General features: G+C 42.9%; 5 protein-coding genes and 1 long non-coding RNA gene across 6 annotated transcripts; 4 read left to right on the forward strand and 2 right to left on the reverse strand.

The window, feature by feature from the left end:
- On the forward strand, nt 8716-12455 carry LOC8076505 (WAT1-related protein At1g68170). Its single transcript, XM_002447320.2, has 4 exons — nt 8716-9245; nt 10280-10342; nt 11239-11782; nt 11863-12455. The coding sequence occupies exons 1-4, from the start codon at nt 9064-9066 to the stop codon at nt 12196-12198; spliced, it is 1125 nt and encodes a 374-aa protein (XP_002447365.1). The 5' UTR covers nt 8716-9063; the 3' UTR covers nt 12199-12455.
- Nucleotides 12625-16927, reverse strand: LOC110436320 (soluble inorganic pyrophosphatase). Its single transcript, XM_021463061.1, has 9 exons — nt 16772-16927; nt 15951-16084; nt 15842-15870; nt 14213-14278; nt 13928-14035; nt 13619-13684; nt 13407-13527; nt 13223-13304; nt 12625-13079 (listed from the first exon to the last, which is right to left on the reverse strand). The coding sequence occupies exons 2-9, from the start codon at nt 16078-16080 to the stop codon at nt 13037-13039; spliced, it is 645 nt and encodes a 214-aa protein (XP_021318736.1). The 5' UTR covers nt 16081-16084; nt 16772-16927; the 3' UTR covers nt 12625-13036.
- LOC8055462 lies at nt 24629-25914 on the forward strand. Its single transcript, XM_002447321.2, has one exon. It carries the CDS (start codon nt 24968-24970, stop codon nt 25607-25609), a length of 642 nt encoding a protein of 213 aa, XP_002447366.2. The 5' UTR covers nt 24629-24967; the 3' UTR covers nt 25610-25914.
- LOC8076507 lies at nt 26457-30654 on the reverse strand. Its single transcript, XM_021463979.1, has 7 exons — nt 30085-30654; nt 29419-29448; nt 28291-28386; nt 27984-28104; nt 27221-27548; nt 27041-27095; nt 26457-26891 (listed from the first exon to the last, which is right to left on the reverse strand). The coding sequence occupies exons 1-7, from the start codon at nt 30238-30240 to the stop codon at nt 26817-26819; spliced, it is 861 nt and encodes a 286-aa protein (XP_021319654.1). The 5' UTR covers nt 30241-30654; the 3' UTR covers nt 26457-26816.
- LOC8055463 (WAT1-related protein At1g68170) lies at nt 44847-48161 on the forward strand. The gene is made up of 3 exons (XM_002447322.2): nt 44847-45138; nt 45660-45722; nt 46889-48161. The coding sequence occupies exons 1-3, from the start codon at nt 44942-44944 to the stop codon at nt 47811-47813; spliced, it is 1185 nt and encodes a 394-aa protein (XP_002447367.2). The 5' UTR covers nt 44847-44941; the 3' UTR covers nt 47814-48161.
- On the forward strand, nt 56770-57204 carry LOC110436207. Its single transcript, XR_002454001.1, has 3 exons — nt 56770-56836; nt 56910-56983; nt 57061-57204. It is a non-coding gene; the product is annotated as an uncharacterized LOC110436207 (long non-coding RNA).

A 61771-nucleotide genomic window follows, 5' to 3' on the forward strand; every position in this document is an offset into this window, starting at 1 on the left:
TCTCTTCTTCTTCCTGAACTATATATACTGCTAGCTAGCTGCGGAGGAATGGAGATCTCCTTGCATTGTGGGGTAATTTATATAGGACCAAGAGGCTGCAGTCCTACCCTACCTACCCCCGCTCCTAGCTAGTCGCCGGCGGCTCCGATCCAGGGGGATCGGACGACGGCGAGGGCCACGACGTGTTTCGTTCTCTACACCGAGCGCTGACCTGTGTTTGGAGTGGAAAGCATTTAATATTTTTAGCTGTTACCACCCCACTGCACGAATATTATATTCGGCCAGATTTTCAATATTAATGCATGCCGGCTTTATCAGGATTCAAAAAAACAATACTATTGCTCGTTCACATGTTTCAATTCGAACGTTGAGACTCAGAGAGAGCCCGAAGGTCATCGGCCAAGTACAAATAAATATATCACCGAAACAAAAACTAACAGCGTGGCCTAGTGGTTGAGTTCTTTCTTTTTAAACTTATTAAAGGTTGTGAGATCAAACCCTAGCTATAGCACGCTCCTTCTCCTTTTCTTCTATACTATTCTTTTACCAACTCCTAATATAAATTTATATTTTAATCTTAATTACATAAAAAATAATAATAATCTATTTTTGTGGTGTTGGTCCCACAAATTTACTATATGAACCTAATGTTTCGCGGTGCTTCTCCCCTTTTCTTTTTTTTTTCCTTTTTTTCCTGTTTTCTAACCGGCTCCTAATATGAGTTTATTATTTTACCCTTATATTACATAAACAAATAATAAGAATCTATTTTTATGATGTTTGGTCCCACCTATTTAGTATGAACCTCGTGTCTCTCCTCTCGGTGCTGCTTCTCCCCTTGTTGGCAACGAAGAATGAGAAACAATAATAGATTGGAACAGTAAGGTAATAAAGGATAAAAGATAGATGTAATGGTGCTAAAACTTTTATCACAAATCAAGCATCATATTAAATAGGCTACCATAAAATTTTCATAATAATTGGAGCAGATAACTACAATTTCAATTTTACACTAAAAAGCATAGGCAAGCATCTCCAGAAAAAAATATACTAAATTTATGATATTTTTTGTTTACTGCATGGATCTACATATGTGGAGCTGAACAAAATTTGTTTTGTAATTTTTAGATTTTTCTATGAATTACTACACATTTATCAATTTTCAACCGATCAATTTTACACTAAAAAGCATAGGCAAGCATCTTCAGCAAAAAAATATAATAAAATTTATGATATTTTTTATTTACTGCATGGATCTATATATCTGGAGCTGAACAAAATTTGTTTTATAATTTACTATGCATTTATTAATTTTCAACCGATTTAAAGAATAAAAGAAAAGTAAACTAATAGGACAAACACTTTGCACCTTTTTTTAGATAAAGGATAATTTATATCCGGCTTCATCTATCGTCTGATAGAACCAGGCCAATTATTATAGAATTCAGCCCGTAGGCTAGTGTTCCAACTTATAGCAAAACACAAAGAAAAACAAAAAAGCAAGCATAAAGGCTCATATCTTTCCCACCTGTGTTCTGGACGGAGACGGACGGAAGCAGACAGAGGCGGACAGATTTTTGAGGGTGGAGTGAAATTTTTATGATTAAATATTAGGAAAATATATAGGGCAGCTGATCTTTCTTAGATTAAGTCAAAAAACCCGAAGTCCGAACATTTTCTACTAAACAAGAAGGTGCCCTTTTCTACTCATCCAATCACGTATGCCCATATACCAAATACACAAATATATTGCTATAGTTTGATTCCTAGCTAGAGGCAGCTTCAGTGTACCAGAGACTACAGGTGCCCTCCCTTTGGACTCTTTCTTTAATCACTGCATGCATGTATAGATCATGAACATACGTACATGAACTCTCTACTGCTCGTATTCTTTGCCAGTTCCCTGTACCTGAATCAGTCGGATTGACCCTTAAGTCACAGCACCGAACTCCAGCCCAAAACGCAGGCATTGCCCCTCTGTACAGATGAGACAATAATTTTCTGGATCTCATGTAGTATCATCCTTTAGTCCTTCTCTTTATCTTCTAAACATCATGTAATACAAGCTAGCTAGCATCCCTTTTAACTTGACCCTGTTTGGATCAGGGGATTTTTAATTTGTAGATTTCTTAGTTTGCCATATTCCTTTGGAAAGGAATTGTGTCGTTGCGTAATTTGGAACACACGAAATAAAGCCAACTTCTATTCGATTCCACAGGGGGAAAAGCATCCAGTCGGTTCCAAGCTAGGGAAATCTTGCTCGCGCTCTCTAATCATGGCAGCTCGATCTCACCCATTCCTCTCTTCTCCTCCCACAATGCAAGAAACCTCGGTCAGATAAGAAATCAGTGCAAAAAGATTGAGCGGCATCATGCAAATGAGAGATCAATTGATATATATCCTCCTGAACAAATTAAGAAAAATGCATGCGTCGTGACGCAGAAGAGATCGAAGTTAGCTAGGCAGCGATTATACATGGATGAAAAAATTAAAAAAAAAGGAGGCCTTCGTCCTAGCCATGCGCAGCTAGCCGGCCACTACTCCATGGATGAAGACCCAAGTTTTCATAGCCATACGCGGATCGATACGCCTTTCTAGAACTTAGGCAGAACCAAGGAAGAGAGAGAATGGCTACAACAAAAGTGATGAATGAAGATAAGAATGGCGTATATACTCGGACAGATTTGAGTGTCACACACAAACAAATTAAATGCATTACTATACAACCAGTCAAGAATCAACTGCAGCCTCTCTCTGGGCATTTTGTAAGCATGCAGGGGGGGTCGCACAAAATTAAACGCAGGCCGGGTTCAATAGATCTAGACGAAATATATCAAAATTTTAAAGAATAATATTAGTTTATTTCTACCAAAAGGACAACCGGTGATAGTTTGTGTGAGTGTGTCAATATATTGAGTGGCAGACCTCTCCAATATATAGTTATGCATAGTGAAATATATTAAAAAGACATTCTTCAGTCATGCATGCTGCAACAAAAGGCTAAATAAACGGTAGCTTATACCAGATACATACATGAGCATGGGTGAAAATGAGTAGTACTCTTTTTACACGGATATGCCCAATGTAATAATACCAAGCAACAGGAAGTTGACCATAAATGTTGAACATGGTCGATAATAGCTGCAATGCATATGCAAGCGGTGAGCTACAACTAAATTATTATATCAACGACATGAAGTAGCAGTAGATATCCATCCTTTCACGGCTCAACTTGTTCCATTCATCCAGCATCTTGGCTCTCTTCACACGGTCTCTTTTGAGGAACATGTTGTTCTCCAGCTTTGCAATCTTGCGGTCCAAAGCGCCAATCTGTACAGAATTAATAAGGTATAACAGCAGATGACATAATAACATGTATTATTAACTGCTGATCGATTTCATGATATGATACCTTCCTAGAAGGCCATCTCTGGATGCCGTTCCTACGACAAGTCCTTTGGATCGTCGCGCAGGACATGCCAAGTGCCATGGCGGCCTGGCGCATAGGCAGGTGGATAAACCATACTATGTCATCGGTGCACTTCTTTCTCCTAGAGATGCTACTTGAAGGATCTGTGGCATGGCTGTGCTGTTGAATGACAGACGACGACGGCATGGTTTACTGGCTGCTACCAAAATTTCTGAGGAATGATGGATGTGTATATGTCTGCTGCTAGCTCTAGTGGTAGGGATTTATTTATAGCACACATTTACAATATTCGCCTCCAATTTGTTTCAGCGTGGTATAATTCTCCATTCTCTTCTGCCTCATGAGGGCTAACGTGCTCCATATCTCTATGAGATTTGCTAATTCTAAAAGATCTCTTTTTTTATGAAACAATTCTAAAAGATTTCTGGGGTATTTAAGATTCGACCTGTATGGCTCAAGGCATTAATTCTCATGGTTAATTGCTTCCACAATTCGACATCAATGCTATATATCAGAATGATTTGTTTTGATCGAATAATAAATGATCCATAGGCCAGCTAAGTGTCTGTTTGAGATTGCTTCACTCTAGTTTTTTTAGTTCTGCTCCACTAACTTCACCATGAAGCAGCTCTACCTCTACTATGGGATTGCTGGAGCAGATGAATCTGTTTTTGGCATATAGCCTAACTCCAGCTTCATAATGTGAGGTTTTCTTGGGAAAGGTCTAATGTGCCTCTTGATATTGTTTGGTCTATGTTTATATTTTTTCTTTTACTAAATGAAATCTGATGTAAAAAAATACTGTAAATACAAATAACTTAGTAAATAACCAAATAATTATTCCATAGCTAATCCAAGATGACTCGTTTCTTGCTTCTGCACATCCACTTCAAAAACACACGAAACTAGCACCAAGTTGAGATGAGATAAGCTGAAGAACAATTGAATGATTTTCCTGACATTTAATATGCTACGTGAAACAACCTTCTTGTGTGTTATCTTTCCAACGGCACATATATGCGTGTACGAGATATGAACATGTTTCAAGTTTTCAAAATGATATGGCCGGACGCCTATACTTCCCGAAACAATTCTTTTATAAAAACGAATGACGTTTTGTTATATATACCTGATAGAAAGTTAGGGGTTAAGAATTTCAATTGCTATTATTATTAAATATAGACACAGCACAATGACATGCATTGGATTGGTTTGGTGTAGGTTTTGTTTGTTGTGCTAGGTACCAATGTTTTTTATATAAAATAAAGAATATTTTACTGAACTTAGACAATTACAATAAGAGATGATATAATCGATTCAAGACCGCTCTCGTAGAGGCTCATGTGCCTGGCAAGGGCGAGGGTGATGTGGCTGCTGCTCCTCATGCAAAAGGAGTTCCGGATCTTGCAGGCACTATGTGAAAAAACATTAAATTTACACTCTCTATATAAACGTCACTACATGTGTGTGTGTCTGCAGTAGCACTACTACAAACGCGTTATATTGATGGGCATCTGTAATTATTGGCCGGCGGGGGTCGCCGGTCAGGCGAGGATTAACACATGTCTGTAATAAAAAGTTATTACAAACGCATGTGGTGTTCTCTGAGTTTGGGATAGCAGAGTCTGAGGCTACAGACGCGTCTCAGGTACATGCGTCGGTAATAATATCTCTTATTGTAGACGCGTGTTATCACACAGACGCTTGTTCACAACACGTATCTCGGGTAACATCTCTTATTATAGAGGCATATGCTTTTCCAGATGCTTGTTCACAACACATGTCTTGAGTACTTGTAGTGGTACCAGACGTGTGTTCTATACGCATGTCTATAGTAAATGTATGTCTATAGTATACCCTAAACGCGTGTCTATAGTACCCACAGTAGTCATTACATGTAAATGCAGTAAGGCTATGTAGGAATTAATGTATATGGTTAATAAATTGTACGTACAAGTAATTGGTGATCGTAAATATCACTACAGCCATTGACAAACCAGCAACAATATATTGTACATAATGCATAGGTCGATGCATTTGCAGCAAAAGTACTTGGAGAGCGTTAGATACTACATCACGGAGTTTTACTACTACTGTCGTATTACATCGACAAAATAAGTAAGTCATCACATTAGTTGTTGTTTGCCCACGGTGGAGGCATGGCGCCACACTCCCTGCTCTAGAGGTTCTGCACATTCTAAACCACGGAATATAGGCGCTCAATATTATGAATGAAAAATTTGATGCATGTCGAACGTGTTTTGTTTTTACAATTCCCTATCACATGTACACATGTAAATATTTTTATGGTCAATTTTTCTCCCTATTTGGAATAGTATTTTTTGCTAGATGTTACCTTACTTTATTATTATTTTGACGACCACAAGGTAGTATTCATACTACTGCGGGATTTATTCCTCAAACTGCTCTCCCAAAATTTAATAATAAACATACAATGGCTTTGGAGGTGTAAGCCATCACAATTCTCTAGGGGGAGAAACAGAACAATTATGAAGAGTGAAGGATGTGGCTGGTCCTCTTATTGGCCTCGTACCGACGCGTTCTAACAACATGCGTCTGTAACAGTACAAATTGCAAAAAAAGGATATTAATGGATATTAACAGAACAATTACGACAACGTTGCAACGGTAGCATTCAGTCATAGCACATTAATTGTTCATACAAAACATAATTAACACAACATATTAGTTCATGATTCAAAGTGCAGCTTCTTCTACTCATCATTGTTGAACACCATGGCGTCTGCCTCAGCCAAAAAACTCATACAAGAACACTCAAGGTTTTCTCTAGAATAAAAAAAACTCATCACTTGCCACCATGGCATCGGCCTCAACCAACCTGGCCCGTGCGGCATTGGTCTCCCTCCTCAATGGCGCGGCGGACGACCTCGGAGACCTTAAGACGGATCTCAAGTTGACCATTCTCATGAGTCGCCTCCGAATAGAGGTCCTTGGTCTTCTTCCACCACCGAAGATAGCGGTCGACATCATCACTATTGTAGGCGTCGGAGTTCATAGAGGAGGCAAACCAGTCGGAGGAGTCAAAGAAGGCAATGTTTGTGACATTGAAGGATGCGTAATCCCTTGCAGAAAGAGGGCACAGGCTGTCATTCAAGACAAATCTATAGAGAGCAATATAAAACCAGAGCAATATAAGCAATGGTGTTCAATCTTATCTCCTGCAGCAGAGACGTTGGCTCATCGGCTTCTCCTCCTCTAGGATTTTCTCCACTACACGCTTGCCACGTTTGTCCTCTCTGAAGAAAGGACACTCGCTCTTCTCTCTATAGGTTGACGCCTACAAGAATGATAGTGCAGTTGCGAGAACGAGGCTGTGTGACGTTGTGTAAAGTGAAAAGAAGCAATCAACGAGTATTTACCGCCACAAATGTCAAAGCAACCCTAACTATCGAGGTATAGGCGAAGAGACGCCCTTTGGACGACTGTGCCCGGTTGAAGAGGAAGCAGAGCACTGCTTACTACAGGCACGTATTAAACACGAGTCTGAAGTAGGACCCTCACAGGACTGCCCATGGTCATCCAGTTTTGACGAAACTGCTTTTGTAGAATGAACATTGTTACATGTATGCACATTCTAATGCAGCGCAATGGTTAACTCATGCGGTTTTAGCACTTTAGGTCTCGAGATCAATCTCTTTTGTTGTGGAAGCCATTGTGAAAGTCTACAGACGTGGTTTGATAACACGTGTCTGTATCATATTTTCCCGCATTGCTCCGATGCCTCGTCACACACCACGTATTTTTTTAAAAAAAAATCTAAAAGTTATTTTTAGGGATGGTCAACCAATTCTAAAAATCAATTTTTAAGGATGGTTGTATTAGAACTGAAAATCAATTTCTAGAAACAGTTGTAAAACCATCCCTAAAAACCACTCCTTTTTTCTTTTTTTGGCCACCTGGGCTCGAACCCCGTGCCCAGCAAGTATTCCCGTTGTTCTCAATGGAAATGGATATATCCTCCTCGTTTCAAAAAAAAAATAGTAGTGGTTTTTTGATTGGAGATCATTTTTTACCTTTAGCAAAAAAAATCATTTCTATATTGGAGACATGCTTTGTGTATGATAGTAAGTTGTACAGTAGGTGGCCATTACAGAGTATAGTGCTGCCTCCTAAGTCTAATTCTAGGGCCCCCTCTATTTTTTATTTATTTGCCCTAGCAAAATCTTACCTGCATTTTATTTGATCATGAAAAGAAAAAAATCGAAGAGCATGGTACAAAGAAAAAGTACTGCCATTTAGCATTGTAAATTTTTTACATCAAAGATTTTTAAAAAATATCATCTGTGGAACAGGCACAGTGTTGGCCCAAGTACAGCTCACTACGTGCTTTGGGCCATCGGACAAGTACGGTGGTCTGTAGAGACACAGCCGGTGGCACACGGGCCATACGGGCCTGTGTCCTATCAAACCGTGCCTAGTATGGGCCCGTGCCATGCCATGCTAGGCCTTTACCTGCCGTGGTTCTGCCCCAGCGCTGTGACGCGGCACTATCATTTAACTTGAACCTACCGAGTGGTGAAAGAAACACGGGTCCAGGCTCCAACCACCTACGGGTACGGTACGGCTGCCTATCCAATTAGGGCCTGCTTAGATTGGAGATGAAAAATTTTTAGGTGTCACATCGAATATGTCGGAAGGATGTCGGGAGGGGTTTTTGGAAACTAATAAAAAAACAAATTACATAGCTCGTCAGGAAACTGCAAGACAAATCTATTAAGCATAATTAATCTGTCATTAGCACATGTAGGTTACTGTAGCACTTAAGGCTAATCATAGACTAACTAGGCTTAAAAGATTCGTCTCGCGATTTTCAACCAAACTGTGTAATTAGCTTAATTTTTTGTCTACATTTAATGTGTCATGCATGTGTTCAAAGATTCGATGGGATGGATGAAAAAAATTTTGGTGGGGAACTAAACAGGCCCTTAACCTGGCGAGCACGCTGGCGAAGGCGCGGGATCGCCGGATCGGAGCTAGCTGCATGCGCGGAAACGGAACGACCAAGGACCTCTCGGTCTCGGAGCATGCATGCCAATGCCATGGCCATGCCCATGCGTGGACAAAAACCAGGCAGAGGCAGGCATATTGTGCTGCCGTGCTGTTGCCGCCTCTTGCATTGCCTTCCCGGCCGGCCGGTACTGTGTAGTACCCCTTTAATTTGACGGCGCATGCATGGGCGCTGCACGAAAACATGTATGATACGTTCCCATCCAGTCCCTATATGCGGATCTCGCTGAAAACAAAAGCTACCTGCTGTCCTCCTCCTTGCTGCTGGCCTACATATACTCTAAACCCCTTGTTCGGTCGCCGGGACGACAGAAGAAAAAACCTCCGATCATCCGCCCGGCACAGTACACAACTATTATCGGCGCGCCAGCGAACGATCGATCAGTAGCCTCGCGCGCCCGGCCGGCCGGCCGGTTTTCTCCGACCACACACACGCCGGCCCCTTCTCCGATCCGTCCTTCTTGTTCGTCCAACCCGCCGGAGGCCCCGTGTTCTTCTCTCTATACATTTCTGATATATTCTCCGTCATATCGCGGCCGGCCAGCGCGCGCGGGAAGAGCTGTGTCGTCGTCCGGCGGCGCGCAATGGCGGCCTGTGCCGGTGCCGGACCTGTGCTGGGGATGGTGGTGTTCCAGATCCTCTTTGCAGGCCTTAACATCTTTTATAAGCTAGCCGTGTCGGACGGCATGGATCTAAGGGTACTCATCGCCTACCGCTACCTCTTCGCGTCGGCCTTCCTCGCACCGCTCGCCTACTTCCTTGAGAGGTAATGCATGCATGGTAACACCAGTATTTTCCTTTTTTTTTTTTAACAAAGACGACAAAAGATTTGCCGGGATTTTATTAGACGAAGAAAAAAACAAATTATAACAAACTGCTAAAGCCAGAGCTAACCCACTAATCGCCCTCCTAAACCCTAATAAGTCTCTTGAAATGAATCTCTAGAAACGTTTTGGGTAGCCATTTTTAGAAGCAGATAGAGCAGCCAGTCTTTACAAATGCTTTATACGTACGGTAAGTGGATAGATAGCACTTTCTCTCATCTAAATCTTTGTTCAATAGTTAATTTACTTATTCCCGCCATTGCTGGCTTGCTGCCAGGAAGGAAATTCGGGATATATGTGGATTGATTGCTTTGATGTTGGCAACAAAGTTCATGTACATATAGACACACCCAAAAAAAAAGTCATTTTTGTTAATGCTCACTTGTCTAGGTTATGGAGAACTTGTTTTAGATAATAACTCCCAAGTTAGTTAGCGCATCCCAACATCATTTTGCCGGTAGTTGGCCTAAAACTTATTTATAGATCAAATCTAGTTTTCATAAAACATATGGGATCCAAACAATCCCTAATCTTTTTTTGTATTGGTAACTCGATCGCTCTAATGTGCACTATGTCATGGGCCACCATAGAGCCTTTATTTCTTTATTATTTCACATCTAAATCCATCTTCGGCCTTAATTATTTAGATGTTGTTAAATTCACCTCAATCTACATGTGTCAGGGTGGAATTTAGTTTAAGTTTCATAACAATCCACCCCAACACAAGTGGATTGATGATGTGAATCTAACTACATCCAAATAAGGTCGTTTCTATTTTTTATCTTTGTTTTTTCAATTTTTTTGGAACTAGCATGTCTATCGATCTATCACTCTTCTTGCACTAAGCACACATGTGCATGCAAATTAAAACAAAAACTTCACTGACTGATCAGTTACACTGTTCATGCACGCGCGCATCGTTTGACTTGAAGCTTATATGTTTTATAATGTATACCATACCATTTAATAATTTCAGGAAGACCCGAACAAAGCTGACATGGAGGGTGCTGATGCTGTCGTTCGTGTGTGGCCTCTCAGGGTAGGTTTAATATGTGTTACGTTATGTCCTGCTTTCTTCCTGCAAAGAAACTAAAGTATTAAACTTCATTTTAAACACCCCAACCACCCACCCACCCACCCCGCGCGGCCTGATCGTAGGGTAAACCTGAATTTTGTTTATTCTAATCTAACTATTTATTGTTCACTTCAGAAATGGCGGTAGGATTAATAATTAGGTCTTGTTTAGTTGAGGAAATGAAAAAAAATTTGGGTCCGTAGCATTTTCGTTTTTATTGTGTTAGCTAACTATTAGTTGTGTTAGCTAGGAGAAACTAACTAATAGCTAATTGTTAGCTAGGTATCGGGTAGACATTAGCTAGCCTTACTAGGTGATGATCCAAATTAACAAATCATCATCTAAATTTTAGCAGCTAACTATTAGTTGCAAGGATCCAACGGGCTGTGGATCCAAAGAGATCTGCCAACAAACTATTAGCTAATGAGGTGCTAACTATTAGTAATTAGTTGCATTAGCAGAAACGATCCCCACCCCAGTTGATAATTTGCTGCCTAATAGTTAGTAGTCATTAGCTATTGGCTAGCTAATTAACTAGTATCCTGAAACCACCTTATTTTTGGCAACATGTTATACATGCATACATGTGGAAATTCAAAGTTAGTTGGCCTGGATGATGTTGATGTGAGGAGCTAGCATCATGATCTCTCAACATCATCCATGCATCGTATCGTCGTCCATGCCTGATATATATGCATTTCTCGTTCAGGTCCAGTATGTGTCGATTCAGTATCGTGTCGTTCCTGATTTTATATATGCATTTCTTTCATATTATACAATTAATGGCATGGATGAATAATTATATAAACAAAAATAAACCAAGCATGAATGTGATGCTAGGTATGCACGCATGCATGCAGGGGCACTGTGGCGCAGAACTTGTACATTGCGGGCATGAAGTTGACGTCGGCCACTTTCGCCTCCGCGACAACGAACCTGCTCCCGGCGTGGACCTTCGTGATCGCCCTCGTCTTCCGCTACGAGAGACTGGACATCCGCGCCTTCTCGAGCCAGGCCAAGGTGACCGGGACGTTGCTGAGCATCGGCGGGGCCATGCTGCTGACCTTGTACAAGGGCGTGGACATCACCCCGTGGCACAGCCACCTGAACCTGGTCGCCACGCTCGCCCAGCGCCACGGCGGGCAGGTGGGCGCCAGTGCCATGGCCAGCAAGACCAACTACGGCATGGGGTCGTTGATGTGCGTGAGCAGCTGCTTCTTTTACGCGCTGTGGATCGTGGTGCAGGCGAAGCTGAGCAACGAGTACCCGTTCCACTACTCCAGCACCGCCCTGATGTGCATCATGATCTCGCTGCAGTCCGCGGTGTTCGCGATCTGCTTCGACAGGGACGCCTCGCAGTGGAGACTCAAGTTCAACATCAGGCTACTCTCCTGCGCATACTCGGTAGTCATTGTTTGTTATTTGGCTGGCTGGCTGGCTGGATGTGAGAGGCTGATGACATGCATTTTCGCGTCTGGCTGCAGGGCATTTTCGCGTCGGGCATCGCGCTGGTGATCATGGCGTGGTGCGTGAAGCAGCGCGGGCCGCTGTTCGTGTCCGTGTTCAGCCCGCTGATGCTGCTGATGGTGGCGGTGCTGAGCTCGCTGCTGCTGGGCGAGAAGCTGCACCTGGGCACGGCGCTGGGCGCGGTGCTCATCGTCATGGGACTCTACGCCGTGCTCTGGGGCAAAGGACGCGAGGCGGCTGCGGAGGCGGCCAAGGTCAGAGTCAGCGACCACCCCGCCGCCACCACGGAGGTCAAGGACAACAAGCAGCACGTCAGCGTCGTGGTGCCTCCTCCCGCAGCAAACTCCGTCTGATCTCATGTGTACGTGATCGGTCGGACGGCGTGACAGCACTATGTTGTTGGCGCCTTGCCGGCCGGGGTACGGTAGCTAGTCACCCCTTCTCTTTAGCGACGGCGACGCATGCATGCACGGGGTGAAAAAAAATAAATAAATACTACTAGTATGTACGACGATATATGCTTCGATTCCTCCATTCCCACACAGTCTCTTCTAGTATACTCAAGGTTGAATTATTGCTTCTTTGAAGGCGACATGCTATTGAAGTAGTATTTTTCAGCCACCAGCATCAGCCGAAAAAACAGCCTACTACTAAACTTGCTTCATCACCACCCACGCGACCCAGGTTCAACTATATATACACGCGCACACACACACACAAGGCCTGCTTGGAACACAAAAGTTTCCTTATACGTAAAAAAAACAAACAAAAAATTCTCATTAACTTATTAATTCAATTTTAAATAAATTTTATTTCACCCATAAGATACAGGAATGGGGAAAACTTCCCATGTTCCAAACGACGCCTGGCAATGGGCTACAGCTACACCTCGGCCTCCTCCCACAGGCCTAGGGAGTGCCATCTCATTCACAACAGCAAAACAACGGACGCTAGACATCCTTTCATTACTCCACACAGCTAGTTACTTGGGTAGACGAAGACCCATGAAGCCACACGGTATACGTATGGACGCTCATTTATAAATTAATAACAAAAAAGGAGTACAAGTAGGAAAGCAGTATAGGGTAGTGACATTGTTCTCAATTCCAAGGTTCGCACACAATATCAAGCGTTTCGACTTATTAAAATCACGCTCAATCCAAGACGCCCCGATAAATAGTTGCTTGCAATCTACTGCCTCAAGCTTTGCAAGATGTACTGCGCATACAGATCCCTGCGATCAGATCAAAAAGTATGTGTTACTGAGTCACATAGGCATTTTCATTCTCAACAAACACCACAAAGGGGAGGGGAAAATAACTGAAGAATGCACTTTTGTAACAGAGTAGCAAAGGTTCAGTGTCAAGCTGAACTTACATGGAGTACTGAATGGCATCTCGAGCTGTGGTCGCAGGCAAGAATGCATCGACAGCAACCTCTTTGTTCTCATTTTTCTTGTCTGGAAGATGTCGCTAAGGAAGCTTATACCTGTGGAAGCGATCGTCCCAAATATACTAGAGCATGTGTAGTAAGAAAACAGTAGATGAATTAAGCAGGATACAATCTTCAAAGAAACGCTTGATCTCTTGCAGGCGGTGAGGAGACAGCTCACTGATGTCATTGTAGTGACGGTATTCAGGATCATCAGCACAGACTGCTATTATCTTGTCATCCTTCTCACCCTGACGATGCCCAACAAACATCCATAGTTAGAAACAAAGTCGAGGCAAAGTTCTTTTCCCTCTACCTCAAAGAGTGTTTAACTTGAAATACCTGGTCAATCATGGGCATAAGGCCAATTGCTCTTGCTCGGAGAAACGAACCAGGAATAACAGGCTCCTGCAGGAGATAAATCATCACAAGGTCATGACACTGCTCGTATGATATCACAAAAATTGGTGACAAATAACTGCAGTTGACGCAGCTATGGAGTAGCTGGTCAGTCTGAGAATGTGACAGCCTAATATATTAGCTATCATTGAACAGAAACATGGACCTTGTAATCCAAAGAGTGAATACTCTACGGTCTTCACAAATGCCCCCACATGACACAGACAAGTGGAAAAAGGAAAACTAACTAACCTGCATCAGGACCAACACATCCATTGGGTCATTGTCTTCACACAGAGTCCTCGGAATGAAACCATAATTGTGAGGGTATACAACCGATGAGTAGAGGACTCGATCAACCTGCCAAATTGTAGCATGCATCAGAAAGAAAGAAAAAAAAATTAAAATATTACATTTCATCAGTGCGGACTCAAATCATTGCACAAGTACAAGAAATGCATGCTAGTTATGACATACTGTTATTGAGATAGAAAGTGATGATCAAGATGCAAGAAACATTGAGAGCAGAACATATACCTTAATCAGTCCAGTTTTCTTGTCAAGCTCATATTTAACTTTGCTTCCCTTTGTGATCTCAACAACCTGTGTATATAATGCAGTCACTGTCTGGAGCTAACTAGATTTGTTAAACATCGTAATAAAAAAAACATGCACTTATTTTTCCTCAACAAGCAAATTGTTGTCAACAGACTCATGTACCAGTACGTTGTAGATGCATCAAATGTTTTAGCAATACAAATATCTGTAACCAAACAACTAAATAGATTATTTGCATAATAATTGAAATGAAAGGAACATCCTGTCCTTTTGAAAGGCTAGAAATCTGTTTGGCTCGTCAATCAAGGAAGAACCATACAAATCGTTTGGGTAACCATGAGCCTAGCTATTTATGGTGATTTTACTAGAACCACATTTCTAGCTGCAATCTGAGAAGGGATAAAAAAAATTAATAGAAAGATACCACTCCTATGTCAACACATAAACGCCTGAAACAAAAACAATCCTGGCAAGCTGTCCTTCACAGTCTTGTACACTATTAGGGCTGAGGGAGTAAGATAGATTTATATTTGGGCAGTCAATAGAACTACCAATCCTGATCTGTAATCAACTATGATGGATCAGTTAATCATGGAGTCTTATTATGCATCATGGTACTCGTTTGGTAGATAGATTTTCTTTCTGTCCTTTATAATATTTCTACCACATACTAGAGGGTGGATGATTAATTGAACTTATGCAAATCAGGAAAACACCTGTTCCTACAATGGTACTTTTTCTTGTTTCAAGTTCAAAACAAAACAAAAGCCCTGCCAACCTTTTTCCAACTGAATTAATTATACTAAACGTTCAGAACTAGTGGCAAAACTGTGGGCTGAACAACCATTCAGATGACAGAAATAAATATACAAATCATCAGCAAAATCATGAGCCGAACCCGCCTTGTATTTGACAAAGTTAACTATAGTAATCATTCGACACTAACAGCGAGATAACCCACCTTTTAGGTAATAGAATGATCGTACTAACTGTTCAACAGTTAAGGCAAACTCACTAGTCGAACTTGCCCTTCATGTGACAGAAATAATTATACCAACTAATTAACATTATGCCAAGATCGAGATTCAAGAGTAGAACTTGCCTTCTTCATAACTGAAATAATTACACTTACTGTTCAACACTAACAACGCTATCATGAGTTAAACTGCCTTTTATATAACAAGATTAATTATACTCATTATTCAATGGTAACGGCAAATACATGAGTTAAACCTACCTTTTGCACAACAAAATTAATTGCACTAATACTTCAACACTAATGGCACAATCATGCATCGGCTTCTGCTTGCAGAGTGAAAAATCATTTGGTAACTACTAACTGCTTTGGTAAAATCAGTTTGAATAAATGAGAAAGACTGATGCACCTAAAGTGTTGTATGTTGTTCCCAACAACTTCAGTCTGATTGAGATACCATACCGAGATAATGAGTGAGACTCGAGTGGCCAGAAAGCAGTACAAAATCACCACTACAGCTACATCAAAATCCCTCACCTTCCACTCAAAGGTTCCGAGAATCTAATTCCCTACAACAGCGAACATATATAATATAACATGTCAAATGGTTAGAAGACGATGATAGTACTTACAACATTGAATACAGCAGGAGCACCAGGACCTGCATCACCAAAATCACTTAGTGTATGCCTATTTGACAAAGGAGTTAGGAGAGCAAGAAAGGATAGTTGAGCCACGCACCGATCTCAAGATCATGCCACGGATGAGCAGCTACAGACCTCCTGGACAGAGAAGAGAGGATCCTTTCATTGAGCTTAGGGGTCCTCTTAGGCTGCTCAGCAGAAGCAGCAACCTTATCCTCTTCACTCATCTTCCTGTGGATAGAAAAGAACCAGAAATTTAAAAACAAAAATGCATCCAGCGCAATCAACATTATTAGTATTAGTATTTTTGTTCACTGAGAAACATAAAGCAGCAATTTTCCACGGATGTAACACGCGAATCGATCAACCGCAGGAACCACAAGGAGGCTAGAACTGGTCCTAGAATCACACCACCAGACACCCAGTGGCATACGAAATCCATGAGGCAACAAGAATATGCAGGGAGGCAGAAGATTTTGCCCAGGCGACCAATCCCAGCCGTCCACCTGCGATCCAACGGCCTCGGTCCTTCCCTTCATCCTCCAGTGCGGCGGTCGCTCTCTTGAGCCTCCCGAGTCCCGACAGAAACACGAGTCCAGCAGCCACTTGCTCCCCAGCCCCGCCCCGCCATCCAGCACCCGTCGCCGGCGGCGGAGAGCTGCCACCGGCTCCGCCCCTGCCACGGCAACCGCTCCGATCAAACTACCCCACCCCAGCGGGGGGGGGGGGGGGGGCGGACGTATCCACAGCCGGCGGCCGGCGGCGGCGGCACCCCGCCAGTCCGCCCTTGCCTCCCTCCTGCCCGCCTTCCGATCTAAGATCGGCAGCCATGGATCTCACCGGAATAAGTCCCCCTTCCTCCCCAGCAGCGATGGAGTCGCGCAGTCGCCTGAAAATTGGTTGGGACGGGATCCTCACCTGCGGTCGGAGACGGCGATCGGCAGCGGAGGCGGAGTGGAATGTGGAAAGTGGAAAGGAGCGATCGGTGGCTCTGCTCGATTATCTCCCTCTCTCCTTTGTCCTTTCCTTTCCACCGGCCTCTGTTGGCTTTTCACTTAATAACCCCCCGTCTTTATTCTCTTTTTCACTTATCACCCCATCCGTTCATTCTCTTTTCTGGTATGGTCCCCGTGTGCGGTGGAGATAAACCGGGAATGTCCCATCAAGATATGGGTGTTAGTATTTCTTAAGTAAATAAAGTAGAGTCTTTTTAGATTCACCAACTAAACTTTATCTGGTTCAAATAGGGATTCAAATGGTCAAGTTAAAAGATTAGCTAAAGTTTAGCTAAACTTAGCTACTTCAACCTAAGAGCATCTCCAAAGATTTTGCATAATTGAGTTGGCATTTGTTGTTGTTTGCAAATTCCCAAAACAAAATACAAAGTCTAAAAATAGGTCATCTCCAAGTGTTTTGCATTATTGAGCCGGCAATTAGCCAAAGTGGACCCAGCCACGATTTTTTTCCTTTGCGCGCGCTCACGATCGTCTTCCCGTGCGACTTTCCTTCGCATGCGTAAAGTCGCTCGCGATCGGCAATGGACGGCGGCGGGTGGGGAGGGAGTTTCTGCGCGATATGGAGTCGATCGCGATCGGCAGTGGACGACGGCGCGTGGAGGGCCGGTGCTCGCGATGGAGTCACTAGCTACTACGATCGGCTGTGGACGGCGGTGCGTGGAGGGCCGGGGGGTTTCTGTCGCGATCGATGGACCATATATGGCGCGAAGAAAGTCCGGATCGCGCGGCTTGACATATATGCCAAGTTTGCTCTCTCATTTGCCAAGTTGGCCAAAATACAAACTCCAAATGCAAAACCATTGGATACCTCTTTTTGTGATTTTTGGCAAATTACAAGAATGCAAAGTCCAAATGCAAAACCCTTAGAGCTCTAACTAAAGTTTAGTTGAGTCTATTAACCAAGGATCCAAAACATCTTGGTTTAGGTGGCTAAAGTTTAGCTTTGAAATTTTAATTAGCTAAACTTCAGTTAGTTGGATCGAAACAGGACAATGTTCCCCCAAGCTTAGTATCAGTCTAGATAACACGTTAAATGAATATTAGCTTCGATGTACTTCCCAAAGAAGTTTGACAATTGAATTTACCCTTTAACGAGATTTTCTTTTCTTTCCTCTGTATACATATTTAGTTTTGTTTTCAAAATTTATGAGGTTGGAGTGGACAGGTATAACTTATTTATAAGGCCCATTTGATGGAGCTCAGCTATGAGCTAGAGCCAAACAAAGATGATTCATCACATCTTTACTTTTTTTCTTACTTGCATGTTTCTATGCATGAATAATTAAGATAAGATGCTCAGATTTTCTATAAATTTTGCATTTTGTTATATCTTACTCTATCTTTTTAAATAGCTTTTCACATGAGCTGAGGCTGCCAATAAATTTCTGTTCTTATGGAGCCTAAATGTTTAATTTTTTAAAAAAAAAAGAAAAAGGGAAAAACTGCGGTTATGATTAGGTCTCGAATGAAGTACATATTCACTTGAGCTTATTAGCTGAATCAGCCAGCCATTCAGTGGTGTTTTTCTCTCACAATAAATCAGCAAGGTAAGGCTAGGGCAAAGGTAAGGCCTACACATTCCTCCTCTTATTTCCAACTTCCAACTTGCATCAAAATGTTCTTTTATTATTTCCTTCATTTTAAATTATAGGTCATTTTTATTTTTTTAGATACATAATTTTTATTATACACCTAAATCTTGGAGAGTCAAAGTTTTTTAAGTTTGACCAAATTTATATAGCAAAATAATAACATTTTTGGTACAACCAAGTATCATTAGATTCTTTGTTAGTTATATTTTCATAGTGTACTTATTTTATAACATAAATTTTTATATTTCTCTCTATATTTTTGGTCAAATTTGAAAATGCTTTGACTCTCCAAGATTCTTGGAATGGCTTTTATAATTTAGAATGGAAGGAGTAATAAGTTGATCGGGCTCCTCTTTGATGGGATGAAGCCAAATACTCTATCCATTATCTAGAAAAGATCAACATGACTACCCAAACATGGGCAACGTGACATGTTGTTAGATTCAATACTAGAGATGCCACAACCACAAAATGAATAATTTCTTGGGAGAAAGAAGATCGAAATAAATCAAGGTCGTGTTCGGTCTAAAGTTGTTGTTAGAGAAGCAAAATCAAATTAGCTGACAAAAAATGCACGATTATCAAGAGTGCACTAGCAACAAAAGACATGGTTGAGAATGCTAGAAATGCAATGGCTAGATGGTGGTATGATGCTAATATACCTTTCAATGCAGCTAATTCCCCTTACTATCAGCCAATAATGATAGATGCAGTTACAGCTATTGATTCAGGTACCCTAACTGAAGTTCAGATGAGCCTCAATGAAGAAACTATCTGAAGAGAACTGAACCTGGAGGAGGAGGAGGAGGAGGAGGAGGAGGATGGAGGTGGCCCGGTGGTGGGCTCGGAGTTTGACGGGGGCGTGCGTGCGGTGGCGAGGGCGAGCGAGCGTATGGAACGGAATGCGCACGGGCGCGGTGGCCGGCGGTTTATAGGCAGAGGAGGCCGGACCCGAGTACGCTGCCGACCATGTCTCGTGGACTCAACATATGGAGCATTGGCCCCGTGGGCTGAACGGGTGCGACGGCGGCAACCTGACTTAATTTTAGTGTCGCGAGATGGCATTCACGTGCGAGGACAGTCTTTTCTTTTCTTGTTTCTTTGTTTTTTCCGATTTCCCATCGTACATGGTCTTTTTTCCCTTTCTTTTATTTCCATTTTTTCCTTTAATTTATTTTTATTCTTTTTTTCTTTTCACGTTTTTTTGCTTCTTTCTTTATATTTTTTTTATTCCGTTAGATGTTTGTATCTTTTTTTTATTTCCTATTAAATATTAAGTTTTGAATTTGTTTATTTGCTCCATAATGTATTATGAATTATTTTCATAGTATTCTAGAGATGATCAAAAAGGCATTCACGTGCGAAGACATTTGCGATATGTCTTCAACGTTTGTATGAGAGTTACCGAAACATTTTACTTTGTTTTTCTATAAAATATTTTGTGTATTTGTGATGTGTCTTCTGCATTTGTGTGTGGGTCATAACAACACATTTAGTTTTGTGCGGGCTGCCAAAGGAGATTTGCCGAACAGCTATGATTCAGAAAACGCTGCCTCAATTTTTTGCACATATAGGGAGCTTCTTCAGATTGTCACCAGCATACTCACAGATGAATGTGCAAGCGCGGATTGGAACCCAGGACCGGACACCCGGCCCCATCCCCAATTAGTACCCAGTCCAGAAGAAGTTAAGACCCCACTAAGTTCAGTTCTGCACATGAACAATTAGCGTCACTAGGCAAACACACGCTGCGACTAGGACGTATACACTTGCAGCTTTGTAAGGTTTTTGTCTTGCTGATCGAGTGGCCTAGGCCGTGTTTAGTTCACCCCGAAATACAAAAAGTTTTCAAGATTCTCCGTCACATCGAATCTTGTGGCACATACATGAAACATTAAATATAGACGAAAACGAAAACTAATTACACAGTTTGTCTGTAAATCGCGAGACGAATCTTTTGATCCTAGTTAGTTTATGATTGGATAATATTTGTCAAATAAAAACGAAAGTGCTACATTAGCGAAATCCGAAAAAATTTCGGAACTAAACAAGGCCCTATCTTGAATATAGTACTCCACTGCAGTAACATATAGGCTATAGCGGCAGCTATAGCGGGAGATTTAAAACTATGTGATGCAGTAAATAAGTTTAGCGGTATTACAGTCATTTTCAGCCACAGAAGTTAATCAAACTATCGGAATGTATGAGCGGTGAAAATGACAGATATGAGAATTACAACATTTCATTTCTTAAGCACATGCAGGAAATTTCAGACACATGGGGAAAAGCATATCCACTCCAAGATGTGATCATTTCGATTTTGAAAGACCATGTGCCCGGCCACAACTTGAGGGCTGGGCTTCTAGCTTGCCCATTCTCCTCCGGTCCACCGAGGATTGGGTCGGGCCGTACGATTGCTGCGCCTTGGAGCTGCCTGGTCATACTCATACGATCGACATGGCTGTGTTACCAGAAGCTGATGAGTTTGGAGTGCAGAAGCTTATGTAAGGAACAACGCTGTCGTCGTCGTCGCCACAGTAGTTGTTGGCTACCTTGCTGACATGGCTAGAATTGATGTCTATGCTGTATAGCCCATCGGTCGTCCTCATGAACAGGAATCGGCTGTTGGCAGTGGCACCACCACCGAAGCCATTCACCCGAAGCGAGTTGTTGATGAGCGCAGCACCATCTGAACCTGAAGAAGAAGGGAGCACCTTGTGAAGATCAATGACTCTTGTTTGGACAAAACCTCCCTCGATCTCCACCATTCACCATTGACCACAGCTCTAGTTGGTACTGATGATCCGTGTTGTTGTTGTTGTTGGCAATGGCAACAAATCCCAGCCCCAGCCCACCATCATCATCAGTCAGGAGCACAAGGCCGGCGCCTCGTCGTCGTTGTAGCAGACGACCATGGAATTCAGACGACCGTATGTCAATCGTAGATACTTCCTGTGTGGCCAAGTCGTACTCCACCACCTCGTCCTTGCAATGAACCAAGAAGTAGAGTGTGCTGCCGACGAGGACACCGGGCGTCTGCCTGAGTAGGCCGGCCGAGAGACCTGACGGGCTCGGGGCGCTTAAGAACGTCTAGGTCGCTCCACGCAGCAGCTTGAGACGAGTAGACGCACCGGTAGATGACATAGGACTGGACGTCCATGACGACCACCAGGAAAGGTCCCCGGTGGCAGTCGAGGTGGTCACAGTCGTCGGTGGCGGCGCAGGCCACGGCCGCCGTCCAATGGTACCCAAGCATCGTCTTGCTGAACTTGGGCTTGGGTACTTGTTGCTGCTCGTCCGTGACGGGGTCCCAGACGGAGAGGCCATGCCCATAAGGAGAACGATCGCTCCGGCGGAGAAGGACGCGGCCGTGGCGGGCGTCGATGGCGCGCCAGCCGTAGTAGCACCGCCGGCTGTTGGCAGCGTGTGCCGTCGGGCCCGGGCGGAAGGAGGTCGTGGGGACAAAGCATGCCGTCGTCGGCTCTCGCAGGATGCGTGCGCGCTTGCTGATACGACCCTGGTCTTCGTCGGTGTCGTCGTCTTCTCTGACCTGCTGCTGCTTGGTGGTGCTGTTGTAGAGCACGCCGAGCAAGGGCGGGGCCGCAGCCGCACCGCCCCCCGCGCGGTGGAGGTGGTGGAACTCGCGGAACCTGCGGCGGAACGCGGCGCCGGAGACGAGGCGGCACCAGGGCTTGCAGACGAGGGCGGCGCGGACGAGGCTCGCGGGATCGCCCGGCGGGAAGCGGACAAGGATCTCTTCCACGAGCTCATCCATCAACTCCGGCGGCGGCATCATGCTGTCTGCTAGCTCCTTGGTGGCGATATGACGCTGGATCGATCGGTGGCCGATCGTTGGGCGGATGGATGTGATGTGAGGAGCGAGAGCGAGAGAAGAGATCGATCTTGGTTGGTTCTTGGATCGAGAGGAGACCACCTTATATATATTAAGAAGACGTAGTACATGAATCTTCGGAATTGGGTGGTGAAACCTCCCCTCCCCGCCCCGCTGGCTGGATTACGATCCGGATCGAAATTGATTTGAGGGCCGTTGCCGAGACGTACGGTACGCCTTCTCCTCTCCCTGGACGTGGACCCCCTCCCCGTCTTTGCCGGCGACCATTTTCCTATTGGATTGGGCCACGCGAGATGGCTTGCTGGGCCTGGTTTGCTTGGCCTCTCTCTTTCTCTCCATTTCTTCTACTATCTCCTATTTTCTACACACAACCACATACACACATATATTTATTAGTTATAAATATTCTCAGAAATATTTCTAAGTATTTGATTAACAAATCAAAATATCCATAAAATCCAACTCACATTTATATTAATTAATTAAATGCATATGATCTTTATTGCTAAGAAAATGAAAGGAAAGAAGACACTCTTGGGTGGAGATTAATTAATCCAAAGAGACTGTCAAATATAGTGCACACTCATAATTACAAAGTGGTTGGTGAGTAGTTTGCGTGCCTTTTTTGTTTGTCCGCGCGCATGCTTTCAAACACTTTCTCTCCATGTACCAATTTATTTTGTTGCCTACATGTTTCTATGCATAAAAAATAAAGACTTTCCATGTTTTATATAAAACCATCAGATCAAATAGCTTATATTTCTAAGTTATGTTATCACCTAAATTTCTGTCCTTGTGAAGATAAAGACAAGCAAACTTTTTTGCGTGTTCAAGAAAAAAATGCATAAATTAAAATAAGCAAAGCAAAAAAAAAAGAAGAAGTGAGTCACGATTTTTTGAAAGGGGAAGTGAGTCACGATTAGTTAGTTGTCATATAAGAATGTTGTACATACAGCTATTCCTTGTGTCTATAATGAGGTTAGTTTCAGTGGCGGATTTAGGATTTTAATTATGGAGGTACGAATACAAATAATATAGTTTATCAACATGAACATAATATAATTAGATTACTAAACGATGATAAAATAGTTGTGAATATAGAGTGTTGAGGCTGTTGTATGGGCTGAGCAGACTAGCAATTGTATATAACAATGTATTATACATATATATGTTATTAAAGGGTATATATATTAGATGTTTTTCAAAAAAATTTGGGGGGACAGCTGTACCCCCATGCTACTACTGTAGATCCGCCCCTGGTTAGTTTTCGGGGCAAGGGTAGTGTAAATCATAAACATTTCCTCCCCTAATTCCATTCAGTTTTTGCATCTGAATGTTTGTTAGTAGTAGTATTTTCGTTTATAATTCTTGGCTATACGTTAGAAACTAACGGTGTGAAAGAAAGTGGTAGAGGCACTGTGCGTGTGCATAGGATGCGTAGTCGTCGCAGTGTAGAGAAGACAGAAGAGGTGGGCGTGGCGTCTGACACTGTGAGTGTGACTGACCCGAAGCCGGAAGGGAATCGGACAAGGGTTCGTTTGGTTGGCGTGTTAAAATTTAGAAGTACTTTAGTATTTTTATTTTATTTGGAAATTGATGTTTAATTATAGGTTAATTAGTCTTAAAAGATTCGTCTCACAAATTGCTCTTTATTTGTATTTTGTAGTTTTATAAATAGTCTATATTTAATACTTCATGCATATGTTCAAACATTTGATATGGTAAGTGATAAATTTTAACAAGAGCAACCAAACGGGGTTACATTCTTACTGTCCTCTCCTCTTCTCTTGTGCTGGCCGGCCATTTTGACTCTGACAAACACTTTTCCTTGCTTGATTTGTTGAAGGAGTACTGACTACTGTGTCTGCAATTCAGCATGCATGATTGCTCGCCGTGCATTATGCCAACTGATCTCGCTTGCTTTGCTTGATGTAATAATTTTGTTTGTATTTGGTAATTATTATCTAATATTTACTAATTAGGTTTAAAAAATTTATCTCACAAATTATAGATAAACTGTATAATTGGTTATTTTTTTTCTATATTTAATACTTCATATATGTACTGTAAAATTAATTTAATGTGACTGAGAAATTTTAAAAAGTTTTTAGTTTCTAGGTGTAACTAAACAAGGCCTTAATGGCTGAGAAGGAGCAAGCTGAAAACACCCTCTCACAGCTGACAATCCCCCTATAGGATTGTCATTTCTGAAGCTCATGTCGCTAGCGTTTTGATAATCTCCGTTGAGGACGCCCTATAGGATGTTGCAATGCAACGACAGGGAACGCAAGCACAGCCAATTCTCGTTCACTCCACTCATCACCATGACCATGAGCCAGGCAGGCAGGCAGGCCGTCCAGAAGGGACCAAGATCATGAGATGCTGTGTTGTTACCATGTATCCATGCATCTCACTCTCACCCCACTGATGGATGGATGGATGGCGATGAGCTCGAGCTGAGCTGGTGCGTGGGTGCTGTGGCAAAAGCCCTGCCAAAACCAACCCCCTCCTCGGCTTCGGCTCCTCACTTCCATTTCCATTTCCACCCAGACGGCATCTGCATTGTCCACGCCCGCCCGCCCATCCTCTTCCTCCCACCCCACGCCGTGCATCTGTCGCGCGCACCAATTACCAAACCAAACCGAGCCTCGCCATGGATCTGCACTACGGCGCCCGTGTCGGGGAGGCCATGGCGGTGGGCGAGGCGGCCTACATCGCCACCGCCGGCACCGGACACGCCTCCACCACCGGGCCCGCCTCCGCCGGCGCCGTGGTGGACGTGGTGACCCGCGAGTCGGCGGCGCAGGCGCTGGGCACCGTGGTGCAGCTGCACTTCGACAAGACGGTGGAGAAGAAGCGCGCCGCCGACGCGCAGAAGCAGGAGCTGTGGCGCCTCTTCCTCGCCTTCTTCCTCCTCCTCTCCCTCGTCCTCTCGGGCGTCGCCACGTCCCCGCCCGCGCGCCTCCAGTGCCGCCACCTCTGGGCGCCCGCGGGACTGCTCTCGCTCGCGCACCTCGCCTTCTACGCCGCCGTCGCGCACCACCTCCGCTGCCTCAACGGATTCCGCTACCAGCGCCGCTGCCACAAGCTCACGCTCGCCCTCGCCGCCGACAGGCTCAGGATGCTCAAGTCCGCGGCTGAGGTCGTGCCGGCGGCAGACGTCGAGGTGCCCTACCAGGAGCCGCCGGAGGCGTACCTCGCCAAGTTCAGGAGGAGCTGGGCCATCCACTTCGCCTTCCTCATCACCACATTCGCCTTCTCCGTCGCCGCCTCCGTCGCAATCCTCTGCTTCTAGTTCTATAACTAGGAGGGAGATCCCAGCAGATCGATCCATCCATCTCTCTGCCTCCATGCATAATGCAGCATCTGAGAGTAGAGTCAGATGACATTTCAGTTTCAGAGGAGATTACCTACCATTCCAATTATCTCTTTTCTTTGTTAGTACTCCTAGTGTGTACCAGCAGCAGCTGCACTAGCTATGAAATCAAAGAGAGGTCAACTGAACTAGCCTTCTTGTTACTCCTCTCCTAATTGTGTGTCAGGCTCACAGTGATGCTTTTGCTTGGCCCCTGCTATGCTATCAGAGTTTACTGCTCCCTCCATCCCAAATTGTAAGTCGTTTGACTTTTTTTACTCCAAGTTTGACCACTCGTCTTATTCAAAAAATTTGTGCAAATATAGTCAAATTTAAGTCATTCTTGAAGAACTTTTATTAATAAACCAATACACAATAAAAAAAAAGTGATATTTTGTACAAAACTTTGAATAAGACAAGTGGTCAAACTTGATATTAAAAAAGTCAAACGACTTACAATTTGAGATGGATTGAGTATCAGTCAATGTGCAAGTTTCGAGGCCTCCCTCTTCTCTCTTCTTTCTTGGGCATTCCTTGCATAGTTCCAGTAGAGAGTGTAGTAGATTTGTTTTATTTTGTTTTGATTTGCTGCGATTGTAAACTTTGGACTAAAGCTGCAAGATGGCGGCCACACCGGCCAGCCTCGCTTTATCCCGGCCAAATCATCACAGTACCCACAACATGGAACGGCACATCACCACATCAGAATCTCAGATGGAGCATCAACAAGTTTCAGAAAAAAAAAATGCAGGCCAGAACAAAAGCTGAAAAAAAAAACAATAGTACCACACCACAAGTCCAAAGCTAGAAATCCCATTTGCAGGAGACCACACATGTTTCTTGGTATTTTTATCTATTCCACTTTTATGAATCAAATGAAGGATTGAAGGAATCAAATGTTACATTTGACACTAGTGTACAAGTTAGTACAACAACACTGGCTCCCATCCCTCCGACGTCGGAGCTTGGCCCTTGGCATAGATGTACCTATCTATCTCAAAAGAAATGGAAGGTGAAACAAAAACAACAGCCGCAATCACCAGTGATTTCCTTGCTCAAGTGTTCAAAACTGATACACCAAAACAAGTTAACATCCTCCAACCATAGCAAGATGCAATCGTCGTCCGTGCTTCAGACCGCAACGACACTAAGCAGCCTTGAGGACACTGCAGAGTGAATTATACGCGTTCACGCACAGCTTAAACTTCTCCTCAGCCATGGCCTGCGCATGCAAGCAAAACATGTGGTATGCCCTTGTTATCATCTGTGCCTTTTTTTTGTATTTATTTGCGAATGGACAACGAACTCGCATAATGACTGCATCAGTTTCTGCTAATAAGTTTCGGGAACTGAATTTGGTTGGATTCGAACCTGTGATGACCCTGGGTGCCTGTCAGGATGCCACCGCAGAGCAGATGCCCGGAAACTGCATGCCAAAGGGGTAATTCAGGTGAGTCCAAGAGTGGGGGTACAACTACAACTTATGCATACATACAAAAAAAAACATGATAACAGTAAGACAAACAGCAATTTCAGGAAAGGACAACTTACGCAGTTTTAACATCTTCTAGAGTTAGTGGACCACATGGTGGTAATCCAAGGATGACCCTGTGCGCATGTGAACCAACGCTGGTTGTTTCCCTGCTCTCATTTCCCTCGCTTTCTTCGTCTTCGCTGTCACTTGGAATTCTCTGCTTGCGTGATTCACCACCACTCCATCTAAATTTGAACGATTTGTCCCCGAAGTGAAAACCCTCCCACGATATGTGAGACCAAGTAAAACCATGATGTGCACCGAAGATGGCTTCAAAGATGTCATCAGGGTGCACATAACGGTCCTCATGGAAGAAGTTGCAGAACCTTTCCTTGTCCTTTTTACCTACAGAAGGCAACTGCTTCTCTAAGTGCCATTTTTCATGATCCACTGCCTAACATGAAGTGGTTCACATGGACAAAGCTGCATAATCCATGTTAATTTGTACATGCTCTAAATCATGGAAGCTCAACAGGTCGTTGCTAGTAAACAGCACCATAAGACGCATCAACTATCAGTGATGCAGCAGGGCTAGGCAGTATATGATCACACCGACACTGTTTCCATGTCATGTCACTAGATCATATACCAGTCTGTACATAGGAGCAGAGTGAAAGATTTAGGAGCCACCAAAGTAACATATGCATGACTCATGAATGTGCCACATACTGTACTGAAGAGCAATCCAGAAATCCTAAAAGACCACACGAGCAGCTCCAAGGCAACAAAGCATCAAAAGCAAAACAATCATTGGCTTTGTTACAGTTTAGAGAAACCTACTCTTTCTTTGATTGTGTACACTTTGCTGAGACTTCGATGACCAGTGAGTTTGAGGTCCTTTCCTAAACGTTTTGAACCTCGGAATTGCATGCGAGTTAGCAAAGCTACCTGTGCTTCCATCCTGGAAGGAACAGATCTTAGGTACATAACAGATTTGAGAACTTAAAACTGGTGGTGATCTACTTCATTTGCCAAGTTAGATAGATGTGTTCTCTTAATAAGTTCTTGGAAGAGTGAAAAAAAATGATTTATCCTATAAAAATGAAGGACCAAAACAGTCCAAATAAGAAAAATGTAGAAACTGCACCTGCAAATGAGGCGATGACTTTCCATAAAGAAGATAATCTTTTAGAGCCTTCTTTCCTTCTGCTCGTTTTTGCCGAACCACGTACCTCTCATAATTCTATTGACAAGATACTGGTCAGAAGAATATCCTTGCCACGCCAAATAACATCACAAAAGTAGGAGCTACTTGTGTACATTAGCAACATTTAAGACTAGCATCAATGTGGTACTTGTAAATGTAACTGGAAATCTGATGTAAGATACATATGTAAGCTGGTTCAGTAATTACTATACACGATGGCCTATAAGATTATTATATTTATACCTACCGTTCTGTTCTATTCCAATGCACAAAAAAATGTCTATGCCAAAGAGCCCTAAAACAAGCAAATTATGCAACACTCAAACTGTCGCGATAAATGCTCCATTTCCGCTCAGGCCTTGTTTAGTTCATCCCGAAAACCAAAAAGTTTTCAAGATTCCCCGTCAGATCGAATCTTTCGACAAATGCATGAAGCATTAAATATAGATGAAAATAAAAACTAATTGCACAGTTTACATGTAAATCGTGAGACGAATCTTTTGATCCTAATTAGTTTATAATTGGATAATATTTGCCACATACAAACGAAAGTGCTACGGTAGCGAAATCCAAAATCTTTTCGTATCTAAACAAGGCCTCACCTTTTGTTTTGCAAAATGAGATTGTGGTGAAAAGAGAGGAATTTTACCATTCATAGGAACCAGAGGCACAACTACCTTCCACTTCCCATACACATAGAAACTGATTTTCATGTTTACATATATCAGTAATCAGTTGCAACAGGAAATGATTAAAATACTAAACTCTCCACCTACAGCATATATCCCACAAACGATCCAGATAACCATAAATAATTAAATATAATGTGTGAGCATGGAAGAATCCTAAGGTAAAAGGTCTAGCTGATATAATAGTAATTTGTATTCCTGTTCCTTAAAGTCCACTGTCCTTTAGTAATTGAGCATCGCTACTGTAAATGCTAGAATTTTTCTTGCACAAGGCACTATGTTAAAGTGCTATATTTTTGGCTCAAATGTTGTTAAATAAAGGGATCGCATAGAGTTGGAAGCTGATATATCTTAACAGAGGGAGGAGTGAAAACCATACCCTGGATGCCTTTCGTGCTCCTTTTTCGCTCTGCACAATGTTTTGGCAGCAGAAATTTTGTCAGCATGTAAACTATATATATGCAACCGCCCAAAAAAATGGAGAGTTTTTTAGATGGCTAATGATATGCATACCCCTTACCAACGACTAATAGAGGGAAGTGTCTAATGAAAGAATATTCCTTCCATTGTATAAAAGGAGTGTCAAATCCGTCGTCATGTACCAAGTTATTTCACATTTCAGTGTCCGATGAATGGCAACAGTCATGGTGTAACAAAGTGAATGTGTGTGATGAAGGCAGATACGTAGAGAGTGGAGATTCATGGTCGACACATAGATGAAGCCAATCAGCCATTGAGCATAAGGAATCATGACCGCTGGTACCCGGTGATTGGGAATTTGGCCACTGCGGGTGCTGAGTTATTGTGACTTTGATGCATCATGTGCTGATGCTTGGTTTGGAAATCCAAAACTACTTTGTCAGACGGAATAAGCATACGCAAGGAACAGTTTTGAGCACATTTGGCACATGATCAGTGAAGAAACCACCCAAATTATAGCAACGAATAGCATGGAATCTTTATCTTTGACTTAATTAATTAATGTGAGATGAGGATCGTGGAGCAAAGATAGAATGACGAGAAGACGAGAGAGGGAAGGACGGACCTTGTGGCAGTCCCATTTATTCCTCCACTTGGCGAAGGAGGCGGGCGTGCTGTGGAAGGACGAGGAGGCGCCGGCGAGGCGCGTGGGGTCGCGGAGGTGGTTGCCCAGCATCGGCAGGGTCTTCATCGTCCATGGGGAGGCGGCGGCGGCCTGCATATCGTGACCGCGTCTGTAGTTTGCTTTGCCGGTTCCCCTCCTTTGGCCTGGGCGCACGCAGAAGCAACCGGAGGCGAGGAGAGGAATAGGATCTCTTCTCAGTTCTCTCTCTAATAAAGGCGGTGATTTTCTCCTGTAGCCGCCATCGCCATCGATTGCCGGCCGCCGCCGCCGGAAGGAATGGAACTTTTAGGCAGCGCGCATCGCGGGAGTCCGCATCTTTCCCTTGGCTCGCTTTATCCCTCCGCTAGTAGGAGTATATGAATCTATCTCGTCGTCCCTCACTCTCGCCGGTGTCGCCGCCGCTCTCGGTTCTCCCTCCCTTCCCTTTGTTTCTTGTCTGGTGCGGTGCGCTAGGCTGGCGCACGGGGAGGGAGGGGAATCTCCGCAACCGACGACGATCCAGCCGGAGCCGGAGCCGGAGCCGGGATGGTTGGATCCGGTTAGGCCTGTATTCCATCGAGTAGGCCTGTATTGGCCCAGATCTATCTAATGTACAAGTTCCATTCTTGGGCCGAATTTGTCTGTCTTTGTTTTGTTGTTTTTTCAGCTCATGGTGGATAAGGCACACTTAACAAGCTCACAATTTGGAATGCCCGTCAAATATTAACCTAGCAGGTCGACTAACGGTTGGTAAAAGATGTTCTCACTTCACTGGCACCATATTTCCTCACATCTTTGCAAGCTCCAAAAAGAGACGCTCAACACAATGAGAAAAATGAGGAAACAATTATTCCTCACCGGAGAAAAGTGCACAATTCATTGCTTATGGGTCAAATAATAAATACAGAGAGAAGATATATTAATCTAACCAAGCAAGGAGAAATTAATCTATTACCTAGCCTCTCTCTCTATATATATATAAGGAGATTGTAGATTCATAAGAAAGATTTAGGTTGAGACAACGACTTGGACCTCAAATATAATGACAATCTACATGAACCACTTAGTCTCCAAAGCGGATTGGTCGAGAGCCGATGGACTGCTATGTTCAACATTCAAAGCATGAGCAAGAGCGAACTTTGCATCCTAGTTACCAGGGAGGTCTGGAAAGGGAGAAACAACAGGATTTTCAAACGTCATATGAAGCGACAAACTTTGGAGTTGTGCAAAATAAATAAATAAAGATGAGGCATGCCTTTGGATCATATGGCGGGAGCAAAACATATCTCCTGTCTCTTGCAACATTGTTTACATTGAGTTCTTCTCCTTCACATTTTTTTCCAAAGATAAGTCAGCAAATTAAACTGGCAGTATGTATAAAGGAGCTAGTAATAAACATATATAGATGCAAAAGTAAACTGAGTTTTTTTTTTATTGTTATTGTTAGGCTTCGATCGTGTTTGTAGCGTACCCTTACAATGGACAAGCTCTCCTGCTGGTTGGTTTTAAAAACATTCTAGCGACCTGACCCGACCCGACCGGACCGGACAGATGGAATAATATATAGTGCTGATCGTCGGCCAAAGGCAAAAGCTAGCAAAAGCAAAACATACCTAACAAGGAAGGTTTTGCAAGCTAATAAGAGGCATCGTTCAGCTGCAGGCATATTGTTCGTATACATGCATATGATCCTGTTCTATCTTACTATATACATATATGGAGTACCTATCAATAAGCTATATGCACGCAATAGGTGATGAGAATTGAGACCAGAGACTGAGTGATCTCGTCATGCATCTTTAGACCCCGTTTGTTTACTGCTACTAAACTTTAGTCCCTATAACATTAGATATTTGGACACATTAGTGAAGTATTAAATATAGACTATTTATAAAACTAAAAAGTATATAGATATAGACTAATTTGTGAGATGAATTTCTAAGCCTAACTAATCTATAATTAGACACTAATTGCTATACATGTGCTAATGATCAATTGATTAGGTTTAATACAATTTATTTTTCTATTAGCATCTGAACACTTTATAGACCACCTCATATATAATATCTGATGTAACACTTATTAAACTTTAGCTCCTGAAACGAAGATGACACACTGCAGTTTTCCGGAAACTGGCAGAGATGCGAGACGAAAGCTAGGGACGATATATGCATGGCGGGTGCCGGTGGCATCGATCGTCTACGGCTGTGGCCTGCTGCCTATGCATGTGGAATCGGATCGCGAGAATCATCGCTGGAATGGATGGATGGATGGGGAAGCAACGCATGCAAATCGTCACGTGGGACATGCCTGCCAGCTGCCTGATGTATATGTACCGTACGTACCATGGAGCTCCAAAAAGATGATGATCGAGGCAGGCAGCAAGCCGGACTGATGATGATGGAGTTTCTTCATCATTATTCAGTCGCCCAAGTCGATCGTGTGTAGTGCTCCACCATGCATCCATTTGCATTTTGGGCAGTTGGCATACTAGCTGCTAGCCACGTCGACGTCCACGTACGTACGTATGTTAGGCGACAACCCAAAACCAAAAAAAAAAAAGCTCTCAGCTTCGTTTCCTTTTCTTTTATTTAGGTCCAGAAATTAAAATCTCTGATGGAATTGAATGCATGCTACGTACTGTACAAGCTACAATTAATGACGGTGCGTGTTTTCTTACTTAATTAAGCCTTGTTTAGTTTCCAAAAGTAAAATGTTTTTATCTATATTTAATGTTTCATGCATGTGCCACAAGATTTTTGAAAACTTTTTGGTTTTAAGGTGAACTAAACAAGGCCTTAGGTAGCGATCCATGCACTAAGCACACACCTGATCGAACCATACGTCACTGCTGGACAAACCCAAAGCAACGAGCAATTTTTGCACACCTACATATACCAAAGGTTTTCCTTGTATATACGCCCCAAACTTGCCTCGAGTATATATATGCAATCAACAAGTAATTAAATATCCTCTATATATATATATTAACCTAGATATGCCATGATATAGGCAGGCGTCACTGATAATGTTTTTTATCTCAGAAAATTAGTCCTGTGTGTGCTAGTGATACCAGGGTCGATCTTCTGAGTGGTCTTTTGACACGGTAGTATAAGCTCTCACGTCAAGTCAAATAGATCTTGGATCTGTAAGTGGAATCTGTGTGTATCGAGGCATGAGAGGTAGCTAGCTTTTAACCGCTGCCTGCATCTGCATGCATCCGATGCACGATTGCCTGCTGCTCTCCGTGTGCGCTAGCTTAGCTAGCTAGCTAGCTATATACTGTAGTATCACCAAGCTGAGGTAAAAAGTTATAGGTTTAGGACTTCAGGTTGGTATAGTCATCGATACTGCGATATGATATGGTCCACTTTACCTTGTTTGTGTATGCATATAGGAATTTCAGTTGGAGTGCGCACAGGCAGCCAGTATATCTGTCGCACCTAATCTATCGATGGAACGGCGCCAACCCAACACTCTGCCTATCTGTCGCTGCCTACTATATACGTGTGCTCGATCTTTTCTTACTCACTCCGTTCCATAATATAATATGTTTTATGAAATTTAAGAAACACTCAAATAATATATGTACTCATAAATTATTTTAATTATAGAATTTCTCTCAAAATTTTAGCTTTCTTTTTAACAAACCTATCAAAACGAAACACAGTTATTATGTAAAAATATATTATATTTTAATATAAATTTTAGAAATCACAAATACACTTTATTTCAGGACGTATTTCACGACAGAGAAAGTATGCACCATACTTACTAGCTGCTCCATCTATTGCATGCATGCAATGCAACAATCAATGCATCAATAAAAGCAAAGCTTGTTTACGAAATCGATCATGCATATTTATCTCGCTCGGTCCATCCATATCGATTTCCGTCGTGATCTTCAAATCAAATCGACGATGCATGAAGAAAAGCGGACGGGGATGGGATCGATCGGATATGATGGACATGCACATCCATGGATTACTCATGACACACAAAGCATTCGTCCTTTTTAGCTGCCTACTCGATCGATCACCTGTGTATATATATGCACTATATATAATGATCGATGAAACGATCACAGATAGTTGATATGATGCAGCATATGCATATATGCATTTAAGAATCCAAATTCGACTATCAGCGACTTCAAACTAATTGTTAAACATCGTCCCTGCGGATCGATCAGAGTCACTCCGTCGTCCATCCCAAACTAGCTATAGGTCATTTTAGTTTCAAAGAAGCCTATTTAAAGAGGTGATCATCTTAGGGCATGTTCAACCCACAGACAGGGTAGTCTGCAAGAACCTCGAATACAACGTAAAGACGATTAAAAAGACGACCTATGCAACCCCAGAAAAAAGCTCGTCTACAAGAAATTTAATGCTTTTATATGCAACAAAGATCAACTATGAAACGATCTTTGTGTAACGTTGTATTGCGTTGAACTTTTAATAAACTACAACATTGTTTATTCTCAAATCATATAGCCAAAATATATAACTAAAACACTAAAATATTTGGAAGTTGCTCACGTTCCTGCCCAGATAAGTTGTAGAAGTAATTAAAAATTTGTATTTGTTGTGGTGTCAGAAGAAATCGCTTGTTCTTGCATCTAGATCCGACCAAAGTGCTGGCGTTGGCTGCGTGCGCTCGGTGACCCGCCTGGGATCGCCACAGCCTTGCACCGCCGACGATGCTTGCCTCCGTGATGGGTACTGCCGTGGCGTCAGACAGCAGCTCCATTGACTACTGCACCTCCAAGGCCCAGCTCTGATGGCGGCACACACGCAGCTACGGCACGAAGGCAGACGACGAGAGGTTGGGGGTGGGCTACCGGCCGGCCGGCGGCGAGCCCTATGGTCGCAAGCGCGCGAGCAGGGGAGGACACCAAAATCTCGCACACACGGAGAAGATCGAGATCGGCCCTCATCGCCTGTAAGGCAGGCTGTGGCAGGTAAAGGGCACCAGCGCGAGCGAAGGCGGACACGGGATCCGCGCGGCAGCCGAGTCTTCATACAACGGGTACTGGAGCCGACGTCTTGGCATCGGGCCACGAGCCTTGGCCGTCGCCTCACGAGACGACGAGGCCTTCGTCTCCTGATGTCGGCGGGGGGCTTTTGACAAAAATTGCACGGCTTGAACAGACCCGCTGTACATGCCCTTAGAATGCTCGTTTTTTTCTAAATTGATTTTCAGACATCTTATATGCCTGTTTCTAAAAATCTATATTAACAGAGACGGCCATTCTAAATGTCCACCTCTAAAAATCAATTAAGAGTGTCTCTAAAAATAGTTTTATCTAAAAAATAACTTATAACTTTTTCATATAAAATCAAATGAAGACAAACTTTATATCAAGGTTAAGCTCTCGGCGCGATCTACAACTTTGTATGTAAGAAGTTTTTGATTTGAAACTGTTTAGAGTTTCAAATTATTATTTTAAGTTCATATAATTTGAAATTTAAAATTTTTAAAGAACCTCGGATGTTGACACATGGCCTGTATAAGAATTGTAGTTTTCAATACAATCTATAGCTATGTAATTGAATTTTTTATGAAAGTCATTTAGAGTTCTAAATATGTGTTTTAAGTTTATAGTAGATTTTAAAATTCAAATTTAAGAATTCTAAATGGCTATAAAAGTTCATGTAGTTAATGCCAAAGTTATAGTGGTCAACCTGGTCTACATATTTAATTTTGATAAGTTTTTTACTTGAAGTTTTTTCGTGTCAAATGTTTGTTTTAAACTCACATATTTTGATATTCAATTTTTTTATTTTTTTCAAATAACCTCGAATGGAGACATATCATGTACTAAAGTTATAGTCCTTGACAAGATTTAAATTTTTGTAGTTGAAGCTTTTGTTTCATTTCAGTTCATTTAGTAGCCAAGATATTAAATACAAGATCACAAAATGTCTCTAAAAACTACTACGCAAACATAAGGGAGGCGGGCATTGCAACCGCTTCCAATCAAAAGTCATTGTTAATGCTAGATTAATGGAGGCAGTTGTTTTGTCCGTCTCCAAAATAAAAGTAAAAAAAAAGAAAATTCCTGCAGCCTGAACCGGACGTGGGCTAGGATCTTGGTTGCACGTCGCCGACTCGCCGTCACCAGCGGATCCACCCATGTCGAGGCCAGATCCATCGCTGTCGGAACCGCCCGTGCTAGGGCTAGATCCATCCGCGTTGTGTCAGATACGCCATGGTGGAGTCTGTCATCGGTAGATCCGCCCACATTGGGGCCGAACCTGCCACGGTGGAGCCCGTCGCCGCCAGATCCACCGTGGTGGAAATTGCCACCACCATATCCCCCTACATGCGGGGCCGAATCTGGTCTCCCCGTGTGCTGGCAGAGCTTGAGGGAGAGGGGTGCACCACCAGCCTCCCCGTGCACCGACCGAGCTCAGGTTTCGTGGGGAAGATGGAGAGGAGATGGAGGTGTGCACGCCCTGCACCGGCCGAGCTCGTGCTCCATGGAGGAGAGAAGGGAGGAGCCTCAGGTGAGGACTATCATAGGTGAGAGCGGAGAGGTGAGGGAAAGGAAGGGGCGAGTGTGGGGCCGATTGGCGTCAGGGTCTGGGGTTGTGGCGTCGGTGCCGGAGGCATCGGGTGGGAAGGGTCGACTGAGAGTGAAAAGTGAATGAAATCCTATCTCTATGTGTATATATGCGATGAGTGTAATATTAGGTTGAGATGGGCTGCCTAGGTGGGAGCTAGGCCTATAGTTTAGGATTGTTCTTATATTGCGTCTGCCTCCGAAAATGGATTTATGTAGACGGGCACCCTAAGACAACCGCCTCTACAAATAGATCATTTTCGGAAGCGGTTATGTTAAGATGTCAATCTCCATAAATCTTTTTTTGGAGACGGGTATCTCTTGAACACCTCTTAAAAGGGACCACCTCCATTTATCGCCAGGTATTTTGGAGGCGGTTGAATTTTGTGACTGTCTCGATTAATTAAAGGATAGTGTCTCGCAAAAATCATTTCTATAGTAGTGAAAATATATAGAATTCTATATATATTGTGGTCGTGAGAGTAACTCCAAGAGGCTCGCTATATCCTTCGTAATTTATAGGAATATAGATTTTAGTGAAAAATACCCTTTAATAGTCTCTTTAATTGGATCCCCAATATAGACATCATCTATTCGCTAGGCAAAGATGGAGAGTGAGAACAAGATATAAAAAAGTTGTTTGAGAGTACAAAGATATAAAAATGATTTCTACTTAAATAACCCTCCATATGATGATTTAGAAAGTAATAAATTTTAGAAAAACTCTTTGAGATGTTCTAAAGAGGTGTTATTGCGGAGTAGGTCATGGGTTTAAATTCTAAAGACTTTATTGTCCTTAAGGTGCCTGGCTATGAAAATATTTTTTTGTACTAGATAGTGATCTTTGGTTAGAGTGGGATGGCTTGTCCATCTTCGAAAATGTTTTGTGGACTAGTGTCCATTATATATCGTTGCGCTCAATCTCATCGTGTCTCCCGGAACAAGAATGTTGCTTGATGATTTGATCCTACCTTTTGTCGTCCCTGGTTCATGCGGGACAGGGAAGACAGCTACCACCTCCGATAGTCCGATGTGACGACTGAAACTGACTACCCCAGCAAAGGAAACCAGTCGTCACTCCACAAGTGAAGTGTGAAGCTTTGTCTAGGTAGCGCGCACTCAACAATATGTAAAGAAAGATGCTCTTTTGTTTATAGTACAGTATGTGAGGACAATTCTGTTTACTACTTTATTTCTCCGACCATAGATAATGAATGAAATAGTACATCTCAATTAATTGCACTAAGACATAAAATCATCTAACTTTGACCACTAATATAATATACATCCAAAAATTATTAATTGTTATATAGACTGACAAACGTGTAGTTGACATCTCTAGCTTCATTATGAAAGTTAGCAAAATCTGAATGCATAGTTACAACAGTGCTACACAAGCTTTACAAGTGAATTGAATATGTAGTTTATCCTGGTGCACAAATTCATGACGCTGCTTCGTAGACTAGCCATATCATTTAATTGTTATATGGCGCTACATTCACTTATCTTATAAGTCGTATTTTTTCTGTTAGCCAACAGTGTTTTTCTCTTACAATAAATCAACGAACAGTACTTTTAGCTATGACTTTTTAAACAATCAAGAGGCTCATATGAACTGTATTTATAGCACGGCTCTCATATGCTCCAGCTTCATAACTGTTGATTACTGTAGCAGCATTATAGCACAAAGCTGGTGGAGCTAGAAATTGTAGCGTTGTCAGCTTCTCTTCTTCCCGGTTTTATTTTTTGCCTCGAAAACTAAAACAATTCCCATGCTAGAGTTTCAAACAGTACTAATACAGTATTTTTCAGGAGGAGCTAGCCATAGCACTCAGGAGCTATATACCAAACATTGTAAGAGCATTTTCAAGAGATTTGCTAAAAAAGATATTCTAAATTTGATGATTTAGCTATTTTGTAAAAAAATGAAAGGCTAGCAGAAAAACTGGACTACTCCAACAGTCTTGGTAAAAATTGCTATCCAGAGCTCAGTCATCACCAAAATAAAATCCATCATCTTCCTTATCATCGTCCCTCCGTACTCTCCGTCCTCTTTCAGCCCCTGTTCGAGAGTCGACGGTGGTCACTACCATTAATTCCCATGCCCTAGCTAGCTAGCTTGACACGGGCCCCGGAGTCCGCCGCAGGCGACAAAGGTGGGCAACGTCGCGGGCCGCTACCGCTCGACCGCCCCTGTCCGGAGTCCACCGCGGGCGACGAATCGTGCTCGTGGCTGAGAAGCTCAGCATCGTGGAAATGGAGATGACGTGCGGTAGAGGCCACAGCTGCCGCGCAATTTTGTTTAGGGCTTGTTTAGTTTGCAAAAATTTTCAAGATTCTCCGTCAAATCGAATCTTTGGTCACATGCATGCAACATTAAATATAGACAAAAATAAAAACTAACTACATAGTTTACCTGTAATTTGTGAGATGAATCTTTTGAGCCTAGTTACTATGTGATTGGACAATGTTTGTCAAATAAAAACGAAATGCTACAGTAGCCAAAAATAAAAAAAATTTGCGAACTAAACAAGGCCTTAGTTTGTAAAAATTTTGGATTTTGGATAATGTAGCACTTTCGTTTGTTTGTGGCAAATATTGTCCAATCATAGACTAATTAGGGTCAAAAGATTCATCTCGCGATTTACAGACACTGTGTAATTAGTTTTTGTTTTCGTCTAAATTTAATATTCTATACATGTGTCATAAGATTCGATATGACGGAAAATCTTTAAATTTTTTAGAAACTAAACAAGGTGTTTGGCGAGCGAGCCCGCTGACTTTTTTTTTTTTGCCGAGCGAAAAAAAACGTGGAATAGCCTCTAGCTACTTTTAGATATTGAGATGGCCAGTCCGTTGGAGACATATTTTGCTTCAAATTAAAATAGCTAAATCAGAAGGAATATACGGAAGCAAATGGCAAGTCTCTTGAAGATGCTCTTAAGTTAGTCAACATCAGTGGCTAATCGAATCATGATTACTTATATTTATGTTTGGATAAGAAGTAAACAATTAGCCCCAGCTGCTTTCAAGTGCTAAAGAAACACATGGCGCAATGCAAGAAATCAAGTTAGTACTATTAGTAGTACGACCACAGAGATAATTGGGAACGAATACCACTTTAGTTATTGATTGATACGATATAATTATAATACCTGTTGCACATCAAGCTCCGTACAACAAGCATCAGATATGGTCCAAATGTTACTTCCTCCTCCGTCCCTAAAATACTTTCGCTTGTCTTATAAGCCGTACTTTTTCTGTCAGCCAATAGTATTTTTTTCTCACAATAAATAAGCGAGCAATACTTCCAATCATAACTTTTCAGACAAGCAAACAAGTGTACATGTTATCCTAAAATAAGTGTTGTATGGTATTTATGCCAATCAAACTTTTTTAAATTTAACTAGGTTTCTAAAAAAATATTAGCAATAGTTGTAGCTTCAAATAAGTTTATTATGAAAATAGTTTTGCGATTCTCTAATCATACTAATTATGTACTATAAATATTTATATTTTATTGTATATATATTTGGTCAAAGTTAAAAGCATTTGACTCCTTGGAGATGTGAACGACACTTATTTGGACAGAGTGAGTACATAATCAAACTGGTGCTCTTTTCTTTAAATTTGATCAAATATCAAAATAGTTTAACTTAATAAACCAACTCTAAGAATTGATTTATTCATATACAAAGGAAGTAATTTAAGTCGACAAAAGAAAAAATTACTATTGGCTAATAATATATGCAATGATGAAAAATCATAATAAAAGGTCAAATATACCCCCCCTTTATTCTAAATTATAAGACGTTTTGGCTTTTTTAGATACATTGTTTTTATTATGCATCTAGACATAAATGCATAGCAAAGGTAGCCAGAACATCTTATAATTTGGAATAGAGGTAGTATAGTACACCCTCCATTCCAAATTATAAGTTATTCCAAAAATTTTAGGAAATCAGACCACCCAAGTTTAAGATAATAATATTTATAATACCAACTAAGTATCTTTAGGTTTTTTTATTAATCATATTTTCATACTATATTTATTTAATATCATAAATTTTTATGATTTTTTATAATTTTAGTCAAACTTGAAATATGCTTTGACTCTCCAAGATTCTTGAAACGACTTATAATTTAAGATGAAAGGAGTATATATAAGCTAAATAAAGCAATGCTCGATGGAATACATTAAAGGAAATGCTTCAAAAGCAAAGGCTACCCTACCGAGCTTTCAGATACGACTCGTCAATCATCAATTGCAAATTCGCTAGGAAATATTTAGAATCTGACTCGCCAGCTAGTAGTAATTTATTCGTCACCAATTTGCACCTCTCAGTAACGCACAAATGGCTTTTTTCCTTGTGGAATATAATAAAAAAATATTTTCCCTTTCATTATTCTATTGGCATATATATGGCATCTGCGCACTTGTGCTTTTTCTTCCCACCAAAAATTTATTCATAGTGGAGTACTATAAAGTCCGAGTGTTCCAAACATGGTATATGTCTGTTCACTGCATGCGCAACCTTTTTCACTTTATCATGATGAAATGTTTCCACTACAAATTGGTGTTTGTTTCCGTAGGCTGACAGGTGCCTGTATTCCATAATGGCCTCCTCAAAGCTTGTATGTTGGTTCACATCATTTTACATACATGCTCTCTATGTCTTGTAATATAGTGTGTTCTATAAATTTTAAGACAACTAAGAAAACACTCAAATCACGCATGTACCTATAGATTATTCTAATTATAGAGTTTCTCTTTAATCGTGACTACCTTTTTAAGAAACCTTGCCAAATTGAAATAATAGTCATTATATAGAATGTATTGTATTTTAATATAAATTTTAGAAGTCGCAATGTATTCTATTTCAGGATGGAGAGACTACTTCTATATTCATATATATATAGTTGGTTGGTTTTCTTTAACTTATTCACGTGGGTTGAAGTTCTTAGCTAAATAAGGGTATTCATATTTTTTGTTCTTTTAGTAGATGTGTTTATTGGGATAGATGTTGTTGATTTTTTTAGTGTGGTTTATAATGTGCTCATGGATAGCGAGGTGTCTCCGTCTATCTAAGTATATAACTGTCTGCTTCTATATTGTGATTTTAATACGTACATAAAGCAGCCAGCCCTGTGGAAAAAGTGCTGGTCGTGACCGAGATGTGAGTAGTCCATGACTATAGTTGGAATAGGAGAAAATGGTGATTGAGGCAGACATGGTATATCGCTGTCGCAGACTCATGTGACAAGCTTGTTACGTCTTTTTTCTCTCCATTTCATATGATTCAAGTATCTGGGCCTACCTATGCGATCGGAATGCATGGAAAGACATCAATCAGTATATAAACAGAAATGAATGCATATAATGCGTGGAAGTGGAAATGGGTACCCTATAGCTAGCAAAGTACAAAAAGACCCGCAATTATTTCGCGGCTGGTCTATATATAGTTGAACTAGGGACAGAGCTATCATTATTAGGGCATTTGGAACACATGAATTTCATAAGAATCAATTTATTATGTCTAAATATAAATTAATTAAGTTAAAAGTGAAAGCACTTTGTCGGGGTTTGATTTCTCGCGTGTACCTTTTTTTAGGAAAAAAAAACTAGAACCTAGGAGGAACTATATAATTCTACATATTAGGGCATATTTGGAATATAGAAATTTCACGGAAGTCACAAAAGAATTTTATAGGAATTAGTTTAATTTCACAAGAAAAAACGCAAGAACATGAATTTTTGTCGTGTTCCAAACTGGCCCTTAGTATATACTGAGAACAAATAAATTAATCACCTAGACGTGGTCTACGCATGGATTTTACATCCTCAGCCAAATAAGCTAGATTAACTTCCTATAGTACACACATTTAAAGAGCATTATGTGACAAAAAAAAAGGCATTTACTTTAAATGGATAAAATTGTTCTCTACACCCTTGGTTGATGCAGCAGTGGCTCGAAGATGAAGGTTTCCTTAAGAAAATGTCATAGGGATAATGATAAATTATAAGATTTGGATCAATTTTTGTGCATAAACAAATGGAAAATAAAATAATAAGCTTTGTACAGAAATTAGATGGAGAGAGGAAGAAGAAAAGAGAGTGCAAAGATCATCCCGAAGTTATGCCAATTGCCAAATTAGATTATTTCATAAACTTTTTGGCATTGTGATTGGCATTGATGAGCTGTGGGCTACAAGGTTTTCTCCACTGTTCGAGTTAAATTTAATTTAATTGATGTTGCACCTGTGGTTTTCTCTTCTTCATTTTTTTTGAGAAAGAAAAAGGTACAAACAATTATCTGATTGAACATGCATGTGTGTGGTTCATGCATTAGACACAAAATTCCTTAGGCGTGTTGGAAAACAGTACTACGTTTTGACCCTGCCATGTATACCTCGTTGGTAGCCCTCTGTGTGCTCTTTATGCATTCGTGCTATCATGCATACAGTCAAAGTTTTGTAGGTCGCGCACTTGTGTTGAGTTTTTTTTTTTTTTTTTTTTGTGGTCGCGCACTTGTGTTGAGTTGATTGGGGGATGCCCCTTAATTAGCTTGCACGTTGGATTGCCATGGACGGGCACTAGCTAGATAAAATTCACTCGGCTCAAAACAGAAATCTTATACATACAGATTAAAGTGCAGCACGCAGAGAGAGAAAAGCTTGAGTAGATTCCAAATAATTTTAGTGGCGATTAGTGGATGTACGTACTGCTCAATGTACCACATGCATGCACTTTGTGCATGTGAAAAAAGCCAAAAAAATAATAATTAAAGGATATATATATACGTGTAGTCAACGAGGTCAAGAGCTGTGTGCCACGCAGTTGTCGATCTGGGAGGCCCACCCACGCATGTGGCGAACTTGCAAACACTTTATTTGATATTTTTTTCACCACTTTTGTAGAAGTAGATCCTGGAGAATAGCCGGCAGCTTTTTATTTTGGTTTCATGAACCAACAATGGAGAGAGACCCGTCCAAATAAAATATAATTTTGGCTTGAGCACTAAGTCAAACTGTCTTTCATTTGACAAAAATTATAAATTAAGTAAAATATAATTTTAGCTTAAGTACTAAGTCAAACTGTGTCGTTAGTTTTAAAATTTATTTTCATAGTGCCACCTACTTGTGAAATCATAAATAATGATACTACTTTATCCTTTTTTTACATACACCATATTAGTTTTGTCCTACATAAAATACTTTTATTTTTTAATACCATTTTTTTTATAAAAAAAATGTATGGGTTAACACCATATAGATTTGCTTTTAGATTTCGAGATCTTCCGAAATGCTATCCCCTTCTTCCTAATCCCTCTTTCCGCCACCTCCACAAAGATGCACTATGTTCCATGTGGATGTAGGGGATCCAAAGGTTATGGAAATGGAGTAAAGACGGTGGAAAGGCGAAGAGCGGTTCCTGAAGGGCGAGGAAATGGTGAAGATGTTTTGAATGTATGAAGATGAAGTATAGAGATTGAACCACGAGGGTCTTGAAGGCACACAACATACGCAAAATAAAAAGAATAAACCTTCAGGTGTCATCATCAGATCTTGCGCCTCCATGGCGAAGAAGTAAAGAAGGGAGTAGAGGCGCGAATTAGCAAAGAGGCTGGTGGCATGGCGAGGTAGCTAGTGCAAAGGACTAAGGAAGCCCAGGTGAGGTGGGCTAGGAGCGGTGCATGAACAAAGAGGTTAATTTGAGCTCTTTAGCGAAGATGAAGGTTAGTTTGTCTGTAAATCACGAGACGAATCTTTTAAATTTAGTTACTTCATGATTGGACAATGGTTTTTAAATAAAAATACTACAGTATTAAAATCCATTTTTTTATAATCAAAAACAAGGGCACTCGTGGGCACTCAGTGATCCCTGTCAACTGTCATTCACCCGTCCTTTCTACTACGGCTGGCCGACGGGTAGCGTGAGTGCATGGTTCGCAGGACGTACGTAGTTTCCAAATTCAATTTCTCCGAAGTACGCGGCGTAGTGTACTAGGACGTACGTAGGAGTAGGCCGCCATTCGCTGACGCATGCACACGACACGAGTATAGTAGTCTGTGTCGTCGTCTCTGTCTCTGTGGCTCTGCTCGCCTCGCCTATATATACGCCGCGCCGCTCGGCAACCAAGCTCCACCGGCCCCTCCCCTGGCCCTGCATATATAGTAGCCATCCATTACATTACATTACATACACCGTACCGGCCGGGCCCCATCGTCCCGTCGCGTCGCCCGCCGGCAAACATGGGGGGCGGCGGCGGCGGCGGATGCGATGTGGCGAAGCCGGTGGCGGCGATGGTGGCGATTCAGGTGATGTCTGCGGGCGTGAACATATTCTACAAGCTGGCGGTGTCGGACGGCATGGACATGAGGGTGCTCGTCGCCTACCGCTACCTCTTCGCCTCCGCCTTCCTCGCGCCACTCGCCTACTTCATAGAGAGGTACTGTATCTGTCTATCTAGTTATTAGATCGACTTATATATATATATATATATATATATATATATATATATAGCAGCGCTTGCCATCGATGATCGGCCATGGCGTCCGATCGATGACGATCCTTGTTCAATTCGTCTTTTTCTGCATCGATCGTCGCCGCCGGCCCTCCATACATCTCGATCGTGCTGTGCTGACCTTTCTATTTCAATCCGGAGGCAAAATTAGTTCAAGGGCAAAAGCAAAAAGGAACTTGCATGCTTGGTACTAGTGCCAGCAGCCGTCCATTTTTCTTTTTCTCTTCTCCACTCTCACAGCACTCGCTTCCTATATATTCCAGAACACAACATATGTATCACTTGTTTTCTTATATCTTGCACTAGCTTCTCTGCTGATCTGATGGGCAGAGCCTGCATACGGCCTAAATTAAATCACCAACTTCGATCAGATAAGTGATGATCAGTACGTGTACGGTGGATAAATCATTCTAACTTTTTGTATGTGTGGAAATTCGATGTTTCAGGAAGAGACGGACAAAGTTGACGTGGAGAGTGTTGGTGATGTCTTTCATATGTGGCCTCACCGGGTGAGTTTTATTGTAAAATTTCTCTATATATATATGTACTCCGGTATTGATCAATTTCACTCGATCTGTCAAAAAAAAACATTCATGTATTTCATCGACTAGTATCACCTTTTGTTTCTTTCTTGATGTGCGGTATATAGCTAGTTCAATTAGTTTGGCAACATGCATGTAGATGAAGCAGATTGCGTGCCGGAATTCAGGTGCCACAGATAGATAGATAGATAGATAGATAGATAGATAGATAGATGCCGGGCGGGCGGGTGCACATCAGCAAAACACAGCTAGCTTTTGCACGTGATGCTACTAACTAACAAGCTAGACCGACCACATGTCCTCCACCACGCATCCAAGCAATTCCGGCAGCGCACCCACAGCACACACTATGTATATTATATATGCATGTTTTTACACACACACACACACAATGCAAAATTTGTCGTCACGAGGTGCTTGCCGGAGCAAGAGCAAACCAAAAACCACTTTTTGGTTGGCATCGAGGGCCGGAGAAGGAAATAAAATAAAGCTTTATTTGGTTGCATACACCACAGGATCGGATCTCGGATGGTGATGATCTATCTATCACTATCAGCTCTCGTGCTTATTGACTCAACATTCAGTAGTTGGGGGATTGGGAGCCCGGGCGTCTGTTTGTGTTTTATACAGTAGACACTTGCAATAATCGCCAGTTTACTGAATATTTTTGCCGCGTGCCATGCATATTGCCATTGCCATCCTTGTCTGCCTGCAATTTTGTTTTTGCCTTTGCCCGTTCGCATCGCATGCTCCGGACGTGTCAGTCACTGACCACTGACATAATGCCCATGCATATGCGCGTGGCCACCTAGCTAGCTACATATAGCTCTGCAACTACTACTGCGTGCATGTCTGTATGCATTATACGTCTATACATACTGTATGTACCACTCTGTAATACCTAGCTAGTTTGTGCAGGTATATATGCATGCATAATTGAGAGAGATTGATTTCAGCTAGCTAGGTTGCACATCTCTAGAAGCCTTGCATGCTGCATACTAATAACTTTACATGTACATACGTGGCCGGCGGGCGGCCTCGTCTCGTGCCACCCCAGCCCAGCATGTCGTGTCGCTAGCTAGCTAGCTAGCTACCAACACCGTGTTGTGTAACGTACGTACGTACGTACGCAGGGGCTCGCTGGCGCAGAACCTGTACATCTCCGGCATGAAGCTGACCTCGGCCACCTTCGCCTCCGCCACCACCAACCTCATCCCGGGGGTCACCTTCGTGCTGGCGCTCATCTTCCGCTACGAGGGACTCGCCATCCGCGCCGCCTCGGGCCAGGCCAAGGTGGCCGGCACCCTGCTGGGCGTCGCCGGCGCCATGCTGCTCACCTTCTACAAGGGCGCCGACATCACACCGTGGCACAGCCACGTCAACCTCGCCCGCGCCGGCGCCGGCGCCGTGCACCACCACCCGCCGCCGGATGATGATCAGGCCGCCAACCGCGTGATGGGCTCGCTGCTGTGCATCAGCAGCTGCGTCTTCTACGCGCTCTGGCTCATCCTGCAGGCCAAGCTCAGCAAGGAGTACCCGTTCCACTACTCCAGCACGGCGCTCATGTGCGTGATGAGCACGCTGCAGTCCGTGGCCTTGGCGCTGATCTGGAGTCGCCACGACGTCGTCGCGCAGTGGCGGCTGGGCCTCGACGTCCGCCTGCTCTCCGTCGCCTACTCGGGCGTCCTGGCCTCGGGCGTCATGCTCGTCGTGCTGTCCTGGTGCGTCAAGAAGCGGGGACCTCTGTTCGCGTCCGTCTTCAACCCGCTCATGCTGCTGGTGGTGGCCGTCCTCAGCTCGCTGCTGCTGGGCGAGAAGCTCTACCTCGGCAGCGCGCTCGGCGCCGTGCTCATCGTCCTGGGGCTCTACGCCGTGCTCTGGGGGAAGGGCCGAGAGGACGTCACCACCACCAAGGTCAGCGAGCTGCCCCTGCCCATCGTCACTACTTCTGACGACGACGACGACGGCGCCACCACCGTCGACGTCGTCGTCGTGCAGACGTCCGATCACGATTCCACCAAGCAGCAGCAGCAGCAGCAGCAGCGGACGACGAGATGATTGAAGTTACTACTATTACGTAACAGGGGAGGGATTTTAGCTCATCAACCAACTTGATCAATGCAACAACCTGCTGACCGGGCCGGCCGCCATATGTGTATGCATGTAGAATTGATTGATGGTATTGCTGATTGGCTAGTTAGCTAGGTCACGGTCACCATGCATGCAATTGTATCTGTCGTCATGCATCATGCCTCAATTGAATTCCATACATCTGTCGCCTCGATCGTCTCAATGGCGTAGCGTGCAACATGGAGGAGATATATATAATAGCTGCAAGATATAGTAGAAAATTACTGTATCACGCAATCATCAATTGCAATGCAAAGCGAGTGATGTTCATCCAAACTCCAAACCAAGGAGACACGCGCATAGAATTTTTTTTAAAAAAACTGCAATCCAATCTCATTCTGGCAGCATTTTCAGAACTGACAACACTCTCACATCCATCAGCTAGCTGTCTAAAAACAACTTTTGCTGAATATCCCTCAACGACTGAGAGAAGCCATCATATATACGGACATGGGCCGGGCCGTTCGCGGAAAGCTAGAAATACCTTTTTTGGCCCGTAAGCCTAGCAGGCCGAATGTGTCCCTACTCCTCATGAGCAAAAGGGAGTTGGGAGTCGGAATTGCATGTCCAATCCAAATCCCAAATGAGCAAAAGGGCCTTGAATTCCGGACATCCCGGCCCAACAACGTTATCACCATTTCAAGTTATCGACTTTTTTCTCTCTCACGCGCACACACACGTGTGTGTGGGGGGGGGGGGGGGGGGACAGAAGGCCTAAATCATTTGGGGAAAAAAAGAAGCAAAACAGGAAAACCGACAATGAAAATGAATACAGAGTATGCAAAATAATACGAGCTGGAATTGTGCCCACAGCGGGTGAGAAGGGTAAATTAAAATTGGAATACCATCAATATATGACAAAATAAATCAGTACATTAGATATTAGTAGAAAATGATGAAATGGCAATAGTTTTACGGGCCTTGTTTAGATGTGAAAAGTTTTTGGATTTTGCTACTGTAGCACTTTCGTTTGTTTACGACGAATATTGTCTAATCATAGACTAATTAGGGTCAAAAGATTCGTCTCGGGATTTACAGTTAAACTGTGTAATTAGTTTTTATTTTTGTTTATATTTAATGCTTCATGCTTATGCCGCAAGATTCGATGTGATGGGGAATCTTAAAAACTTTTTGGATTTTGGTGGGAACTAAACAAGGCCCTAGTGTTGGTTTTCTCAGGGTCAGATGCCCGCTCCAACAGCAGAAAACCTGGCCCTTGCTCCTCTCCTACCAGCCTACCATATAGAAAAGCATAGATCTAAAATTACATAAAAACTTTACTAAAGTATACCATATTATATATTCACTATGTAGAACTACTCATTTAGAGTCTAACAAAATTAGTTTTTTCATTTTTATAAATTTTCCATAATTTGCTATAATTTTTTAAAGATACAACATAAATAAATAAATAAATAAATAAATAAATAAATAAATAAATAAATAAATAAATAAATAAATAAGACAAAATCACTGCCACCGTAGCAAAACTATCATCTAAAACCGCTTGAGAAAGTTATTTGACCGTTTAAAGATACAAAATCTAATTTTATAGTTTAAGGGGTGGAGTCCACAGTTTAAGTCCACACTCTTTATAGTCAAGGAGGTTACGTAAATTTTTTTCATTAAACTATGTGATTCCGTTCATGTCAAAAACTATATATAAAAAGCAAAATGTTAGAACGGGGACGGTCATTTTTTATTCCTGCATTCGCGTGGCTGTTTGAATTGTTCTCATATACTAAATACCGTGGATACAGCCGTCGGCGCCACGGATTATACTGCTTGTATGCATGTCAACGGTTTCTGACCCGCCGGCGGCCAGCATGCCATGCGGTCGGTTTCTGATGACCGCCCCTAACGATAACGATAACGATAAGGGCGGGAAGCAGGGCCTTGTTTAGTTCCAAAAAATTTGCAAAATATTTCAGATTCCCCGTCACATCGAATCTTTAAACGTATGCATGAAGTATTAAATATAGATAAAAATAAAAACTAATTGTATAGTTTGGTCGAAATTAACGAGACAAATCTTTTGAGCCTAGTTAGTCCATAATTGGACAATATTTATCAAATACAAACGAAAGTGCTACTATTCCTATTTTGCAAAATTTTTTGGAAGTAAACAAGGCCTAGACGTATGGATATCAGCATCATCATGCATCGTAGTCCGATGTCACACACACATAGATTTCTCAGATACTATGCGTAAAAAAAAAAATTACAGACGCATACTCGCATACACGAGCACATATATTCTTATAAATATGCACACGCATATTGTATCTCTATAAAGATCTTAACAAACTAAGTTGACCGACAAATCTTAATATTAACAAAGTTATCACAGGCGCCAAAAAAAAAGCTACATAAAACATGCAGGAGGATGACATCGATCTACTCCCTCCATCCAAAATTGTAAGTTATTTTAAGAATGTTTAGTAAGAGTAAAAAAACAAGGTGTATTGGCACAAGAAAGCTGAACGTATTATTTGGCTTGGAATTCAATGCTTTCCACTTTATGCACATGTATATGGTTTATGTAAACATGCTTCGTGGGTGCATACATTGCGTTATTTTTTATGGATTAAATAGCATCAGTGAGTAACTTTAAAGCAAATATAGAAGTACTTTGGAACATTTTTAATGATAAATATGCATATAAGTTAGATTCAAGAGATACTTTAGGTTATTTTAATAATAGCAGTGATGGATAATTTACATGAAAATTTAGGGGTACTTTACAAGCCATGAATTAGTTATTTTTATATTAGCAATGCAAGAATTTAAGTGATTAAGATGTATATTGGGATTTTGTTAATGACAAGAATAGATCATTTAGAATTTTTTTTTGTTTTTGGGGTCACTGTAGATTAATTTATAAGAAAACATGGGGTAACTGAGGATGCAATTAGTGTGTTGCTCTGTATTTTTTTTAATTATAAGATTAGAGGTTACTTTAGATTATTTTATATATTAACAGTAGTAGGTCACTTTATACCAAGATTTAGGGGTTGGTTTAAGACTAATTTTTATAGTGGCAAAGGCGTGTATATTTTTTTTTATAAAACAAAAAATTAGAGTTAAAGATGATAAGATCAGTCTACCATTCATATAGATATATAGATTTTTTTTAGATTTTTTTTGAGAATTTCTAGAATTTATATTTTTCATAGTGCATCTTGAGAGAATCATTAATGAGGAGGCCTTGTTTGGATTGTCGTGTATCCACCTCAATCTAAACTACGTACTCCAGCACACATATATTTCAGTGGATAGATGGGTATCAAAAAGTCCTTAGGAATATGCTATTATGAACACTAGTTAGGTTGTTTGCGTTGCTACACAACATATAAACTAATGCAAAATTGTGGCATCCGATCCTACTGAAACTAGTTCATAATTAGGTAAAAGGCACATGCGCCGTTGCTTCAGTGCCCCGGCCGGACTAAAAGCAACATTAGCATCAGATACTAGTACTACGCGCGAGAAAGTAAGATAAACAAATCAAAAGGAGTTACCCCAAGATGAACATAAATTTATATGTATGCATATGTATAGCAAATATTCTTCATGACACTTTCTAGATTTGTATGTCATCTCCTGCTATTCATCGATCAGTATCATCAAACAAACGAAGCTAGCCGAGCTTAGCTTTGTCACCTACTCCCTCCATCCCAAATTGTAAGTCGTTTGACTTTTTTTACCCCAAGTTTGACCAGTCGTCTTATTCAAAAAAATTGTGCAAATATAGTCAAATTTTAAGTCATTCTTGAAGAACGTTTATTAATAAACCAATACACAACAAAAAAAAGTAATATTTTGTACAAAACTTTGAATAAGACGAGTGGTCAAACTTGATATTAAAAAAGTCAAACGACTTACAATTTGGGATGGATTGAGTACAACATTTGTATATATGTCTGCATGTTGGTGAGATAGAGCACAATCGTGGATTTCTGATGAGTGCAGTAGTGCGTACGCGTGCAGGAGGGACGGCGACGTTGTTAATGTTATCTGTATCTGTATGTAGGGCCATTTTCACTCTGAATCACTCGTGTGTCTCAACTAAATGCAATGCAATGCAAGTTCGTTCAGTGCGCCTCCCTTTCTCGTCCAACTTTGTAGCGGCAGCACTCAGCTCGCGAAAAGAAGAACAATTCCTTCCGCCTAGCCTACCAAGTGTGTGTTGATATCCTTGGTCACTACTCTAGTTTGGTTTCTTATATATACCTGTCAGTGGTGGAGCCAGGATTTCACAGCTGGGTATTCCACGTATAAAAATTTTTCAATGCATATGTGCAATAATAATAGGGGATAAAATTAATACAAAATTAATTCTGGTGCACAGCTCAAGTAGTACATATAATTTCCTTAAAATATATGCTAGGTAAAATATTTATTTATCCTGGTAACAAGGCATCAGGCAAAGTGAGCCTAGTGTCGCCCCTGGTAATAATCAAAGTGTATATAAATTCTTTATCTATGTTACAGGAACATAATGCAATATTTTTTTAAAAAAAAATCAGAACGCAAAAAAAAAAGAAGAAAACGAAACCTTCAATTCTTACTTTGAAGAATAAAAAATAGATGTGGGATCTTTATGTTTACCTTGTTATTGCTTCAAGCCGTATATGAGAAAGGCGTTGAGGGGGAGCCGTATATGAGAAAGCCTACAAAGACCACTGACCGCCGCCGCTAGAGGAATGCCGTCGATGGGGTTTGTTTCTGATGAGTTCATGGGTTGCCGCTACTAGTTGTTCTACTAGGCTTAGAGCAACTTCAAGAGTTTAACTATTCTTGTTGTTTATGCTATTTTAGAATTTGTAGCAAAAAGTAGACTCCAACTAATATGATATTTAATTTTGTAAATTAGGAAGTTAGCTTTCTCTTGATTTTCAGTGGCTATATATAGCTTATTACAGACGCTAACTATAAGACTTTGTAAAATAACAAGATTATTGTAGATCTCTTATTTTTTTTAGAAATTTTCTATTCGACAAAATAGCCAAACAATAGAATTTGACAATTAATTTTAGCCAGACTATTGGAGTTGCTCTTAGAGCATCTCCAAGAGAATAGCCAAAAAGATTAGCCAAATTTACTGATTTAGCTACTCTCTAAAATAGATTTGACAAAAAGATATTAGAGTACTCCAACAGACTCTATAAAAGAATGACTAGTGAGGTAGGCTATCCAAAAGTAGAGAGCGAATAAGGTGGGATGAAGAGCTGCTAAATTTGAAGAGTTATTAATAGAGTCAAACGTTTTTCCTTCAACAATAGCCAAATTTACCTTTAGAAAATGATTTGGCTAATCTCTTGGAGATACTCTTATGGGCTACATATTTACATCATTCAACAAACTAACATATATACTGATTATACATGTGTATATATACATATATTTGTATTTATCACAAAAATCATGGGTATTCCATGGAATACAGGGGCATACCCCTGGCGCCGCCCATGATACCTGTTTACACCACTGATGTATTGATGAGTAGTCTCCACGTGATTTCAGTTTATTTCCTGATTGACAACACCACAATATATATATTCTCTGAACTAGTAGTTAGTTATAGTTTTATATTGTGTAACTGGTGAGCAGCAGGCTCCCCTAATTTTTTTTCTTTTTTTTGTAAGAGTAAGAAAAATTAGCTGGTAAGACACATCATTGTTGGGAAGAGGCCCTCCGCGCTTCCCAGCAGTACGGTGAGTAGGGAACCTTCTCACTCGGTGCCGTGAGAGGTCTGAGTTCCAACAGGCTGTAAGCTCAGTAGTAGGTGAACACAGTGAATGCTCTCTGTTATTAATGGCGGTATCTCGCCCCTTATATAGGGCCCGGAAACCAACCTAGCGACATTTACATAAATGCCCCGTGACGGCGGGGGAATATTCCGGCATATCCTTTCATTGCAGTCTACTGACCCTAATACACCTGCGTAATTTCACATTGCAAATCCTTCGTTCATCCTCTGACTGGGGCCTCAGCAGGTCGGAGGCTTGGATCCTCCGCTCAATTGCGGATCCTCCGACGCTTTGGTGTCGGAGGTTCCGCAGCCCGTCTGGTCGGAGGTGGCTCGACCCGGCCACCCCGGGAGGTCCTCCTTAGCCTGGCTGCGTTCTCCCGCCATCCTCCGACCCGGGAGGGTCGGAGGTTCCAGTCTCTCCTCGCTCGTGGACCTCCGCCGGTGTCTCCGTCCCTGCACACACACTGCACGACCAGACGAGTCGTCAACATTAGCGTTTCCCGTCGGAGGATATCCTCCGACGTTCCAGGCGTCGGAGGTTCCTCAGGTGAAGGATAACCTCCGGCGCTACCAGGGGGAAGGATGCAGCATCTCCCCAACAGTTCCCCCCTTTTTGGGCTAATGGCACTCCTGCGGTCCATGTGCTCAAAAACGTGCTACGCTGCGGAGGTTATGAGCATGGTTGCTGCCTTCCCCCCTGGTGCGCAGGATGTGTTTGTTAGCAAATGTTGGATAACTGTTTCTTTTACTTAGTCATAAATTTTCTTGGTTTCTTTGTTATTGACGCTATGTTAGTCTGGTATCCTACGCGCGTTAGATTGCGGAGGATCGCGGAGGTTCTTTTTTCCGTTGGAGTTAGCCGTTGGCATTGACGAAGCGCAATGGTCTGGCCGATTCCTCCGCTTATAGCCGTTGGGCGCGGGGAATCGCAACGGCCGCGCGGTCGCAGGCCCCCCCCTATAAAAGGAGACGCTGGGGGAGCTTTGAGCTCTCACCCCTGCTGCTCATTGCCTGCACACCTTCCTTCGCTACGTCCTTCTCTCTGAGCTGCTCGCGTGCGTTTCTGTTTTAGTTCTTAAGTGTTGTCGGAGGTTTTACGGTGGCTCAGCTTCCTTCACCGCGTCCTTCGAGGTCAGATTTTTCTGGTCCTTTGCGCGGTTTTCTTAGCGTGAGGTCTGGAGGTTGGCTGCGGAGGTTTGAGGAGTGGATGCTTGAGGTTGCTGAAGCTCGAGATCTGGAGGAGACGTTGTCTGACGTCGAAGCTTCCGTCGGTGACCTGATCAGTGCGAAGGAGTTTGAGGAGATGGCGGCGATTACTTTTGAGTTCGGGCAGTCGACCGTGAGGGCGGAGGATATCGCTGACATGGTTGAGGCTAGGTTTTTCAAGGAAGGTCGGGCGGAGGCTCCTCCTGCGGATCAGACGGTGCCTGCGCCTGAAGAGGGGTATGCAGTGGTATTCAGGGACTTCTTTACTTGCGGACTTCGGATGCCTCCGTATCATTTCCTTCGCGAAGTGATGGAGAGTTTCAACGTGGAGCTGCAGCATTTCAGCCCTAATGGAATACTGACCCTTAGCAAATTTGCCTGGGCGTGCGAATCCTACGGAGCTATGCCCCACATCGACACTTTCTGCTCGTACTTTGAGCTCCAACGCCAGCCTAAAAAGGTGAAGGATGCCGAAGGTGTGGAGTGCATTGCGCAGTTCGGAAGCTGCGCGTTCATGCCGCGCCGCACAATGCCTGGGCCAAGGTGCGAGATCTCCTACTGCCAAAAAGGGAAGTGGGAGAAGGATTGGATGAGAGCTTGGTTCTACGTGAGGACCCCCGCTGCGTCGAAGACTTTAGATGACGGCAGCGTTGATAAGGTCTATCCTTACGCGTCGCTGATGAAGGAGTTGAAGCCTTTCTCGAAGGTTGATCCTTCACAGGAGATGTCGGAGGAGCGACTTGCTTGTGATAAGGCATTTGCGCTGGCATGCCGATATTCCGGAGGTCGGGATTTGGTTGAGGAGATGGTCGCTGCTGACTACTGGCCACTTGGCCGCAGGACAGATGAGTTCACCATTGAGATGGTGCAAGTTCCTGTTTTTGGTCCTCCGGAGGGGTTGCCGTTTCCCCGGTTTGGCGCGGGTATTCCGGAGGATGAGACCAAGGAGTCCTTCCTTGATCGGGTGGAGGTTTCTGCCCGGAGGATCGTCGGGAAGATCACGGAGAAGGAATTTCTCCAGCGGAGGTCTGCGCTTGGGACGATGCCCCGGTTCAACCGCGTTTTTGAGGAATTGGGGATCGAGTATGAGGATTATGTTATTCCTCCGGATGTTTTGCTTGGGTTGGAGAAGAAGAAGGACTCCTCGAAGGCTGTTGCCTTGGCGGAGTCGAAGAAGAGGAAGGGGGGTGGCGCAGTCAAGCAACTTGCGAAGAAGCGGAGGGCGGAGGTTGTGCTAGAGACTCCTGTGGAGTCTTCCTCCGCTCGCTCATCTGGTGCCGAGTCGAACTCGGTGGCTTCTGCGCCTGCGGAGGCAGCTGCTGCCGGTGGAGCTCCTGAAGCTGAGGCTTCGCGTGCGGTCTCCTCCGTGCGCGCGCCTTTCGCGTCTCTTCTTGGGGAAGAGTCTTCCGACGCGGAGGCCCCTGAGGCGAGCCCTGTGCGGGAGGCAATTCCTGCAGCGCCTGAGGGTCCGCGCGTTGCTTCAGCTGGCGGAGGGTCTCCGCCTAAGGAGGTTCAGGTGGAGTCCAGCGACGAAGCTGAGTCCGCCTCCGTTCGGAGGATCAGGAGGGCGGAGGCTCCCCTTCCTCCGGCTGGTGACGGTATTAACTCTTTGTACATGGGTAATGATTTTTTGTTGATTATTTTGTTTTTATACAAGTTTTGATTGACTTGTTTCTCATGTTATTGGTTTATCTTTCAGCGGATGTTTTTGTTGGGCTGGCTACCGCGGAGGAGATGGCTAAAGGCGCTAGCGTTGCGCAGGAGGGGCTTGCCGTTCCTCCGCCGCGTGAGCCTGCGCCTTCTGCGTTGGCCAACAGGCCTTCGCCTGCTGATGTTCTTGGCCCTGGTGAGTTTCCTCTTTTTGGTTCAACAGTTTGGTTTGTTTGTGGCATTTTATTTAAAGGTTTGTTTTTGTTATGCGTAGGTGCTTCTGAACCTTCGATCACAGGTTGGACTGATGCCTTGCGCGAGGTTCATTCCTTGGTCGGAGGTTAGTGTTCTGGCCTCCGCCAATGGTTTTTTGTTTCTTACGATGGTTTTTCTTAATTGTTTTCGGTTTACAGATCGTTTTCGTCAGAAGCTTCGCGGCATGGATTTTGACACGCTCCTTCGCGTGCAATATGAGCACCATAGCCTTGTATGTTTATGCTTTGTTTTATCTTCCTTCGCAGTTTTTCATTCGAAGGTTTGTTGTAACTAATTATTTTTGAGCAGGGTCATCACATGGCTGCCGCCTTGGAGGAGCGTTGCTCCCGGGAGGTTATCTGCCGTGATGAGGCGATTGGTGCTCTGAAGAAGGAGAACGAGACCTTGGAAGCTGAGAAGGCTCGTCTGTCGGAGGAGGTTAAGGAGTTTTCCTCCGTCAGGAGGGAGGTTGACTCCCTAAAAAAGGAGAGGGATGACTACAAGGCTGGGTCGGAGGCTCTGAAGAAGGAGAAAGAGGATGCCGAAGCTTCGGTGGCGGTCCTCCGCACAAGTGTTGCTGAGGCGGGGAGAGTTAGGGACGTAGCCCTGCAGCGAGCTGAGAAGGCGGAGGACATTGCTGAACGCCTTCGCAAAGAGCTTGACGCTGAGCGGACGTCTGCAGCTGAGCTGCAGACTCGCATACAGCAGGCGGAAGCGGAGGCTGCAGCTATTGTCGGACTCTATGCCGACTCGCTTGCGAAGTTTGGGGGTAGCACCTCTGCTCCTCCGCCCGGCGGCGATGTTGGGGCTTCCCTCGCATGGCTGAAGTCCCATATCCGCATGCTCCCCGACTTTGTCGGGGGTGCTGTTGATTTTGGGGCTTTGGCCGCGGTTAGCTCCTTCGCTAGGCTTTTACGCCGCGGAGGTTGCTCTCACGCGGAGGGAGTCGCCAAGGAGGAATTTGCCGCGGCGGAGGACGTTGGCGAAGGGACCCCTTCCCTGCGCAAATCTGTCCGGAACTTTATCAGTTCGTTCTGGATTAGGTTTGGGCGGGATGAGGCGAAGAAAATGGCGGAGGATCGTCGAGCTGAGGTTTGTGCTATTCGGTTATTTCTTTTTGTATTTTGCTTCGTTGCTTTGCGATGTAACTTAAGATGGGTGTTTTGTAGGAGATTGCGAAGAAGAAGGCTAAGGTTGACAAGGCCGGTCCTTCGCGTCTACCGAGGGAGACGCGTCCTCCGACCCAGGCTGAAGCGGAGGCTCGTGATGCTGGTGCCAAAGCTCCGGAGGGATCTGGTGCCAAGGTTTCAGAGACGGCCGAGGCTTCTGCTCCTCCTCCGCCTCAGGTGTGAGGCTTTTTAGTTTTTTAGGTTTTTCTTAGTCTTTTTTGCGTCCAAACATGTGACGCTTTTTTGTAAGTAAGGTCGGAGGTTGTGCTTTAATTTGTAAAGACTGTTGAAAATATAATATATTGAGTTGTTTTCAGATAAGCCTTTGTTTTACACTTTGATCCTGCGCAGGTCTCTGGCGGAGGACCTGCGCAGGATCGTTTCATTACTCCCCTTTCGTATTTTTACAAAGGAATTTATGTTTCTGGCGAATTGTGGGAGTATTGGCGAGTTGCCTTCCCTAACATGAGATTGGTGGATATGTTCGAGTTTGTTGGATATGATATTGATGGCGAAGGATCTGGATTTATCCAGTCGCTTGCTCGCCGAGGTTCATGGCCTCCGGCTTAGGTGGATGTTTTTGTTTTTCTTTTCGTTTATCGTATGTTTTGGTTATATTTTTTATGACATGATTTGATGTGTTTATGTAGTTGCCATATCCTATCCTTCGCATCTTTGGTGAGAGGGATAGGGTACGCTGGGTGGCGGAGGCTTCTGAGGATGTTGCTGAGCCTTTTCTTCAAGGTTTTCCGGAGGTTCGAAAGCTTCGTTTGGCTTTTTAGTTTTATCCTTCGTTTTTGTTAGATTTGAAGTTGTTATTTTCTTCGCGCAGGTTGTGAATTCCTCTCCGTTGGAAGATCTTCCTTCGAACTTTGTCGAAGGAAGTTACGTTACCCCGGTGACGTTCAAGCGTGGAGATTTGTACGCGAGGGGTTATCTAATTGACTGGTGGCGCCACAAGTATCCTACGCGTAGTATAGATGACTTAGTTGATTTCCTTGTTCGTGATTACTGTGATGATCTTAGGCTTTTTCCAGATTCGTATGTTAGAATTGTGCGAGGGTCTTAGAACCTTCGGCGTTTTACGGTCGGAGGATGTTTCCCATTTTTTGTTGTAAGCTTGTGTTATGTACATTGTATACGGTTAATAAAGATCAGATATTTTTACTACATGGTCTTCGCGCCTTTTGATTTTGACAACCTTCGCGCTTATAATTTGTATGTGACTCATAGATCCTTCGGTTGTTTAGTTGAAGGAGGATTTTTAAGTTGAACTTGTACAAGCTATCTGTAACCTTCGACTTTTTCTGGGTCGAAGGATGATTTTATTCATTTTATGTAAACGAACTTTTGTAATGATTTCTTCATTGATAATAAAGTTTTTAAGTTTGCTACAACCTTCGATCTCATTTTTATTACAACCTTCGCGCTACAGCACTTATATATTGCAACGTTACGGTGGTGTTGATCCTAAGGATCTTTGTGTTGCTGTGGCTTGCTTGTTCTTGATGCCTGAAGTTGCGAAGGAGTTGTTGATTTTCTATTTCGCGGAGGATCGCTGCTTCTTGGCCTTAGAACCTTCGACTTTTTTGGCGCGGAGGATCCTTCGCCGAATTGTGCTATTTTTTTCCTTTGCTCGACTCCCGTGGAGTGTTGTCGAGGAGAACCTTCGGCTGTTTAAGTCGGAGGTTCTGAAGGGATGTTACGAGACTTCGTGCGACACCCTTCAGAGACCTCTGAGTCTGACTTCCATTGTTTCTGTTGTGGCTGTTCACGACTTTGTGGTCGATGTTCATCACAACGCCGTAGTTCTAGTATTACGAAGCTTCGTGCGATACAAACTTGTGTTGGTGTTGTGAGGCTAACTCCTGCTTCCATGGTGGCCTAGGATTTTGCTTTTTGACTGCTAGGTTTGCACTCGATGCTCGGGTCTTTGTGTGCTGATCCTGATTGAGGGTGGTGGTAAGGTGAGCCTGGTTTTATAGGGTTTCACGCATTTATTTTATGTACTCCGTTAGGTCAAAATTTATTGTCGGGTTATTGATGGTTGTTGTGGTAGTTGGTTTTGCTGTATCTGACAGAGGGTTATTGTAGTTCTGTTTGGATTTCACACTTTGTTTGTTGGGGGTCTGCTTAGAGTAGCAGGATACCTTCGACCTTATTTTGGTGAAGGTTTTGTGAATTTTGTTGGGGTCTGTCATGTGAATGTTAGACCTCTGCTGCCTTTTGGTGAAAATAATGTGGTTCCTGATGCCTGATTCTCCTCAGGTCTTTGTCAGGTTTGAAGGTTTTGCTCCTTCTGGCCATGTTGTGATGCCTGAGAAGGACTGGACTTTTTCACTTTTTGGCCGTGTTATCCTTGCTGCCCGGCTCTTGGCTAGGTCTTTTGCTAAGGATTTGGTGTTTTTTCACCTTTGAGGACGTTCCGAGCTTTCTGAGCTGTTGAATGAAAGCTGCGGAGGGTCCTTGTGATCACGTGATGTTTTGTCGAATGCTGCAGCCTCGTTGCTGGCTGTTTTTCGACTTTTTGGGATTTGGTTCCGGGGTGGATTCCTCTTTATATTTCAGAGGTTTTTACATAGGTTCTGCCTCGTTAAAAACCTCACCTCCTGGTAGGAGTACCCCTGTGAGGAAAAGAGTGCAGACCTTGGAATGCGAAAATGTAGAGAAAAAGAAAACTAACGTATTTGGGGATGTGGATGCTGCCGCTTATTTTGCAGGGGTCATCCTTACACTCAAATGTAAAATCTACGTAGGTTGTCGACGTTCCACGTGTGGGTGGAGGTTCTTCCTTCGAGGTCTTTCAGGTAGAAGGATCCCGTCCTTCCTGCTTGTATTGCTGTGTAAGGTCCTTCCCACTTGGGTTGCAATTTACCAGCGTTTGGGTGATCTCCTTTTTTCCTGAGGACCAGGTCTCCGTTTTGTATGTCTTTTCGTACTACCTTGCGGTCTCTCCAATTCTTGGTTTCTCGTTGATACCTTGCAATGTTCTCCACTGCCTCAAGTCTTATTGATTCTAAGGTTTCCTTGCAGTACTCTTCATCTTCAGCCAACTGCTGCTTCATGGAACGCAGGCTTTGGTGCTTGATTTCTTCGGGCAACATTGCCTCTTCTCCATACAAGAGCTTGAATGGAGTAAATCCAGTTGTTCTTGAAACTGTTGTGTTATGTGACCACACAACTCTTGGTAGTTCTTCAGCCCATTTCCCCTTACGTAGGTTGAGTAAGGTCTTGGAGATTGCGGAGAATATTGTTCTGTTTGCTCTCTCTACGGCCCCGTTTGACTCTGGGTGATAAACAGACGCGAAAGCAATTTTGGTTCCTATGTGATGGCAGAATTCCTTGAACCTGTCTGAATCAAACTGCTTCCCGTTGTCAACTGTGAGCAAGCGTGGGACTCCGAATCTGCAGATTATGTTCTGCCAGAAAAATTTCCTGATTGTTTCAGAGGTTATGGTTGCCAGTGGCTTAGCTTCAATCCATCTTGTGAAGTATTCGATGGCCACGACTGCGAATTTGTTTCCCCCCTGGGCAGTTGGCATTGGCCCTACCAGGTCCATTCCCCATCTCTGCAACGGCCATGATGCTGGTATGAGCTGAGTTAGTGCTGAAGGTCCCGACTGAATTGGTGAGAAGGTTTGGCAGGCTTTGCATGTCTTCACTATTTCTTCAGCATCTTTAATGTGAGTTGGCCAGTAGAAGCCTTGTCTTAATGCTTTAGCAGACAACGCGCGAGGTCCGATGTGAGACCCGCACATCCCGGAGTGTATCTCTTGTAGGAGTTCTCTGCCCTCGCTTTGTGATATGCATCTCAGCAAAGGTTGGACTACGCCTTTCTTGTACAGGATCCC

Source organism: Sorghum bicolor, chromosome 6 (assembly GCF_000003195.3).
Source record: "Sorghum bicolor cultivar BTx623 chromosome 6, Sorghum_bicolor_NCBIv3, whole genome shotgun sequence".
In the NCBI taxonomy this organism is placed as follows: Eukaryota; Viridiplantae; Streptophyta; class Magnoliopsida; order Poales; family Poaceae; genus Sorghum; species Sorghum bicolor.

Excerpts from the sequence above, each read along its gene's own strand:
- LOC8076505 (XM_002447320.2), top strand. The coding sequence starts at position 9,064 with ATGGCGGCCTGTGCCGGTGCCGGACCTGTGCTGGGGATGGTGGTGTTC. Across the intron at positions 9,246-10,279 it reads CTCGCCTACTTCCTTGAGAG|GAAGACCCGAACAAAGCTGA; the intron begins GTAATGCATGCA and ends TAATAATTTCAG. Across the intron at positions 11,783-11,862 it reads TACTCTCCTGCGCATACTCG|GGCATTTTCGCGTCGGGCAT; the intron begins GTAGTCATTGTT and ends GTCTGGCTGCAG.
- LOC8055463 (XM_002447322.2), top strand. The coding sequence starts at position 44,942 with ATGGGGGGCGGCGGCGGCGGCGGATGCGATGTGGCGAAGCCGGTGGCG. Across the intron at positions 45,139-45,659 it reads CTCGCCTACTTCATAGAGAG|GAAGAGACGGACAAAGTTGA; the intron begins GTACTGTATCTG and ends TCGATGTTTCAG. Across the intron at positions 45,723-46,888 it reads TTCATATGTGGCCTCACCGG|GGGCTCGCTGGCGCAGAACC; the intron begins GTGAGTTTTATT and ends GTACGTACGCAG.
- LOC8076507 (XM_021463979.1), bottom strand. The coding sequence starts at position 30,240 with ATGCAGGCCGCCGCCGCCTCCCCATGGACGATGAAGACCCTGCCGATG. Across the intron at positions 28,387-29,418 it reads GAGCACGAAAGGCATCCAGG|AATTATGAGAGGTACGTGGT; the intron begins GTATGGTTTTCA and ends TCTTGTCAATAG. Across the intron at positions 26,892-27,040 it reads GGCACCCAGGGTCATCACAG|GCCATGGCTGAGGAGAAGTT; the intron begins GTTCGAATCCAA and ends TTGCATGCGCAG.
- LOC110436320 (XM_021463061.1), bottom strand. The coding sequence starts at position 16,080 with ATGAGTGAAGAGGATAAGGTTGCTGCTTCTGCTGAGCAGCCTAAGAGG. Across the intron at positions 13,528-13,618 it reads TTATGCCCATGATTGACCAG|GGTGAGAAGGATGACAAGAT; the intron begins GTATTTCAAGTT and ends GGGCATCGTCAG. Across the intron at positions 13,080-13,222 it reads GATGCCATTCAGTACTCCAT|GGATCTGTATGCGCAGTACA; the intron begins GTAAGTTCAGCT and ends ATCTGATCGCAG.
- LOC8055462 (XM_002447321.2), top strand. The coding sequence starts at position 24,968 with ATGGATCTGCACTACGGCGCCCGTGTCGGGGAGGCCATGGCGGTGGGC.